The sequence below is a fragment of the Phalacrocorax carbo genome, unplaced genomic scaffold (assembly GCF_963921805.1).
Source record: "Phalacrocorax carbo unplaced genomic scaffold, bPhaCar2.1 SCAFFOLD_36, whole genome shotgun sequence".
NCBI classification, from domain to species: Eukaryota; Metazoa; Chordata; class Aves; order Suliformes; family Phalacrocoracidae; genus Phalacrocorax; species Phalacrocorax carbo.
Window position 1 is genome coordinate 1,311,444 of NW_026990495.1, and position 70,910 is coordinate 1,382,353.

At 52.0% G+C, this 70,910-nt stretch overlaps 1 protein-coding gene across 1 annotated transcript; it reads left to right on the forward strand.

The window, feature by feature from the left end:
• The first annotated feature begins 27,866 nt into the window (after positions 1–27,866).
• On the forward strand, positions 27,867–39,338 carry LOC135311315 (E3 ubiquitin-protein ligase RBBP6-like). Its single transcript, XM_064440438.1, has 12 exons — positions 27,867–28,032; positions 29,471–29,570; positions 30,320–30,356; positions 31,993–32,037; positions 33,876–33,964; positions 34,083–34,179; positions 34,670–34,809; positions 35,731–35,903; positions 36,653–36,756; positions 37,204–37,380; positions 37,636–37,643; positions 38,216–39,338. Exons 1-12 carry the CDS (start codon positions 27,867–27,869, stop codon positions 39,336–39,338), a joined length of 2,259 nt encoding a protein of 752 aa, XP_064296508.1.
• Positions 39,339–70,910: the final 31,572 nt, after the last annotated feature.

A 70,910-nucleotide genomic window follows, 5' to 3' on the forward strand; every position in this document is an offset into this window, starting at 1 on the left:
CCCATTGCTGTGTCAATGTGTTATGGAAAACTCCAACCATGCTACTAAAAGCATTTTAATTACACTTCCCCTAGACGCAGGCATTGAGGTGATGCTTGAACGCATGAGTCGGGTACCTCCCGGCCCCCAAGCTATGTTAGTTGAAGCATTGAGGGAAGTTGGGCAGGGAATGGTACACGTTCAGCAACAAGTTTGTGCCACTCTCGCCCCATTGGGTCCAGCCAAAAACTCTTAACAGTAACCAAAGAGGGTCACTGCCACATGGACTTTCCCAATCCCACTGACATGGCTCACAGAAGAGCCAGTATGGGTCGGGCAGTGGCCGCTCAAACGGGAAAGTCTACAACAAGCCCATATATTAATAAAAGAACAATTAGATCAAGGACATCTCAAGCTGTTACATGATCTACGGGCAGTAAATCAGCAAATGCAAGCGATGGGGGCTTTACAGCCTGGCCTTCCAAATCCAGCCATGCTACCAACTGGCTGGCATTTACTAATTATCAACTTAAAGGACTGCTTTTTTACTACAAAGCTGCATCCTCAGGATACCCAGCGGTTTGCATTTACATTACCGGCAATCAACAGAGAGGGTCCTGACTTATGCTTCGAATGGACAGTATTGCCACAAGGCATGAAGAATACCCCTACTCTGTGTCAACTCTTCGTAGATGCTGCATTGAAAGAAGTGAGGCAGCAATGGCCGGACACTATAATTTACCATTACATGGATGACATCTTGTTTGCGCAAGTACAACCTTTCTCAGCACAGCAAGAATTATATTTACAGCAACAGCTCCAGCTACACGACCTAGTAATAGCAGCAGAGAAGGTTCAACGTTCACCGGTATGGAAATACCTTGGGTGGCGCATCAGTGACTCTCAATTCTTCGCCCAATGTTAAAGGGCACTGACCCTGCCGCGCCGGTCCGACCGACTGCTGAACAACACACTATGATACAACGTCTTAGCTCCGAGATCGTCCAGAGAGCAGTAGACCGCCTGGACCCCGATCTCCCCATCGAGCTCACCATACTCCATGGTTCTACTCACATTTTGGGTGCACTTACTCAGTGCAAAAAGAAAAAGGGGGAGAAGATAAGGGTGTTGGACTGGCAAAAGTTTTGTTTGTGCAGAAGTTTTGTTTGTATTAAATCACTTATGCCTATTTGCAGAACACGATAACCCTCCTGCGTGGGTGCATCAGTACAACACATTGCAGGTATCCCTCACAACCCAACGGGTCAAGCAATAGTGGAACGAGCTAATGGGTTGCTGAAAACCTATGTTCAAAAGTATGCAGATATAAAAGACCCGCAGGAGCGGCTGGTAAAAGCACTGTTTGTGTTAAACTATTTGTGTGTATTTGGCTCTGAGGGAGTGCCTGCTGTCATCGTTCACTATAGACAGAAAAAAGACGAACGGGAGCTACCCCGAGTTTGGGTCAAATACAAAGACCCGCGTACGGGTGTATGGTCAGGGCCTGTGGAGGTTTTATATTGGGGGAGGGGGTATCTCTGTGTTTCTACCCCTACAGGGCTGCAATGGATTCCAGCTAGATGTGCCAGACCCGCCACCTCCCCCACACAGCGCGACGCAGAACAGCTGCCCACCGCGGCACCAGCCGAAGCGGCACCCGAACGGTTGGGATCAGCGGAAGGAACCCAGAGGAGCGCTGTGCAGCACTCACCAGTGAATAACCACGGTCCAGGAGGAACAAAGGTCCCAGAGGGTGCATAGCGCCCGAGGTTTGGTCTGGTTTCGACCGAGAATACAAGGCGGACTGATAATGAGCTCTGCTGAACAGAAATTATGGGTATTAGCCCTTTTAAGTGTATGTAGCACTGCCCTTGTGCCTAACGTTTTTGACCCACGAGAAAATATCTGGGTCACGCTAGCTAGATCATTGAATACGACTAGCTTTTGTGCCAGCCTAGCAACGCCCGACTCCCCATTTGTCACATGTCTTATTGGGGTGCCTTTAAGTAATGCAACCTTTCTGACCTTTACCCAGTCCGTAGCGGAGCTGCAACAGCAGCATAATATAACTCGGAAGCTTCCCTTTAAGTGGCGTGACGCCCCTTCGGTGTTTGTTGAGTATGATATCTGGGATGATGTACTCCCCTTGGGCCCAGAACCACAGAAGCTTGCCCTTGCGGGCTCTCTTAATGCTACTGCTTGGTGTAACTATACCTCTGTAAATATATCACGCTCTAACAATATGCCTATTGCGCTACCTGCAGGTTTGTTTTTAATTTGTGGAGATCGGGCTTGGCCTGGCATCCCGTCACATATAAAGGGAGGGCCTTGCTCTATAGGTCGCCTAACGTTTCTTACCCCTAACACTTCAATGATTTATCAACATCATAGAAAGATGAGAAGCGAAAGGAGCCCTCATAAGTTTGAGGATAACTGTGACTCTACAGCTGAATTTTGGAATCCTACAAAGATCATAGCTGTTTCCTTCTTGGCTCCTGGAGTTGGTGTTGCTCAAAGCCTCACGACATTAAACAAGCTAGGGCGTTTGCTAGCTAAGCAAACAAATGCCACATCAAAGGCATTATCTGACTTATTACTAGATGTAGACTCTGTAAGACAGGATGATCCATGGCATTGGTTTAACAGCTTGATTAATGGATGGGGCATTGGCAATGGGATCAAGAGTATTTTGCAGATGGGATTAATAATATTTATACTGTTTATTATTATATTAATGTATGTCCCTTGTATATCGCAATGTATGCAACAAATGATGGAAAGAAGTATGAGTGCCGTGTTCCTTTCTCAAGGAACAAAAGAAAAAGGGGGAGATGTGGGAAACTCTAGCCCGGGAACGGCTAGCAGAAAGAGGGCATTGAAGTAGAAAAGCAGGCTCAGAGTTAGAGCAACCTTGGGCCCAGCTGTTGGTCAACAGAAGAATGTGAGGCCAGCTGGTGTTTTACAAAGGAGTGTGAGCCCAGCTGTTGTTGACCGGTAAAGGAGTGTGAGAAACAAGTAACTGCTAATTGCAAGGCTGAACACAAGAGATAAGCATGGGAGGAGTTGGCATCTACCTCCCAGCCAATGATGAGCTGTGCTTTTGCAATATGTATGAGCTAATTAACGAACGGTATAAAAGATATTTGCTAATTGCTAATAAACGAGACTTGATGATCATCATCGGATGGTGCCTGTCTCCCGCTGGTTTTCCGTCACCCATGAAAGCAGAATGCACATTAACTATGCACACTAACAGGCGTATAAAGAAAAGCTAGGGCCCTGGGGCCATTGCCACTGCCTAATTCTCTTACTATCCCATTATTTACCGATTTATGTTCTGGAATTACTAAATTTGGTACCAGAGCAAACCTTACACAACTCATACTCTTTGGGGGGGAAAGATACACTCACCTTCCCGTTGTGACACTAATGGGTATAGCTTTCCCTCTGCCAGCTGGAAGCGTGCTGACTTCCCACAGTGCTTTACTGGCTCAGGACTCGACAGCTGCAAAGTATTAGATGAGACCTAGTTTTACATGAACAGAGGAGAAAACAGTTCAGTGGCACACAGGAAAGACAGAAAGGAAGGGAGAAAAAGAAGGGAAAAACGGAGGAGTTAGTTAAATCTGTTACCTTTAGATCTCTCTGGCAGAAGGCCCTACTCCAGAGAGGCAATCCCATCCAAGAAACACTTTGCAGGCATTTAGAAGTCAGCAGGATACAAGCAAATACAGAATTTCTTTCTCAGATTAGGCTCATGGGTTCTCTTCTATGTTTGCACTGGGCACAGCTGACGTTCTGTCGCGCCACGTGTTTTATGTGTGCTTCGTGTGACTAAGTGAACAAGACACAGCTGTTGCTCACAGACAGGAACTGTGGTGGTCAAGGTTAAACAAAATTCTCCCAGAGAGCCAGGGCAATATTGCCCATTTGGTTAGAGATGGAAGAGGGCCATTCGTCCTCACAGGCGCTGCTTGTTTCACTTGCCTGAGGGAGAAAAATGAAGTAAGACCTTACGTCTGGAGATCAAATCTCACCTTCTAAATAGATGTTGGTGTGCCAGCACCAGCACTGAGTGAGGAACTACCACCGCACTTTAGGGAATTGCTTTTGCAGCCAGACTTTTCTGAGCTGCTTCCAAGTGCAGCCTTCAGAGTTCACCAATGCAAGAATTAATCGTTATTTCTCACAGCTGATATTTTTTGCTATGGCATGACATGGTAGTATTTGACACCGAAGCCTTGAAAAGCCCTAAGATTAGGTACAAGACCACCAGTGTTTCCATGGCACCTGCCTCATCACAAAAGTCATCCTTATGACCATGACCTTTCAGAGGCAAAAATTACCAGCTCAGCCTTTCCCTTTCTACTTAATCGCTTTCTTTTCAACTAGGTCACCTGAACAGCTTACTTTTCAATTGTCAAGAAGATTCATTACAAAAAATCCCCAAATCCAGAACATCCATTTTACTGCAAGCTACTTAAAACATGGTGAGTGATACTTGAATATAGAATCACGGAACTGTTAAGGTTGGAAAAAACCTCTAGGATCATCAAGTCCAACCATCAACCCAACACTACCAAGTCTCCTAAACCATGCCCTGAAGTGCCACGCCTACACGTCTTTTAAATACCTCCAGGGATGGTGACTCCCCCACCTCTCTGGGCAGCCTGTGCCAATGCCTGAGCGCGCTTGCAGTAAAGACATTTTCCCTCATATACAATCTAAACATCCCCTGACAAAGCTTGAAGCCATTTCCTCTCATCCCATCGCTTCTTCCCTGGGAACAGAGACCAACCCCCACCTCACTCCACCCCCTCTCAGGGGGCTGCAGAGAGCGAGAAGGGCTCCCCTCAGCCCCCTCTTCTCCAGGCTAAACCCACCAGCTCCCTCAGACGTTCCCCAGCACACTTGTTCTCCAGACCCTGCCCCAGCTCCGTGGCCCTTCTCTGGACACGCTCCAGCACCTCAAGGTCCTGCTTGTCCTGAGGGGCCCAAAACTGAACATAACATTCAGTGCCCCACCAGTGCCAAGCACAGGGGCCCCATCCCTGCCCTGCTCCTGCTGGCCACACCATCGCTGACACAAGCCCGGGGGCTGGTGGCCTCCTTGGCCACCTGGGCACTGCTGGCTCATGCCCAGCCGGCTCTCAGCCAGCACCCCCAGGGCCTTCTCCGCCGGGCACTTCCCAGCCCCCCTGCCCCAGGCCTGGGGCGCTGCCTGGGGTTGGGGTGACCCAAGGGCAGGACCCGGCACTTGGCCTTGTTAAACCTCACACAATTGGCCTCAGCCCATCGATCCAGCCTGCCCAGGTCCCTCTGCAGAGCCTTCCTGCCCTTGAGCAGACCTACACCCCCACCCAACTTGCTGTCGCCTGCAAACTTACTGAGGGTGCACTCGAGCCCCTCAGCCGCATCACCGACAAAGCCAACAAACAGGAGGGGCCCCAAAACCGAGCCCTGGCAACCCTGACCGCAACCGGCCGCCAACTGGGTTTAGCTCCGGTCACCACCACTCTCTGGGCTCGGCCGACAGCCACTTTTTTACCCAGGAAAACGTTGCTCCCTTCCAAGCACAGCCACGGTGATTACGCTGTGAGCCCGCACGTGCGCACCCAGAGCTCGCCCAACTCCACTTCTGCGCCCAAGATGCGGCTAGAAACGACCCCCCTCCCTTCTCCCACCCGCACCCGCAGCCGCCCCGTTTCTGATGCAGCCCACGACGCGCCCCACGCACGGGCGGAGGCGTCTCTCCTTCCCCGCCGCAGGCACGGGCGGAATCCCGGCTGCTGCATGCGCTGCCCCGGCTGGGAGAGGGCTCCCGGGGGACAGCGACCGCCTCGGGAGCGGCTCTTCCCCGCTGCCGAGGGCAGGGTCACCCGCGGCGCGGTGCCGCGTTCCCAGCCCCGCTCCGCAGGCGGCTCCGGCGGTCTCCGCCCGCCCCGCTGCCGCTCTCCGAGAGGGGGGGGCTCGCGGCCCTGAGCCCTCACCCCATCCCCCGCCGCCGCCGCCCCCCGTCCCGCCGCCCCAGCGCGGAGCACATGTGCGCGGCCGCGCAGCCCTACCTGCCGGCTGCCCGCCGCTCCTCTCCGCCGCCGCCCCGCCGCCCCCCGCCGCCAGCCCCGGGCCCCAGGCGGAGCCCCAGGCCGCCCGCACGCCTCCGGCACGGCACGAGCGGCAGCGGCAGCGGGAGCCGCCGCCGCGGCGCGGAGCGGCCCCGATGGCCCCGCCGGGCCGGGCCGGGCCGGGCCGGGCCCCTCCGCGGCGCTCCTGCGGCTGCTCGGCGCGGGGCGGCCCCCATGGCCCCGCCGGGCCCGGCCGCCCGCCCCGGCCCGCCCCGCCGCCGCCGCCCGCTCCGCTCCGCGCCCGGCCCCGGGGCTGCGCGGGGGGGCTGGGGCAGGGGGGCAGGGCTCCGCCGGGAGGGGGAAGGGGGCGGCTGGTGCCGCTCAGGGGGGGCCGCGGCCCCCGCCAAGTGCCGGGGTGAAGCAGGCGCCCTCTCCCATCCCCAGGAGAGCAAAGCTGCCTCAGAACCCCCCGGCCGCGCTCCCACGGCGGCTCCGGGGGGCATCGAGCGTCGCGAAAGACACCCGGGCGGTTCCTTTTCCTGGCCCTGGAAGCGCGTGTTCTGCAAGGAGGCGGCGGGAGCGGGCTGAAGGGCTCCGTGGGGCGGGGGCAGCACAGGAGCTGCAGGCAAAGCTCTGCCTCCGCCTCAGGACTCACAGGGCTCATGGGCAGCACCCCCTGCCCCGGCAGGGCTGCCACAGCGTACCCCGAGGCAAAGCCGCCAGCCTGCAGCCTGCTTCGAGTACCCAGCTGTCCTGGGTAGACACTGGGGGTCCTCACAGCCCCTGGGGGCGTTGGCATGGCCAAAACCACTCTCTCCCGTCACTGCCTCTCCAAAGCCCTGCCTGGCAGGGAGGCTGCTAACCTCTCTCTCTCTGAAAGTGCAGCCTGGTGATAGTCTTAAAATAAGATAAATGCAGGCTGCTGCCAGCAAAGTTGGCCGCAGGCGTGAATGCTTTGAGCAGACCCTTCTGCCTCTCTATGGGGAGATGGGGACAGGACAGGCTGTGAAATGCCTGTCCGAAGGCCCTTGGGGCCGAGGCCCCTCGCGACTCCCACTGGGGGACATTGCTGGAGGAGAGCATGCCAGGAGACGGGCTGTGGTGGCACGAGCCGCTTCCCTTCCCCCCTGCAGTCTCTCCTGCGTGCTGGTACAAGCCACTCGCCTGCACATCTGAGCTGTCGTATTTAGCAAAGCAGGCAGCCAAGCACAGGAGCGACTCTTAGCTGATGCGGTGCTGGGCTGAGTGAGGGTCTTGCAAAAATGATAGTGGGGACTGGAACCCCCATACATCCCCCTCAGTGCATCCGCACACAACTTGCTCCCTTAGCAGGCAGAAAGCGACTCCTGACTCAATACTGAGCTGGAGCAAAGCGATGAAGCAGGAAAAGCTTCAGTGGGAGTTTTCATACTCGGGGCAAGTTTGATCAGAGATGTGGTCACGTGAGCCTCTGAGTAGGATCCGTTTAGGAGCACACAATAAATATTGCCAACTGTTTCCTGCAGCACCAGGCCTTGTTAGCTGACTTGTGAGCCAGGCTGAGCGTTGCAGCGCCGCAGTGCTGTAACGAGCTGCTCCTCCTGCCCAAGGGACCGTTACGAGCTCACCTGAGGCTGAAGTGAAACATGGGTTCAGAGATCAGTGCCAGGGTGCCTGGGCAGCAGCCCAAGCTGCCACCCCTTTGCACCCAAGGGTTAAGTGGCATCGGTGGGTGCAGACGCTGGGGTACATTTTCCAGAGCTCATGTCGCTATCCATTTATACCAACAAGGTGCACACAGGTCTGTGAATCCAGGCAGGTTTATTGCGTTTCAAGCGGGAATAAAACTCCTCAACTCCGGGAGTATTAAAGCGCTGGCACTGCTTTATTCGGCACCGGGTGCGCGGGGGAGAATTCCTCCTGGCGTGCACACCTACCATAATTCCTTTTTCACATTTACACATGAAAGTTAACACACCACGCCTACCTAATACATAACCACTGACCTGGCTGGGCATCCCCTTCTTCCATTGGTCAATATAGTCTCTGCTTAAGTTTAAAGGTACAATGTGATTTTCATTCACTGCGCGTGCTCAGGAGGAGTGGCGGGGTAGTCCTTTCATCCCCCAATTGAGTTGGTGGTCGCAGTCTCCCCCTGCCAGGATTACCTTTCCCCCAGTGACAGTGCTTCAGCAATTGCCCGGTTTTTCAGGGCGGCTGGGTCCTGAGACCATGGAAGCAGGCCAGAAGACCTTGCCAAATTCTTTGCTGAAGCTTCTGGGAGCTGCTTCTTCCTTTACTATCCTTATGGGCAAATGAGGTAGAGCAGGATAAGACTGTCTTGATCACGATAGTTCAAAAGACCTCGCAGGGCAGCCAGATGGAAGGTGTTGAATGAGGCTGTCGCTGCGGGCGACGGTGAATGAGGCCGTCGCTGCTGTTGTGCCCGTCACGCCACAGCAACTGCCCGTCTCAATGATTTCCCATCTTGCTGCTGATTTCCTGTCCTCAGTGCTGATTTCTCATGCCGGTGAGGGTTTCCCATCCCCACGATGGATTCCCATCCCCACGGTGATTTCTCATCCCGATCATGGCTTTCCATGCCAGCAATGATTCCTCAGCCCCGTGATGGCTTCCCAGTGTCATGGTTTTAGCTGGGATAGAGTTAACTTTCTTCACTGCAGCTGGCCCAGTGCTGTGCTTTGGACTTGGTATGAAAACAATGTTGGTAACACACCGATGTTTTGGTTGTTGCTGGGTAGTGCTTGTACTAGTCAAGGGCTTGTCTAGCTTCCCATGCTCTGCCGGGTGCACAAGCGGCCGGGAGGGGAGGGGGCACAGCCAAGAGAGCGGATTCAAAGTGGTGACCAAAGGGACATTCCATATCATGTGACATCATGCCCAGTATGTTAACTGGGAGGGGCTGGCCAGGGGATGGAAGCAGGAATCGCAGCTCGGGGACAGGCAGCGTCAGTTGGCGGGTGGTGAGCGGTTGTATCGTTTGTGTTTCTGGTTTTTTCCCTTTTTCCCTTTTCCTCTCTGTTATATTATCATTATTATTGTTATTATCATAATCATTCTTCTTATTGTAATTATTTTATTGTAATTGTTAAACTGTTCTTACCTCAACCCACAAGCTTTGTTATTTGCTCTTGCTCTTCCGATTCTCTCCCCCGTCCCACAGGGTGGGGGCAGTGAGCGAGCGGCTGCGTGTTTAGTTGCCGACTGAGGCTGAACCATGACAGCAGGACAGGCTGCAGGCTCAGGGCTCTTGCAAGGCTAAAAGGCCCACTGAAACCAAGGTCTTCGCCCCTTGGCTATCAACCAAAGTCTGTGTCCCCTTGGCTATGGCAGTTGCCTCTGCCACCAAGGCTCAGGAGGAGAATCTGCACTGTGAGGTTTTCAGGCTCTACTTTCCCAAGGGCTCTGGTCAGGGCTTGGCCTTTCTGCTTCATGAAACTAGCTAAGGGTTTTCTCCCCATCAGGGACGCCTGCATTTTGCATTTTTCAAACCATAACCACAGCCTCTAATTACTTTCTCTAACGAGTCCATGGGGAGGCTTTGTCAGTAACAGCCCTTAGTGGGGCCCATTAATGCTTCAAGGTACTTTGGGTTTTGCTTCTGACTTTGACTTCCTGAGAGGTTTGTTCAGTGTCCCGACAGTATCTGAGGTTCATGGACTCAGCCCCAATACACCGGGGGGCTCCTTAAAATACTGATGAGCCATGTCTCATCCTCTAATTTTTTTCAAATCCTCGAGACTTAGGCAGCTAATGGAGAGGTTTTGTAGGGGAAGAAGATTACAAAGAGCATCTAATACAAATTATTTTAAAAGGTATAGTTACGACTTTTCAGTTTAGAAATGTATATTCCGTTGATATTGATCCAGAGTGTTTCTTCAAGGGGCTTGGACAGTTAGGAAAAGCAGGCCCTTAAGGTCCAACACTGTACGGACAACCTTGCTCCTCACCTCCCCAGCGCCAGCATTTCTCTCATCAGCTACCTGTGACTTGCGTCGCTTTTCCGTACATCACGCTTCTCCTCTGAAGTTTGCAGCTGTATGCCACAGCTCCTTTGCACCAACTCCCAACCCGTCTTCCTTAGAGAACTGGCTGTATGCAGGCACAGCATCCAGTAAAACATCGTAAAGTTTCATAAACAAGAAAAAACACTCTGCGACCATACGCTAAGTAGAAGCTGCGTCCAATGAGGTTACGTTTCTCCGAGGGATAGTCTTATGAGGAACCTTTTAGAGTGATAGGTACAAAAAGGTAGATATAAATATAATTAAAGAGTCATCTAAGGAGACAACTAGACTGTTGGAAGACATGCAATATTTGCTCCCTGAACCTCACAGCAGCAGCGTAGGTGAGGCGACTCTGAATGAACAAAGAGCAAGGGAAGGAGAAAACTGGAGAATAATGGAAAGAGCCTTTGTGCGGACAGCCTGCTGAAACTCCTTAACACCCACCTAGATTGAGGGGTAATCCCTGCCTTAGTCAATGTGATCTTTTTAGGTGAGTCTTTATCTAGTTTCTAGCAGTTTCATTTTTTCTGCTCCTGATTTACATAAAAACCCTATAAAGCATAAACACTGTTGTTCAGTAATGCACATACTCTGGCCTGTGCTGGTAAAAGTTGGTTTAGGTCTAATCGGTTCCATATTTACCATTTGTGATAACAATTTGATTTCTTCGTGTAGGGCTGTGATCCTCTCTGCGCTTTCATTAGTGGCTTTTTCTAATTCTCTTGACATATTTGCAATAGCTCTTTCTAGTTTTGCAACCCCGTAACTGTGGTATAAAAGCTGTTACAGAGAGGTGGAACTTAGTGCCACGTTCTGCCCGAGGGCTGTAAGACATTTTCCTGCAGGTTATCAGTAGTTAGGAGCTACAGAGGCAGAAGAGATACTGGTTCTAACCTGAGCGGAGGGTATTAGTGCACTTAGAATGCACTTTTCAGCTCAGGCTGAGGCCGCGTTTGGTGCCTTAATTTTGTCTTGTTTTACACCACTGCATTGGAAAACGGGTTGTGTGGCTGTTGCAGAAACTGCTCACTAGCAACGTTTTGGCTCAAGGGTGTATCTGTGAGTGAGAAGCTGTGCAGGCACTTGGAAGCCACCTTGCACAGGAGTGTTCTCTCTGTCTAAATTATACTTTGGAATGTCTTGTGACTATAATTTCTTTTCTACACCGAAGGCTGAGCATCATTTCATTGTTCGTTTCTAACCGTGCTGTTTTTCCTGGTCCTACGTGTTGACCCTGTCAGGGCAGTACTGAAGTTTGATGGCAGAACATTTATGGTGCCTATACGTAAGAACTGTTCTTGGAGAAGTCTCTTTTAAATCTGCTAAATGGTGCTTGATTCTCAGAGATGATAATGGTTTCTTATTCCTTAGTATGATATTTCAGTTTGATAATCTGCCGTCTTGATAGGTTTCAATACGATTCAAGAGTTTGGGATATGACTTTTCTGGAAGAAGACTTGTGAAGTGTTCTCATTCCTTAAACACCAAATTTGAGTGAAGCTTGAGTGAAGATGGCCTACTTGTTCAGAATATGCGAGCTGTCTAATCTTTGACAGTTCATTAACTGTTGCTTTTCGTAATGGGAATCTAGTCATAGAAGCAATAGGAATCTATGCTAAAAGTAAACAGGGTTTTACATATCAGTGGGAAAAAAAGGTGCGATGAACTCTCTTTTTCAGATGCTGGGAAGGCTGTCCTTCTTGGGCAGTGATGCATGAAAAGCGCTCTCGTGCCTGCCCAGTGCTTGCCTGGCATGCAGGGAGAGCTCAAAAGTGGCAGCTCCTGGTGGTGCAGCAAGGCTGGAGCCCCTCCAAGCACAGGCTGTTCTGCACCAGCAAGAAGCCCTGGGGAAACGGAGCCAAGGGAAGAGCAGAGCTGGCTTCTGCTCCAAACTTGCCGTGGGCAAGAGAGGCAGGGAGAGCCAGGGCACGAGGGGCACCTGGGAGGTGCAAGAGCAGCAGGCAAGAAGCAGGGGAAAGGCCCAGAGGAGCCCTGGCAAGGGGCTGTGCTCAGTGCTCGAGCGGACAAGAAGCAAGGCCCGGGGGCCACCCTGGAGGCCTGTCCTGGGAGTCGAGAAAGCTTCCTCCCCCGGGCGCGGGGCATGAGGGCCACTTTGGTGGAGCAGGAGCAGCAGGCATGCGGCCCAAAGGAGCCCTGGCAAGGGCCCGTGCTCAGCGCTGCAGAGGAAGGCAAAAACCCGCGGTGACACTCTCTAGCCCACACCGTGAGGGGAAAAAAGCCTCCCTCCCCCCTGCAGCTGCAGGGCCCGAGAGGCCATCTCGGTGGCGCATGCGCAGCAGGCAGTAACCCATCTCAAAGGGACCAGAGGAGCCCTGACAAGTGGACCTGCTCCAGGCTGCAGAGGAAGGCAAAAAACCCCAGGGAGCAGTGCCAGTCTGCCTGGGGGGAAAATTCCTCCCGGAGCCCGGTGCTGGTGATGCATGGGCTCTTCCCAGAGCACGTGGGCAAGACCTGCCTCCTCGTCCCACAGGCTGGTCGTGCCTGCCGGGAGATGCCCAGGCCTATTCTCCCTCCATGGAGTCGTCTCAGGGGCTTGCAAGGAAAGCAGGCCATGGGACGCTGCTGCCTTTTATCCTGTCCCGGGGCGTGGGGACTGCTGCGTTGCCGGGTGGTGGCCCTGAGACATGGGGATGACACGGGGGCCCTCCATGCGCAGCCCCAGCCGCCAGCCCTCTGCCCAGCCTCCTTCGGAGGAAGGCTTTTGGGGTGCTGGCCCTGAGGCAGTACCCGTGTACCCAGGAGGCCCAGGGCTCTGTCCCTGCCCTTCGTGGCCATGCACTGGGCACAGCTGCCTGCTGGGCATCCCTGACGTGTCCTCTACCACTCGGCCCCAAGGACAAACCTCACGCTGTTACTCATAGAATCAGAGAATGTCCTGAGTGGGAAGGGACCCACAAGGATCATCAAATTCAACTCCTGTCCCTGCACAGGACACCCCAAATTCACACCGTGTCTCTGAGGGCCTTGTTCAAGTGCTTCTGGAACATCGCCAGGCTTGGTGCTGTGATGCCTCCCTGGGGAGCCTGTTCCAGGGCTCCACCATCCACTGGGGCAAGACCCGTCTCCTAATATCCAGCCTAACCCTCCCCTGGCACATCTTCCTGCCATTCCCTTGGATCCTGTCGTTGGTCACCAGAGAGAAGAGATCAGCGCTTGCCCCTTCTCCTCCCCTTGTGAGGAAGCAGCAGACCGCCATGAGGGCTGCCCTCAGCCTCCTCTTCTCCAGGCTGAACAAACCCAGGGACTTCAGCCACTCCTTGTACGGGTTCCCCTCTAAACCCTTCACCAACTTTGTGGCCCTCTTCTGGACGCTCTCCAGTCGCTTTATATCCTTGATGTCCTGTGGCGCCCAACACTGCCCACAGCACTCGAGGTGAGGCCGCCTTCATACGGTTGGTGACTGCCCAGCTCTCCAGTCTGTCCAGATCCCTCTGCAGGGCCTCTCTGCCCTCAAGAGTGTCAACAGCTCCTCCCAATTTTGTGTCCTCAGCAGACTGAGTTAGTAAGTTACTATTCCTTCCAGTCCTGCATCCAAGTCATTTCCAAAGAGATTAAGAAGTGCCAGGCCCCAAGATGGAGCCCTGCGGAACCCCGCTAGTGACTGGCCACCAGCCCAATATAACCCCATTTACTATAACCCTTTGAGCGCAACCCCCCAGCCAATTGCTCGCCCACTGCATTACGCGTTTATCCAGCTCTATGCTGGACTTTTTGTCCAGGAGGAGACTGTGAGAGACAGTATCGAAAGCTTTACTGAAATCCAAAAAGATGCCATCGACAGGCTTCCCTTGGTCAGCTAGGCGGGTAACCTTGTCATAGAAGGCAATAATATTCTTTGTTGAACGCCAACAGTCGCTCCCATTTGTCGTCAGTCTCCAAGTCTATATTCTCGTGGGACTGCTCCAGGCCTTTGCAGGAGGGCTTTAGCAACGGGCTTGTGGGGCGCGGGGCTGGTTTCCATTTCTCCGGGGCCTGGAGGGTGCCGGGCCGTTCCTGCAACACCTTCTTGGCCGAGTTGGACAGCCATGTGGGCCGGGGCGGAGGCGGGCGGGCCGGGCGTCTGTCCGGGCTGGTGGGGGCTGGTGGGGGCGAGGCTCCCGAAGCTGCGGCGAGGCACCTGTGGAGAGAGGAGGCTGCTGAGGCCCCGCCATGGCTGTGGAGCTGGAGGGGTGTGGGGCAGAGCTGCACACCCCATGGGGTGTGGGCACCCGGCTGCACGTGGGAGCTGTGGGCACAGAGAGCTCTGTGGGGAAAATGAGGCTCCCCAGACCCCTCAGCTGGGGCTCTGCTCCCATGAGCCCATGGCTCATCCCCTCTCGGCCCTGACCGTCCTGACCTGCCTGCTCTGCACGTGCCGGGAAGGAGACCTGACCCCGGCAGACCGCGGGGACCAAAGCTGGGCAGGGCACTGCAGGGCCGGGAGAGCCTCCTGTCCTCCTTTCTCAGCGTGCCTGGCAGAGGCCAGCACTCGGCTTCCCTGGCCAGACAAGGCGGCAGTCTCGGCTCTCTGTTCCGTGAGGTGCTCTCCATCCTCTCTTCAGAATATATATCCAAAGAGCTACGTACCCCTGCACCTGCCTGTGCTGAGAACACGCACGCTGGCAGTGCTGGGGTGCAGGCGGGACAGGGTTACTCTCTTTCTCCAAAGCAAGGCTGAGAGCTGGGAAGGCTCCTCACTTGCTGGGACACCTTGGCCAAGGTGAACATCTGGAATTTACAGCATCACCTCACAGGCTGATTTCTGCTGCTAGGTTCTAGGGAGATGACACTATGGCGCTTCTCGCTTTCTATGGCAATGTCATCCCTCGTTGGTTTTCTTCCTGACCCTGCTCTGCCTACGTCTGTTGCTGGGTCTGCGCTTGTCGAGGCAGGGCCACTTTTAACCCACACTTGCAACAGTAAGGACAGGTTTCAGAAAAGAGTGCCCATGAGTTGAGAGGACAGTTAAAACATCTTACAGCAGAAATCTCAGGAGACTTTGGCCAGTAACTAACTCGGCACTCCAGAATACCCTACCTCGAAATGCTGCGTGGCTAATAGCAGCCATCTCACACGGAAGTTTGGCAACGCCTCCCCCCTGCCACCAACTCACCGTCTTCTCTTCCTCCACAGACGGATCGCGCAACAGGAAACCATCCCAAGCAGCATGGAGCCCAAGGCCGCCATGCCGCCTTCTGTGTAGTACTTCCAGAAATCTTCTGGATCCATAGCATTTGTGTTCCTCTTGCCACCCACGCCTGGAGGAATGACTCTGTGTGTTAGTGTGTCCTGCACACTACTGCTCATCTCACAGGAGGCCTGGCGTTGCCAGGAAATGTTCCTTCTCTCTTTGTTAGCTTCCCTGAAGCACTGAACATCCTGGGGCTGGTCCATAGAGGCATCAAAACCTCAGCTTCCCAAGTCTTCTGGCTAGGAGTGATAGATACCCACCAGGTGCTGCCTTGTCCCATTCCGTCAGGATTTCTGTTAGGATTTCTGATGACGGCTGGGAAGATTTGCTTGTCTCAGCTTTATACACTGCTCTTTGAGGACCTTAACGGAAAGTATAAAGTTAAATTCCTCACAAATAAAATCTTGAAAAGGAGTGCTTAGTCTGGGAAGCCGGTCAAGAGTGACTACTCACCCCTGCCATGCCAGGTGAGCTCCAGCACAGGATCCTGGCCAGAAGCTGGAAGAGCCCTCCCTGTACCCACACCTGCAACCAAACACCCACGAGAAGTTGCCATCATACATTGGTACATTCGCTGTCGGAACTGAATAGCAGAACGTTTAAGGGGATCACATAACGACATGGCACACGCGGCCTGTATTGTTGCACCTGCAAGAGATGCCTCGCTCACATCTGGGCTTTGAGCTGGCAGCTCTCAAAGGAAGTAAAAAGCCATGACGTACCCATGCGATCTCCCAGCGCGTCAGCCCGGGAACCCAGCCAGGAAGCTGGATCTCCATCGCCTCCAGCCACGTCTGTAAACACAGAACAGAGACGCTCCCATGAAATATTTCAATGTCCTTCTTCAGAGCTGACCGGCAGTGAGTGCAGTTCAAACGTGGGATTGCTCCACGGCACTCGTCTCTCCCTTCCACTCAAGAGCGTCATGCCCCGGGCTGTGGGCTGGGTCTGTGTGTCCCACAGGGCTTCACCCAAGGAGAGCACTGCAGGGCTGGAGCAGGAATGCTCCTCAGCAGGCATCTCCCAAGGACGAACGTCCCCGAGGCTGAAAGCCAGAACGCGGTTGGGGAGCGGCAGAGCCACGGCCCTGGGCACGACTGTGGCCAGCCTGGAGAAGCGCTCCCTTGGGCTATTGCCTGGCCCCTGAGTTGCCGCTCCGGCCTCGATGCCCACCTACCTAATCCCCGCACTTTCCATGGAGCAGTCCCGACGTGCCAGGCTTGCAGGGTCACCAGGAGCAGGATAAGGAGGAGGTGGGCGGGGGCCGCAGCCCCCCGCGCCTGCACCATGCCGCTGCTGCTGCTGCTGCTGCTGCCACGGCTGGCACTGCTGGAGCAGTGCCTGCGGCACAGATTTTCACACCATGGTGTGACACGGCGGGTCTGTGACCTCACAGCACGGCCACACCCCCATGGCCACACCCTGGGACACCTCCCCCCCAAGCACCGCCCCCGGCATGCCCCACCCCCACATGTCACCTCGGGGGGGCGGGGCTCCCAGAGCCTGCCCCATCCTGCCCCCCTGGCAGGGCCGTGTGCCACGGCGGCCCCTCACCCCATGGCCCTGGCTGGGCATCGCGGCCGGCTCTCTGCAGCGCTGGGGCGGCGGCGCAGCCGGGAGCTGCCCTCTCCAGTGCCGGACCCGCGTTTCCTGGTGCAGGTGGGGGCCGAGGGGCAACGCCGAGGCCAGGCGGTGCCAGCGTGGGGAACGCTGGGCCTGTGCCGCGGGGCTTCTCTTGGGAGCTGCCCTGGTGTGGGAGCGTTGCTGCGGCACGCTGCCCCAGGGACCCACGCGTGGGCTGTGAGGAGCAGCTGTGACGCCCGCTGAGTCCGAGTGCAGCAAAATTCACCAACCCAGGCTCATCCTGATGTGGCTAAGTGGAAAACACTGCTTTTTGGCTTGGAAAGGTTCCTGGCCTAATCACTCCCACAACAGACAGACTTGGCTACGCCTCTTTGTGAGTTGTGGATCTGCTTTGTCAAATGGGTCACAAGACAGAAAAAAAAACCCTTTTCACTAAAAGCCAGCCCAGCTTCACTCAGCAGGGCAGCCTTTTGCCTGCGTACACCGGGGCAGTTCCCTCTCGCGCAGGGCAAAACACTTGCGAACGCAGCATCCCTGCCACACAGAGCCGTTGCCAGTAATTACTGAGTCTGCAAACTGTTGCTGTTCCTGCTTCTACAGCCGTGTGGAGGGAGCAGAAGTGGAGAAGGGTGGCCCTAACTTTGGAGGCAGTGGTTCCTGTGGGAGTGCACAGGCGCTGGGGTCAGCCGCTGGGCAGACTGGGTGATACGGGGTGCTCAGCACAGGAGGAGGAACGCTGGGAGGAGGTGCTCGTAAAGCCCAGCAAGGCAGCCTGTGAATACAGGGGAAGCCTTTGCTGCCTGGCTCCCGCACCCTTCAGTGGCAGCTGCAGAGCAGAGGTGTGATAAGCCCGGCTTTGTGCTCTGTCCTTGGTGTCCTCCGACATGCTCTGAGAAGATCCTCATGAGTCAGACTCCACATCGGCCTTAATGATCGGATCCATGGCCTTTAGCCAGAACAAGTTTAGCTGTTTTCCAAAGGTGTTCGTCCCCTTTGTTGCAGTCTGCAAAGCTTAACCACTTTCCCTTTACATGACCACACTGTTAACCTTGACCTTGGTTGTACTTCTTCCTAATTTATGGAGCCACCCAGTCCTTTGAAAATATCATTTTCCAAGAAAGCAATGAAGTCAGTACTTTGGTATTTTAAAAAAACAAGCAGCACGTTTTGTCCTGGTACCTGACAGCAGCTTCAAAAGAAGCTACGGCCGCCTCTAATTGGAGCAACATAGCTAAGTTTGCAATACTTGGAATCCTTGACGAATAAGGTAGTCTGCCTGCTTTCTAAAACTACAAATGGCGTTTTAGAGGGTTCTTATATTTGCTGACTTACCGTGTCAGTTTTGGCAGCCCAGATGGGACGCTGCTTCTGAGTCTCGACGGATCCGTGGGATCGCAGGACCTCCAGCCGGAACCGAGGGATTCTCGGGGAGAACCTCCGAGCCCTGGACTGAAGAGCTCGAAGCAAGACCCCGGGCCAGTTTTAAGGCACTCTTCCAACTTGGTTTGGTTTGGTTGCCTGCCCATAAGACGCAGCAAAAGCTACGCAGGTTTGGGTGTAAAGGTACCTACGGTGTTAGAGTCCCCAGTTTGGTAATCCCAAACAAAAGTTTGGATAACCCCCAGGTTTGGAACGTGGTGCGAGTCCCCAGAGTTTAAGGTGTGGGTCAGGGTCCCACTGAAAGGGGTTGGAGTCCCCGTTTTGGTTAATTGTCTTGACCGGTCTCTGAATTTTGGTTTGGTTATCAGAAGTACAGATTTGGTGTTGCATGTTTGGATCAGAGAGGTGTTTTGCATAATAATATTCTATTAATACACTATATCCTCTATTATTCTGGTGGGCTGCACCTTGAATATTGTGTTCAGTTTTGGGCCCCTCAGGACAAGAGGGACATCGAGGTGCTGGAGCGTGTCCAGAGAAGGCAACAAAGCTGGTGAAGGGTCTAGAGAGCAAGTCTTATGAGGAGAGGCTGAGGGAACTGAGGTTGTTTAGCCTGGAGGAGAGGAGGCTGAGGGCAGACCTTATCGCTCTCTGCAACTACCTGAAAGGAGGTTGTAGCAAGGTGGGGGTTGGTCTCTTCTCCCAGGTCACTAGCAACAGAACGAGAGGAAATGGCTTCAAGCCGCATCAGGGGAGGTTTGGGTTGGATATTAGGAAAAATTTCTCTACCGAAGGAGCGCTCAGGCATTGGCACAGGCTGCCCAGAGAGGTGGGCGAGTCACCATCCCTGCAGGTATTTAAAAGACGTGTAGGCGTGGCACTTCAGGGCATGGTTTAGGAGACTTGGTAGTGTTGGGTTGGCGGTTGGACTTGATGATCCTAGAGGTCTTTTCCAACCTGAATGATTCTATGATTCTATATCAATAATACTTTAATTGATTTTTAATTAATCCTTTTTAACAGTGAGTCAGAGGGAAATGTTTCAAGAATAGCTCCGCTGGTGGAGAAAACTCGCAGCCGGCAGGGAGCTGCATGGCAAGCCCTGCTGAGGCAAGCGGTCAGGAATGAGGGTCAGGTTGTGGTGAAAGTGCCTTTTTCAATCGCAGACGAATATAACTGGAAAATAGCCACCGGTAGCTGTAGGGATGATCCTGATCGTGTGGCTAACACTTCTGAAGGTGATGATTAAACCTTAGGACCCAGACTGGAAGGATGCTGAAGCCATCCTGCAAGTATTATTTGGTAATACAGAAAGGGAAATGATTCATAAAGTGGCAAGAATGCGGGTTGAGGGTCAGGTGGCATCAGGGTATTGCAAGGACGGGGAGAACAACACTTTCCCTTAGTAGATCCTGACTGGGACCCTAATGATAATGGAGATAAATTGTTATTAAAGCTATATCAGAGGCTGGTTTTGTTTGGTATCAGAAATACTACACCAAAAGCTATAAATTGGTTAAAAGTGATCTGAAATCAAGCAAGGTAGAAAAGAGTCTCTGACTGATTTCCTAAATAAATTGCAAGAAGCTGCCCGAAGTACACGACCCTTGACCCCGAGTCAGAAGAAGGGAGAGGCCAGTTAGCGACTTTGTTTACTGGGCTGTCTGCTGATGATATTCAGAGAGGGTTGTGAAAGACACAGGGAGCAGATGCTAGAAAAATTAGAAGCCAAGATAAAATTTAAAAATGGGGAGGTGGAAGTAATAATACCTGAGTCTAAATTTGTCCAAGCATCACTATTTTTATTGCAGGAAATTGAACAGGTGGAAAAGAAAATCCCAGCTGAAGTCAAAAATGCAGTGATATCCCTTGCCTGGGCAGGAGAGGTACCGGGGAAATCAAAGAGAGCTGAACCTGTAAGGATAGACCTTGAGCCAGGGTTGTCACCAGGAAGAATTAAAGAATATCCTTTAAAACTAGAAGAGAGAATTGGCCTAGTACCAACAATTCAGAAGTTTTGGAAATACAAGTTACTGGTAGGATGTGAGTCAATGAATCAGACAGCACAAGACATACACCCAGTAGTTGCAAACCTGCACACATCACTAACTACCCTCGCTAGGGAATAAGGCAGGTTTACAACTTTAGATTTAAAAGATGCCTTTTTCTGCATACCCCTTGGCTCTGAAAGCCAGGAACTTTGTGCTTCTGAGTGGGGAAATCCTGAAACAGGGCAAAGGACACAATAGGCTTGGACTGTTCTACCGCAAGGTTTGGAGGACAGCCCGACCATTTTTGGAAATCAGCTAGCAAAAGAACGGGAAATCTGGAGGAGAGAAATCGGACAGGGAACTGTACCACAATATGTAGAAGACACCTTAAATTGCAGCAGAGACTCGAGAACAATGTTTTCCTCTGCCAATAAGCCTTTTTAATTTCTTGGGAATTAGTGGATACCGTGCATCAAAAGGAAAGGCACCGATTGTCCAAGAAACAGTCATCTGCCTGGGCTTTGAAATTCTAACAGGGAAGAGGCAACTAGGAATGGGATGAGAAGAAGCTATTTGCCGCCTCCCCGAGCCACATACACCAAGAGAATTGCGAGCATTTCTTGGCATGGTGGGACGGTGACACCCGTGGATTGTGAGTTATGGACTGGTGGTAAAACCTCCATAGGAATTACTAAAGAACTCCCAAAGAGGGAGCCCTGAATGGAGAAGTGACAGCAGAGCTGTGTTCAGACCATTGAAATGGGCTCTGATGAGAGCACCCGCCCGGGCACCGCCAGACCTGACTTGTCACTTGTGAGCGGCAAGGAGTGGCACGAGCTGAGTGAAGGAGAAAGGTTACTTTCTGGACAGGTTCTAAGTACGCTTTTGGAGTTGTGTATGTGCATAGAGCCGTTTGGAAAGAAAGAGGGCTCTTATCAGCACAAGGAACTGAAATCGAGCATGCAGCGCAAATACAAGGATTGCTAGAGAGCATCCAAAACCCGCCGGCAGTTGCAATAATGCATTGCAAAGCCCACCGAACAGGAAAGACCCCACCAGAAACAGGTAATCAACTGGCAGATAAAGCTGCCAAGGAGGCTGCAGAAACAGGCATCCTGGCATTATTACCAGAAAAAGAAATAACTCTACCTGAGACACCACCTAAATATGAGAATAAAGGTGCCAATAATAAAGACCTGACAGGCACCGGAACAAACGGACGGGTGGGCTATAACACACACACAGGGCAAGTAGTAATCCTGCCCTTATTAATGAAAGAAATTGCTAGGCATGAACATAATAACGTACATTGGGGAACTGAAATTTGAGTAGAGCATTTCTGGAAAATAGTTATAAGCCAGGCAATGACAGAAATTATGGAAAGATGAGAAATTTGGTGTAAAAATAAGCCAAACACTAATAATAGATTGATTTTCAGAGTGTCATGGTTACGCACTGGAAACTGGAGCAGCAGTTTTCCTGGAGAAACCCCGCTCAGTGATTGTTTTCCCTTGCAGCTCACATACCCGTGCCTCTAGGGTCGAGGTAGGTTTTCCATCCCACTTCTTCATGTCCTCTCCGTGGTCACGCAGGTAAAACCACAGGGTGGCCCATGGCGTTTATCCTTTCTCCTGAGCAAAGGGACGCTTACTCCTAATGGCTGAGATACCGGTCCCTACTGGTGGGGAGCAGGTCATACCTTCTTTGAGTTGCTGGACCTCTCGGGACAGTCTCTCAACAGCAGCGATGAGCGAGGAAGAGAGATTTGCTTCATACTCCCGGAGTTTACCCATCACCTCCGCCACCGTTGGTGTCTCATCACCTTTCCAGGAGACCACTGCCAATGAGTTCCCATGCATCGCTGGTGCGCTCCGTACCTTTTATTTGCATGTGCAAAAGGAGATGTGCATCCTTCTATTTGCGTGCCTCTGCATTACCGTCTCAGTTCACTGAGGCCCAATTAGCTATTCTCAGTAACATCCTCTGCTAACACCCGTTACGCATGTTGTGCACACAAGTTTGCCATCAGGAATGCACGAAGGGGACAGAACAAGCAGAACTCGGCAACGTTTGCATGGAAGCAGTGAAGCCAAGGTCAAGCAGCTTTCCAGACAATGAAGACATGAAGAAGGTCTGACACCCAAAACGTGAAGGTGTTGTTTTCTAAAATGACAGAAAAGAAGTGAAACAGTCAAGTTCTAATAGGTTTCCATTCTAGGCACTTCTAACACTGTGTTTTAATGTAGTGGCAATCCTTCAGAAGGGCAATGATTTCAGGCAACTGATTTCAGAAACTGATTTCAGAAAAGGAAACTCACCGAGCACGACCTACGACGGCAAACCAAACTCCAAATGAAGCTTCTTGTCCCTAAATCTCAAGTTTGTCTTACTAACATTCAAAAGAAAACCCTGCTCAAATGCCTAACAAGCCTCTGAACAGTAGAGTCAAAATTCAGCTACTGAACTGTAACAGCTGCCAGAAAACTGAAGCTGATATCAGGTCATCCAATTTGAATGTAAGAGTCTACATCAGGCTTGCAAAATAAACAGGCTGTGGGCTAGGTCACCTTGCCAAGAAATTCAGTTTAGCTGCCACACTGTGCACAAGTGCTCTTTGCTCTAACACACAACCACAAATCTGGTGAAGAATCCGGCAGACGGGAAGACGAGGGCACGGAGAGACTGCTCTCCCCTTCCCACTTAGGAAAGGTACATCTCTCGACATCAAGGTGCTGTGCTGTGAGCTTCGGTTCGGAGCCATTTCATTTGATAACCATCACCACTTCACGGGCTGCGTTACAGAAGCACCAAGCCCCCAGACTCAGCACACTGTCGGATGTGTGTCACAGTAGTACGTACCTTGTCACAAGTAGATGGTTTTCTTGACCATGTGTATTCACTTGCCAACTGAAGACTGATACACTGATGTCAGGAGATATTACTGTAAAGGACAAGACGTTGTTTCTTATTGGTAGAAAATACAAGATCTCTGGTGTTTTTAAAACACCACTTCCTAGTTTGGCTTCCTTCTGTTACATCACTCATGAAACACAACACACACTAAGAATAATAAAAAAATTTACACCATAGCTAACATCTCTGTGATAGGTTTCAGTCATAGTGCCCCCTTTTCTAGTTCAAATTGTATCCGTCCTAAGCCAAATCAAATACACAATTATCAGCTACTCAGGTTTTCCACACAGTAAGAGTGGATCAAGACCTTTAGCTAGATAAATAGTTTAGCCAAAAAATATGCTAGCAACACATACATTGCTACTTTTAGAAAGCATACAAATACTTGTCGAATATACTTGTATCACTCAGCTGGCATTCTTCATTGCCAGATTTGATGCAATTACGAGTTTTACGAATAGCTCCTTTCCAGCATAGTCAGAATGAAAGACCACAATTATCACACAAAATGAATAAAAAATCCCCAAACCCAACCCACGGGGAATTGGAATAAAGATGTTAACATAAACCATTGGCAGTGTTATACGCGAGTTCTCTCAAGAAGTGGGGACGGTCTGTCTCTCTGAGGAGGATGCCTTCTCCAGACGTAAGCAAAGTACGTGGCACATCATTCACCCTGACAGAGGAACGAACAAGAAGGCAGTTCATTTGGCAAAATGTTTCTCTGTTCTCTGTTGAATTCTTCATTACTGCTTAGGGACCCTCCCACGCTTTAGGATGTTTCATTGTGAACGTCTGTGCCCTTTTGGTTGTGTCAGCCACTGAAGCTGCCTTTGAGGGTATCAATTCTTGTCATAATTCTGAAGCCGGCTTCATCGCTAACCTCAGTCCACATCCAACAGAAGCTCACGTGTGCCTTGCACTTGAACAGTTTCTGAATAAAGGCTAATTAGAAACCATCAGAAAAATGACAGGTATTTCTCCATGCCTCGCGCTTCATGAAAAGGAGACAGAAAGGGGCTTTTTTGCTGTTGTTTTTGGAATTTGGTTTTGGGTGGTTATTTTTTGGGGGGGTGGGGAGGGTATTGTTTGTTTGTTTTTAACAAGTTTTTAGAAGGCACGCTCTTCAGAAACATGACACAAGTGGAGAAAATCCAAAGGTGCTCTTATTAGATTTTGACACGCTGTTGATAGAGGATGGCACCACAAAAGAGGGGGAAGTTGCCTCTTCAGGACTAAGTCAAGCTAATAAACAGAAAGAGCCTAGAAAGGTGACGCAAGTGTCTTCTTTGTAACACCAGACCTAAGTTAAGGCCAGTAAGAAGAGAGGGAAGGTGAATCACGCACCCAAACAAAAGGCTATGAAAATTATCACTGCCGCAGGCTCAAAGATATGGTCAGAGCATAACCGAATCTGTAAAGCCAGAGATGCATATCTAATTCTTGCAAGATCATGAAAGACACCGTAAGAGTTTGAACTGTGTATACGGACAAGGAAAGATAAAGTTATTGCCTTGAGACCTTGCAGGTGTAGGAACCTAGTAGCTACAGAGAGGACAAAATGGACAGGCAGATCATAGGCTCATAGAATCATTTAGGTTGGAAAAGACCCTTAAGATCATCGAGCCCAACTGTGAACCTAATACTGCCAAGTCCACCATTAAACCACGTCCCAAAGTACCACGTCTGCATGTCTTTTAAATACCTCCAGGGAAACCGCGTAAGCTCCTACCAGCTCCTGCTCTCATCTTGTCAGAGACTCAGGGGTGAAATATCCCTCCGCTCCTTCACCAAGCGCAGCCAACAGCAAAACGGCACGGCGAACGTGGGATGCACATGGGCAATGCGTTTAGGATCACAAATTACTACAGCATCAGCCAACTACTTTGAGACCTGCAGAGACTCCAGCAGGATTGTGTTGAGCCTCCGAGACCACCATTTTCTAAGTACACATTTACTGAAATACTGTCTTTCCAAATACAGCAGCCAGTCAAATCGTCTCCCCTACAATGCAGAAATTGATAACACCTCTTTCTCCCCAACTCTCCTAAACTTTCAGAGCTCTAAAATGAACTGGCGTGAGACAATACATTCTCATACGACCTGATATGTTCCATTTAACTCACTGGTGCGTTAATGGTAAGAGTCTGAGGAGTGCCTAGGGGGAGACCCTACCGCTGAGTCACGAGGTTCGGACACGACCCCCTTGCTTTCTGAACTCCTGCTCAGAGAGGAGTCTAGGTGCGGCTAAGTCCAGTCTTAGTCTCAGACTTGGTCAACGGTTTACTTTCTAAGGGTTGTAGAAGTGACCGCTCATCAGAGTATTTGTTGTTAGTAACCAGTTTGCCAGATGCCCCAGCCGGTGGCGTTCAATGAGAACGATCACGGCTAGATTAATGAGCAGTACAATTTATTAAAGCAACAGATACACAGGTTCTTTGGGTTACCGGTGATAGGATTGCTGGTTACAAGACACACACAAATACTAAGAAGATGAGTAACGCTGCTAGGCTACAAACGGCTTAAGCAGGTATGAAGCATTGGAGATTTAAAGTGAAGCTATAGAGAGGTTTCTAAGTTTTCCCGGGGAAACAGATGGGATACCCAGATGTTTTGGTCTTACCCAAAGGCGATCCAGTAGGGGGGGAAGGAGGCTCAGCCCGTCAACTGGTCCCAGAAGTCAGAGTGGTACGCGATGGTATCTTCCCCAACACCCTCTTCCTCTTCACACATTTTATACTATTTTTTACCTTTCAGGTGGAGCTGAGTGACTCTAGTCATGCATACCTTTATCATGATTGGTGTAGAATTTCCTCGCTTTACTTTTAAAAGGATAGACTAGAAGAAATTCAAAGTGCATGCCCAGTGAGGGGTGGTTGCACCTTAGAGGCGAGTAACTTTGGGGATGGAGGTGTGTTTTGGTATTATACCGAATGACCAAAGTTCACCAAAAGGACAGCATTTTGTCAAAAGTATGATGGACTGTTGGCCCAGGGTGGCAAATATGCAGCGTGCCAGCTCCAGGGTACCTCGAGTTCCCATTTAGCACTGAGCCTGGCCACGATGGCCCCGCACCGCTCCACCCTCCGGACAACTCCTCTTATAGTCAGTACGCCAAGTTCTCCTGGCATTGCCGACATCTATGGTTACAAGGGAACTGCCATGGAATGGATTCCTCACATAGCAGCTGCACTTCACCCTGGCAGCTTCTTCAATGCTGCACCATTTCTAAAAACATTGGTTTCATTTCTAAGTCACCTCCAGCAATTATTCCACACAGAGCCATGGAACGTTCCAGGCATAAGGCTCCCCTTTTTGTCTGTATGGTCCTAAGGGCTGAATGGTTCACGTCCATCCATCCTATTAATTTGAAGGCTCTATTGGCATTTCCAGTTCCCGGCCCCTACAGAGTGAGTAAGCTTGTCAACAGCTTTGCTCTCCAAGCACAGGCAGGGCTCTCCCTTCAGACTAGCGACAAACCCTTCTTGGTGCAAGGGCGGTATCCTTCCTTTCTTCAGTGAAAACTCATCACGTAGATGCCTGTCCTTGTACCACTGAGAATTCAACAGGACAGACACCCGGGACAGCTGGTTTCAGGTAGCGGGTGGGCTTTGAGTGCATAGCCAACAGTGGGGCTTGTTTGCCTCTGCTGCTGTAGTTTGCCCCGTGGCGATGGCCAAATTATGGGCTGAATGTGTATAATCCCTATTCCACCACAGGCTTATAAGCAAGGCTACCGTATTAAAACCTACGCTTCCCACGCACCATTAACAGGAGAAGCAAAGAGACACCGAGAGCAACAATAACCATCCCTTGGATATAGAGGGCAGCCCTGAACTCAGAAGGGTTTCCTGGCTCTGGAAACCCAGAAGGCACTGAAAGATCTAGAGCAAGAAGTCGTGGAAGCTCCCGCGTTAGCCCTGCCAGGCTACAACAATCAGTTTCTATCAGATTTCCCTGAACAGGAGGGACAGCCGGTTGGCCCCAAAAGGTCAGCAAGGCGCAGCATGTTCCTCAGGAGAACTAGACCTCGTAACTCAGGGCCCGATTTCATGGACTGAGGCTGTTGCAGCAGCAGCTGTGGTGGTGGAGAAAGCAAGAAATAGTGTCCTGGGGCACCTCCTAAGGCTAAGGGTTCATTCCTTACTTCCTTGTCCTCCCCTCCAGAGTTCAAGCAAGTGCGGATGTGCCACTGTGGGGAATTACGTTGGGTTATGGCAATAACCGTAAATGGTCATTGCCTTCTTTGGCGGAACCTTCCATAAATGCAACGAGATACACTCAAACCGCTGCCTCTCCCCCAGGCTGTCTTGCCCTGTCTCTCTGCCGACAGGAGGGAGCAGTGGGTGGTGTCAGCCTGGGGGGGTGGCAGGAGGGAGAGCGGGCGGTGAGAGGCGTGGGGGTGAGAGGACATGGGGCGGTGATGGGCCCAGGGCTGTTGGGAGAGCCAGCGCGGGCCCCGGGGCTGATGGGAGGTGACGCTGGGTGGCGAAGGCCCAGGGGGTGGCGGGAGGGACAGCGCAGACCTCGGGGTGTGACAGGACACCGGGCAGCGACAGACCTGGGGGGTGACAGGACAGCAGGCTGCTGGAACCCCCTCCCCTAAGGGCCACTCGGCATTAGGGCAACGAGGGCGGGGCTGCCACACCCACATGATGCAGGTCTTTCTTCATAATGTGCTGAGCATATAAGAGGACCATGACACCGCGTGCTGCAGTAGGCGCCATCCCAGAGCAGGCACCGCCTGGCCCCGACCATGTCCTGTGTCCACTACAAGTTCTTCTCCAGGCTGAACTATGATACGGTCACCTTCAGCGGCCTCCACATCACCCTGCGCGACCTCAAGCGCCAGATCATGGGCCGCGAGAAGCTGAAGGCGACCAGGAGCGACCTGCAGATCTCCAACACCCAGACCAAAGAAGGTGCGTGGGGGCGGCGGGCGCGGGGCCTCGGGGACCAGTGCGGAGCTGCACCCCGGCGGGGAGCTGCATTGCAGGGGGGAGCAGCACCCCAGTAGGGAGTTGCACCCCAGCGGGGACCTGCACCACTGTGGAAAGCGACAACCCGCAGGGGCCCTGCACCACCTGCCCCGGCGCCCCCAGGGGCCCTGGCACCACCTGCCAGACGGTGGGCTGGCCCCGCTGGTAGGTGACGGTGTGGAGCCGGGCAGGCTCACCGGACACCGGCAGCCCTGGGGCAGAGGGCAGCACACAGGCACTGACCAGTGGCGGCATGGCCGTGGTGGTGAAGCGCATGTCGGACACCTCCGATGCCGTCGGCAGCTGCAGAGGGAACCTCTCTGTTGGGGGAAGCAAAGAGGGGTGGTGGGGTGAGCTACTGGTGGGCAGAGCCCCTTGGGGGGTTACCCGGAGGGCAGGAGCACCACCAGGAGCAGGAGCTGCTGCTGTACCTGCCATGGCAGCGGGTCAGTGTGGGGTTTGTCTGGGGCAAAGAGTGTTCTGGGGTTCTGTCCCCATGGCGATCATTCCACCAGCACCTGCCTCAGCCAGCCCTGCCAGGGTTTCATTTCTCATGCCACAGCAACTGCCCATCTCAATGACGTCCCATCCTGCTGATGGTTTCCTGTCCGCAATGCTCATTTCTCATCCCGGTGAGGGTTTCCCATCCCCACGATGGATTCCCATCCCCACGGTGATTTCTCAGACCCGTGATGGTTTCCTATCCCAACGGTTTCCCATGCCCACATTTCCCTTCCCAAGCATTGTTTTTGCAGGGAGCTGAATTTCCTGCCCAAGGGGAAGGGATGCAGCCAGTACGGGTGGCCCTGCGATGCCAGTGTGTGAGCTGCCCCATCCTGCCCCAGTGGGGGGGGATGGGGCACTTTTGGGGGGTGTTTTTATGCTTCCCGTCTCTGGAATCCTTACATGTGCACACAGAGTACTGTTCTTTTATAACCTTGCCCGTGCAGGAGTCCTGACTAAATGTTGACCTGATCTTGGAAAGAACAAAGTGGAGCTTGGGTGAAGATGGCCGACTTGCTCAGATTTTTCTGAGCACTCCAACCTTTTACAGTTCCGGGACTGTAACTTTCCATAATGGAGATCTAGTAACAGAAGCAATGCTAACCTAAGCGAAAAGAAAACAGGATTTTAAATATCAGTGGAATATCTGCCCATGGAGTCATGTTCTGCAAAGGCAGAAGTCCCTTCAAAAAGCCTGTGCCTCCTTTTAATTTGATCTGCATTTGTTGAGTGTGTTGAGACGATAAAAGTCGGTGTTACCTATAAAAGGTTGCTTTTCTCTCTGTAAAGGGATTCTCTGAAGTGCTGTGTAATGACATACTGATATACGTTCTTACAAACTGACTACTGCTTTTTTCTGTACTGATGTTGTTTTCAGAATACACAGATGATGACGCCCTGATTCCGAGGAACTCCTCGGTAATTGTCAGAAGGATCCCTGCTGGAGGAGTTAAAGCTACCAGCAGAACCTCTGTTACGTGAGTATCCGTAAAGCGGTGTAGTCTTTGCTAGGGGGTTCAGTGAGGTCACTGGTTTAATGGATATTAGTTTACCAGTGGCGTTCCAACTGCATCTCCCTTGTTAAAGCGGCTGTTAGTTTTTGTTGTCCTGGGGTAGGTTTCAATGGACCTGTCCCAAAGCAGACTGACCTTTTTAGGCCTGCTGGGACATGGGCTTCAGGCTCCAACAACGGTAACTTCTAAGATGATTCTGTTGGGTTTGTTCTTGGGCTTGATTGTTCTGAGACCCGAGCTGTAGATGCTGTTTCCTCCAGGTGGAGAGATGCCTTATGCTATGGGCTTGCTTGTATTGCTTTCAGAGTAAAGACAGATACGCACCGTAGTGTACGCTTAGAATTTGTTCCCATCCCAGAGGAGCCCGATTGTCAGTGTTTGGCTATTTCCTGCATTTGCGGGAGGAGGCAGGATATGGCAGGTACTCTGAGGCCCCAGATCTGGGGTGTATTGGTTGAGATTACAGCTACTCAAACGTGATCCTGCCTACAGGATTGTTGTGGTCATTTTGGGATTTGGGTTTTTTTTTAGTTGCACTGAATGTGAGAATTTGAGAATGAGAACAGTTTATGTGTATGAATAGATGGCCACATTCACTAGATTATCCGAACAATGTCCTGATGGGCAGGTTTTATAACCTGTTTCACTGCTTGATGTGGGGCACAAGTGCTCTATTTTAAGCTCTGATCACCTTCCTTTCTTTCTCCTTCCAGAAGTCGAACAGAGCCAGTGAGCGGAACACCAAAAGCAGTATGTAAAAGCACAGGGTCACACCTTTTTCTGCACACTGCACTGAATTCTGAACAACGTAGCCTTGTATGAAATTTTCCAAACACTAGCTTCATATAATTTCTTCCAGTAAAACATAGCCTATGCTGCAAAGACAATGGATTTGATTCAGCATAGTAAGAACTGCGTAATGCCATCATTTGCACAGTTCTCATGGGACTATTGGTATTTGTGCCCAGTCACGCATTGTATTTCATCCTGAATATGCGAGGCTATTTCCTGAATGGCTTTGTGTTGTACAGATAAGGTACGATTGGTTATAGGCGATGTAGGTTCCAGGTTTGCACAACTGGACGTGGTGCCGTGCTCTCCATCTGTCTGTCTACAGCTAGTAACGTGTCTGTTGGCGTAGCTGCTTGTGCGCTTTGTGTTTCTTGCAGTAAAAAGGCTCCGGAGTGTATTTTTGCCATTTTCACCTTGTATCACTTAGCTTCTGTTTTTTACTTGCTTTGCCCAACGGTTTTTGAAAACGTTCATAAAAAACACCGAGAAACCATTGTTGTTAAACTTGGTACTGTTTCTGGCTTTGACGTGGGGGTTCAAACAAAAACTAAAACTGACATACGCCCTACGTTCTGAGGACAGTTCTGGGCAGCTAAACGAGTCCTTTCCGTGCCTTTGAATACCTGGGTATTTGTTCCTGGAACTGTTTAATTGCAGTGATATTGTTTGGGCTCCTCCAAGTACATGAATGTCTTTAACAGATTGCCCTGAATGTAAATATCGTTGCTACACAAAGTGGTATTCTAAAGTTCTGCATTTGCTCTTCCCGCTTTCTCTGATGCAGCAGCTTCATCTAATAGCTTGTCTGCAAATGAAAATACCTGAAACCCAGTGTACAAATTTTGGCGCAAGGTTAGAGCCTGGGGCCTTTGTGGGGCATTTTTCATCAGGTTGGAAAACACTGTCCTTCTGCTGCTGAAATATAAATAAGTAACAGAAGGAAATGCTTGACTGGTAATAGTCTGGATTTTGATTTAGTCTTCTGTTCAGTTTCTTTAGTTCTCTTTAGTTTCTGATTAGTCTTCCGTTTGAAATGGCAGTTCATACATTGACTGTCGATTCTGGATTTTGGATTATTTGGGGGTTGTTGGTTGTCGAGTCGTGTCCCCGCCCCTCCCCAGTTCTTCTGCAGTATTGCCTTAGGGTGGCAAACAAGTTTCATGGAGATGTTGGTTCTAACTGACTGGTTGGAGGGACTGGCAGGAAATACTTCAGTAGAAATATAAAGGAAACAAAAAAAGACCCAGGGCTGGAGGGCCGTGGAAGGTGGCCGTTGGGCAAACGTGCTGAACAGTACATCAGTTACCCTTCCCGACCCATTTGACAAGGTTCCCTCTCTGAGATACTCTGGAGCAACAAGCTGATCTCAAGCGGGTCTGGTTAGTCTAGTTTCTTCTCATTAACCGCACGGGCACTCTTAAGCTGGCGTAGCTTTGGACTTTGCCTTGAGCAAATGCAAATGACACGAGGTCGGAAATGCCTCTTGCAGTCACACTCGGAGCGCATCGTGCAGACTTTCAGACTACGGTAGAGGTTAACTATTGCTATGTTTGGACTGTACAACTTGAATATGTGTTTAATTTTTTGTGAACAGATGGATGACTCCTCTGCATCTGCTTCTCTGTCCCAGCTTATTCAGGTATATCTATATTCTTACCAAATACTTCAAAAAAAAAAGAAAAAAAAGTGTTTGCTTCATATTTTTAAATCTTGCACTGTGATCCAGAGCTGTATAACTGTTGTAATGCGAACAATGCTTTACTTTAATTCTTAATAATGTCAAGTATTTATGTTAACTTTAAAATGTGTGTATGCTTTGATCCTCTCCTGTAAAGAGCAGTTGCCACTTTGGGGAGATAGAAGGGGAGAACCTTACCAGCACCAACGTCACGTTGCACTAGTGCTCATCTTCAAGACACAAAGGAGAAGCACTTCAGAGGCTGTTTGCCCTTTTTCATACATTCCGTTAGTTCTGCTTTGGGGAGGAGCGCTATTTTTACAGAAGCATGTCACTGGCTGTAAGGGACGGACATTCCAGGGGGTGTGGAGCAGCCAAATTAGAGGCGTGCCTGGAACACGGACAATTGCAGGGCTATTTCTGAATTTCTAGTCCTCAGAGCTGCAGATCCATTCTTTGACCGCTGCACAATTTCATCAGCTGTCGTATAGATACAGTGGGCAACACAATCTGATTTCCTTGAACGCAGACTGCGTACGCTGTGATTATGTCCCTAACCGTGTCTAGGAACACACCCATGCCTGTGTGTGGCATGCTGGTGGAGGTGACCTTCTGGAACTCCTGCCACGCCGCGTTTTGCTGTGGAGCTGCTGGCGGTTTTTGCCCGGGAATGTGTAACTTTGGCTGGGAAAGCACTAGTCATTGCGCCTTGTGAGAAGGCGTAGTGCTAGCCAATTCAGTGCCTGGGCTTTAAAGTTACAAAGCTCAGAGAAGGCAGGGCCTAAGGCAAAGGAGCTCGTTCTTTCTTCTGAAAAGAAAGGCTGGAGTTCATTCCCAAGACAGAGAAAGCTCTCCCCACTAGCCACTTCTTCCCTCTCTCACCACAGACATGAAATTGTGGACACGTGGCAAAAATATTGGAAAAAATAATTCATTTGGAAGGTAGCCACCAGAAGAAACTGGTCTGCATTAGTGCTGTCCCTAAACGTGTCCTTGGTTCTGTAAACTTAGGTGAAGTTTTACTCTAAAATGTGAGAAGCCGTCCAAGAGGTGCACACATTGAAGCTTTTGAGAACATTGAAGTATTTCAGAACAATACAGGAACAACACCTCAGAGCAGCTCAAAACTGTGACTTACTCTACCCTCTTTAGCGCAGACTGGCTCAGCATGGAGTCAATGTGTTGTAAAAAGTCCTCTGGTTTATTACTGCTATGTACGAAATGCCATATTTGAACTTTCGCCTATCCCTAGAAATGTTTTGTGGGTTTTGGACGTGTCTTGTACATCTCTTGGGTTCAAGCAAATCAGTCAAGTGTCTGTGAAGTTTTCTGTCACGGTTAATGGAAATGATTTCATAGGTGTCGATCTGCATTATGTTACAGTTGAGGAAAAACTGTGTATAGGAAACAACCATTTAATAAAATGCTGAAAGTAGTTGGTTGCTCTTGCGAAGGAATGCACCTAAAAGCAAAGACACGAGTGGCTGATGAAGGCTTGGTGCTGGACGGTCCAAAGAATGTACAGTCCCTCCCTTAGACCCTGCTGGTATCTGCACTAGTGTGTAATTAAAACGTTTGAACAAATAGTACTTCAAAAACCAAGAAATCAGCTGGTTTCCTTCATATGAAGATCTAGTTCTGCGTAAGGCTTGTATTACAATTTGCATGGTAAAAGGACACGGCCAGCTGGAGAAACCTGCAGGTTTTGCTTACCGTAGTTAGCTCACTTAACACGAAGAAGTTAGCAGGGGCTCTAAAGTGTTTCTAACGTGTGTGTCGACTAACGGCCTGTTACACAGACTGCCAGTCTGGCTGAAGCCAGCGCTTCCGAAGAAGACAAAATAAAAGCGATGATGATACAGTCTTGCCGTGCATATGATCCAATCAAGTAAGTGTTGATAACGCCAGATCTGTTCCCCAACGATTACGGAGGAATGCTAGAGATGGTTGCTTTAACAAGAGAGACACATGCACCCCTTTTTCTTTTTCTCCCAAAAACCTTCTAGTTACATGAAGAACAGCCTGGGTCTACCTCCGCCATCATATACTTGCTTTCGTTGTGGAAAACCTGGCCACTATATAAAGAACTGCCCAACAAACGGGGTAAGGTTGGGGGGGGACTTCTGGTGTTACTTCGTTTTTGTTTTTTACCTTGGCAGTGAGGTAACAGATACATGAACACGCATATTAAGACGTGTTTCTCTTGGGGTGAAATAGAGAGGTTACATGGCAAAGTTGCAAAGCCCTTCAAAATTCAAGGGACACCTGCAATTATCAAGGCAAAATTTTCTATTTTCCAGGCCATCACAACAAACATAGCCAGAGATCTTTCTCTGTCAACTTTCATGCATATTTTTCTGTATTTCAATATGACTGGAAATTTATTTTGGGTTTGAACCCTTTCTAAAGACACTTCACAGTTTTTAGTATTTCGTACAAAACCAGGATGTTTCTGCTGGCCCCATCTATTGGATATCTGCCTGGTGTAATGACACAAGCCTCTGGCTGAGCGTCCCTGCCATTTAACAACAGTCACGGAGATGTCGTTTTAAGTGTGGGTCTTGAGATACGCCTGCATTTCTTTTCCTGCCAGGACAAGACTTTTGAGCCTGTTCCCAGAATTAGGAGGAGCACGGGCATTCCAAGGAGTTTCATGGTGGAGGTGAAAGATCCCAACACAAAGGGTGCTATGCTGACCAGCACGGGAAAATATGCCATACCAATTATTAATGCGTAAGTATGGGACTAACGGGACTGACCCAGGAGCGAAGGAGAGGAACCGTGCGTCAATGCCTGGGCGGCAATGCAGCCGAGTGGGCCAGCACCTCTAGTTACGGGGGAGGAAGCACTGGCATTGCATCTTAACCTTAACACCCGTGATACTTTCTAATCCCAAGGCCCTAAAATAGGACGCTCCTCCTGTTCATGCCCCTGGAAGCTGCTTAAACTTGTGGCGTGCTAAGAATCAGTATTTCTGCAAAAGGTTTCCGAGGTGTTTGCAGTGGAGTCGTTCTCTTTGAAAGCGCATTTTGCTTCTGTCCGATGCTGCAAAGGCTCCTTGCAAAAGTTAACAAGTTGCTGTGGGAGTGAGGTTTCCTCCCCCTCTGACTTTTATCACCTCCCCTGTGTGAAAGAGGCTGCAGTTTTCCTGTTGCTGCAAACTAAGAAAATACTACTGTGTGCTGACAAGAGCGGCTGCTCTAAAATGCACTCGGTGGCACTTCTGGTGTTCTGCCATGGACCTCCTTTTGTAGAAGCTCTAACATAGACTTCTTCCATTTCCAAAACTTCATTACTCGGAGACTGACTTGATCCTCAGCCTGCCATTTACTTTTACCCTCTGGCAACAGAGGAGAGGTGGGATTCATTTCACACGATTTCTAGCTGTCAAAAAATTATTTGCCTAGTCTGAGCTGATTTCTCCATTGACCCAATGAATGGGAGAGGTCTGCAGCAGGAAAATTGTTCCCCCTCCCTCTTCTCATCCTGTGGCTGTAGAAAAGGACTTTCAACTAGCGGCCTACGTTTTAGAAGGCTAATGTGGAGTGAGAAGAATTCCACCTGTTCTCTTCCCCTGAGAAAAGCCAAAGCTTGGAAAAGTTCTCCTTGACCCACCTTTAACTTTTTGCTCTCTCCTTCCCCACCCCGCTCCAGGGAAGCTTATGCCAGAGGAAAGAAGGAAAAGCCTCCCTTTCTACCGGAAGAGCCGGCCTCCTCCTCCCCCTCCGATGAGCCTATTCCAGATGAGCTCCTGTGTCCCCTTTGTAAAGATATAATGACCGACGCAGCTGTTATTCCCTGCTGTGGAAACAGTTATTGTGACGAATGTAAGTGTGACCCCATGGCTGTTAATTCAAAACATCACCTCTGATCCTCTGAAAGCAGAAACAGGAGATCAGGAAATTACTGTGTCACCGGTTCTATGTAGTACTTAAGCCCAGCCTGAATAGGAAAGGACTCTTCTCCTATAAAGGGCAAAAGAAAGGCCGAAAGCTTTTTCCTCCTTTTTATGTATCTCATTAAATCCCCTTCGCACGTGGAAGGACGAGTATGAGAAGAGGGCGTAACTGCGCAGGCGATGACACTATTAGATAGCGAATGCATTTCGTTTGTCCACAGCCCTTTCCCTCCTACAAAATTACAGAGCCAATGCTGGTGACTTCCTGTGGTCTGCAGCAATCGGGTACTTGGGCATTTAATGCACATTCTCCTCCACGGGAGAGTTGGCTGAAACCTTCAGAACTCACACCTGCTAACGGGTTTTTGAGGTCTCTTTTGTTCACTAGCCCTGAGGTTGGTGACTTCTCACTGTACTAGAGAGTGGAAAAAAGGTGAGTCAAGACATCAAGACACCGCCTACTCCACACCTCCAGATGTTACAGGAGTGAAACATCAGGGCTGTACCGTTATTGGCTGCATACTAGAAAATTATTAGGCTACTGAACTTGAGCTTCATGTTCCCAATTCAAGATCATCTTCACCCATTAATCATATACATGGTTTTCTAACTGATGAGAACCCCAAAAATGTCCTTAGTTTGGCTAAAATCTATTTTGACGACTCTAATTGCACACAGGTATTAGAACAGCGTTACTGGATTCTGAGGATCATACCTGCCCAACGTGTCATCAGAGCGATGTTTCTCCTGATGCTTTAGCTGCCAACAAGATCCTACGCCAGGTAACGTGATGGCTTTTCCGTGAACTGCTTGTAAGAGAAGTCTATTCCCGAAAAGCTGAAAGGGAAGAAAACATGAATCGGCAGCTCCTGAAGCAGGGCTAAATTGGACAAGGCTACAGTTATTTACTCCTCCAGTGCATGATCCCTTGTTACAGAAGCTTACAACTCCTTAGAGACAGTCTGGCAAATTCAGGTCACAGTTTTAACATGATTGCCTCCCTTTCAAATTCGGTGTTGACACTGAAGTGCTTTAAATACAGACACCCTGAGTTACCAGTCATTAATGCCGGCGCTTAATGCGATGTGTTCCTACCCCTGCCTGCTGATTTATTTTAGGATTGATAGCATTTACAGGAACAGGCGAGTGATGTTCCTCTGTGGAGCCTTTTGTTTGTGTGCCTCCTGAAGTTTCCTATCCCCTTTTTGTCCGTGTTTTTCTGCCTCTAGGCTGTGAACAACTTCGAAAATGGAACTGGCTACCCTCGGCAGCAGCAGCCGCAGCAGCCGCCACCGCCACCACCTCCACCACCACTCCTGACTGTCGGGCCTCCCGCCGCGCTGGTGACGGCCGCTAACCTTTCTAAACCTTCCTCTCAGCCAATCGGCGGGTTGTTGGAGGAGAAGGTTAGTTTGATTTCAGCATAGGCACTGATCCTTGTCTTTTAGCAGAGCTTCGTTTCCAACTCTTTCCAACCGTTTTTTGCCAAGGGCCGTCAGGTTCCGCTACTAAGACAAGCAGCACTGCCGAGTCGTCTGGGCCCCCAAGGACAATCAATACCCACAACGGGTAAGTAACGCTAACTTTAGAATTCCTTTAAAAGTCTTATCTTCAGATAAACTGAATGGGATTTTTTTCTTTTTCCCTCCCCACTGCAACAGGTCATCCAGTGAGAGCCACTACAATTCGCTCAGCAGGTGGCGGATCAGGCTGCGAACTGTAAGTGTCCCACAGAAATTCAATGCATTACTACCGGTAACTGTACTACTACTCCTGGTTAAAGGAGGCCGTAACACATAACTCCTGCAACAGCTGATTTGCAATGAATAAGTACGCACAGGTAGTTGTGGGGAACACTAGCGGTAATTAATTTTGAAATGGCTTACTTTGAATTGCCTTTAACAAAGGGATCTGTGCTTGCACTAAGATTATTTAAAATAAAACATCAGCACAGGACTGACAAGGGGACTGCCAAAAACCAACACTTTCTGGGGAAACCGTAATCACATACGAAAATTAAATATAATTATAGGATCAAGTGGAAAGCCAGGCTAGAAGCTTGGAAGCAGAAACTTTACATGCTAACAAGTTCTTCAATTTGCAGTAGCATCATTACATAAACACACGGAGAGAGGATAAAAAAAAACCAAACCAAACCAAACAAAGCAAACCAAATTTGAGAGGAAAAAAGTTGGGGAGTGTGACCCGTTTTTCTTTCTTTTTCTGTGTGTTTTTTTTCAGGTCCAAGTCTCCCTGCAGTGCTTCATCTTACTGTAGAAGTTCGTATACCTACACCAAGTCAAGATCCAGTTCTTCCCCCACTCACTCCTACTCTCGATCATTCAATCGTTCCCAGTCTCGTTCCTCCCCGCGATCGCCGCCGTATCCAAGAAGAGGCAAAGGGAAGAGTCGTAACTATCGCTCCAGGTCAAGGTCACGTGGCTCTCACCATTCAAGGCTAAGGTCACCCCCGCACAGAAGATACCATTCGCGGTCAAGGTCTCCGGTGTTTAGGGGCCAGTCTCCAACTAAACGGACTCTACCTCAAGGGGAAGGAGAAAGGGAGTGTTTTAACAGGTCCAGAGAGGTTCCACCATATGATAGGAAAGCTTACGAGGGCAGATCCCGTGACTGGAGGGATCCATTTGAAAAGGAAAGATACAGAGAACGGCGAGGGAACTCTAGGCACCGGAGTGAGAAGTTTTACAAGGGCTATGCTGTTGGCTGTCAACCTCCACCTCCACAAAACAGAGAGGACTTTTCTCCAGGTAGGTTCGGTCCACCTGGCACCAGACGAGAGAATTTGCCATGTGCTCAGGGACGTAGGCAGGATTATCCTGCTGGGCAGAGGCACAGAAACCATCATACAGCTGGAAATTACCCTGAAAAACCATGTGGAAGGGAGAGCCGTGGCATCAAAGATCCTGAAACATCAAAAAAGAAAGAGGTGGAAAAACCACTGGGAGACAAGAAAGGCAATAAAGATAAAAAGCACCGGAATGAAGGATTTCCAAATGCTGAGTTGTTGGAAGGTGCGAGAAAACCAAGAGAGGCAGCTGCAGCAGAAGGTGTTACAGCGGAGTCTGTCTTCAGGCTCCCAAGCAGAGACGATGCCACCCCTGTGAGAAATGAGCCAATGGAAACAGAGTCTAGTGCTTTCAGACTGGGGTCTGAAAAGGAGGAAGAAGAGAAGGATAAGCCAAAAGCAAAGACTGACAAGGCCAAGCGGAAAGTAGAAGTGGCTCTTCCTCCTAAGACGGACAATACAGTAAAACCAGCTGAAGGTTCCAACGAGAAGGTGGACACGGGTCGTGACAAATCTCCTCGACTGGAACCTCCTGCGAAAAAGGCAAAGGAGGACTAGCCAAAGTCAGGCAGTGTTAAAACACCTTCCTCTTGAAAGGATGAGGGTGTTTTGATGCTGTCCTGCAGCGAGTAGTTGCTAGTTGGGAGGATAGAAGGGGAGTGCCTTATCAGCCAAGTTAGAGCCATTTCTGGAATACGGGCAATTGCATGGCTATTGTTCTCTTTGTTTACTCGCACCTGTATAAACACAAATCGCATGTTCATCAATAAAGTTAACACTCTTTTAGCCTCGCGTGTTCCCTGGCATGTCTGTGTTACATTTCTAACTAGCGTCTCACCATGAGCTAACAGAGATGTCTCAAAAATGATTAGGAAAAATGTGGGGATTGATAAGTCAGATTTCATTTAAAAGGCAAGCCTAAACTTTGCCCCAAGAGAATTGACGGAAGCAGGAGATCATTCCCAAGAAATAGGGCACATCGATCACATCTCCCTTTCAGGCTGCTGCACTGACCCGGAGGGTAAAATTCCTACACCTCCCCAGCAAGAATCACAGTGACAGAGGGATCCTGGTGGGAGGGGGGTATTTGTGACATTAGAAGGAGTATTAAACCACTCCCATTTTTAATCTCTTCAGGACTATACGATGTCAAACCACCATCTGTAATCACTAGTCATAAATCTCTGCACACTAGTATCTTCAAAGTGGGATGCATATTGTGTGTTTAAAAGACACAAGTTTTTTTACTTTTCAATTCAAGTTTAAAACCTGCAAGCTTACCCCATGCTTCATTTTCCCTCTGGTTGCAAGGTAGGTCATCCAAACAAAGGCCCACCAGAAGTAGATGACCAACACCTGTAGCCACTGCGTTTATTGTATTTCCTACAGTTATTGACCTGAGTTCACTTCAACTGCAATGGTGCATTCTAATATTCCAGCGTACCAATTGCCATTTCCTATGTAGAAGCCATTAACTCAAAGAAAACATAGAAAATCAGTTATATGCAAGAAACTTCCTGGACTTACGTACAAAAGACAAAACTCAGTCTTGTCCTCCCACTGCTCACAGCCCATCAGCAGTGGGACAGGCTTTTAGAAAGTGTTGAAGGGAGATAGTAGCTTAGTAAAAGTAAAAGTAAAAGTCACCAGTCCTCATTTAGAATCAAAATAGCAACCAGGGAGAGCAAAAAAGTTTTAAATGCACACCAGCACTTCCGTGAATGCGAACACAAATTTTAAAAGCCACCCGAAAACAACAGCAGCCTGTTTGACAAAAAACTAACTCCTGCTGAGGAGAAGCGCACGCTGCTCTGGAACACGCGAAGCCGTCTGCGTGCAGCTTTATTACAAGGTCTTTGGCAAGACAGACCTTTCAGCACCTGCAACCCCTCCCAGGACAACCCTGACTGCGAGGGCAGAGGTACAGGCACATGGGGACGCCTGTACTAAAGCTCTACAACAAAAGAACACAGGCTGTCCTTCAGCCTCCGTGCAAAATGCAACACAGTGACAACAGGGAGCTTTACAGCAACAACAAAGTTTTACACAACAATAAAACAGAGAAAGGAGCATCACAAGGTATCCCTTTTTTCCTACATTGGTTTTTTCCCCCCAGAGGTGGGGAAAATACCCAAACCCCTAAGCCCCAAAGTTTTCTCCTCTCCCATATCAAGCACTTGCTGTGACTGCGCTGCCTGGCAGTCTACTACAGAATTTACCTTTCCTCTTGGCTACAAGAGCTCTCATCTTAGAAGTGCCCACAGTAACCTAGACAACTTTATATTGTTTCCGACTGCCTGGAAATCAAATTAAATTTCCAACCTTCTCTGCTACTCAAAGTGCTACCAAAAGCGTTTTGATTATTCAAATTCTTGCTGCTCCAAGTCTGGATGACCCTTACGAGCAAAGCAGAAATACTGCCCATACCGTGCTGCAGAATTAGCCACAGTTCAAGTGTTGCTCAAACTTCCTTTTAAGATTTACTTTTTGTTGTACAACTGGCTCCAAATCAACCTTTTCCATTTTTGCATACCATCTTCCAAAAAGGTTTCCTGGTTTTCATGCTTCAGTTTTCCCTGTAGAAGCTCCTGAAACCGCCTATTTTCCCACGACGCTCGGCACTGGCTTTGCATATTCTCCTAGGCCACTGCCCACTCATTCTGGGAATGAACACAGGAAACCTGTCTCAGCTCACTGAATCGGGATGCTACCCTTCTGCCTCATACAAACCAGGAAGGTCCGTGAAAATACCATTCCAGAGTTCTGAAACATGCAACCATCCATTATAAACCAATTTAATACCATTAATGTTTTCAATTCAGATTTGCTTTTACAAGAATCCATTACAAATGATACTCCATTAACAGTTTCAGTTTCCTGCTGCGTGTCACATGCATATCCAGAGGGCAATCAGAGATGCTTCCACCAAAAAAAACCCCACAAACCAAGAAGAACAACACAATCCCGGCCCCCCAATTCTTTCTAAGCCTGAATTTGGCATTTTTAATCTCATTCCTTTACTCTCTGAATGACTACGCATCTACTTGTACACTAAAAGGCAGTCAGACAGCCATGATAAATACCCTGTATTAATCCACCAACGGCTTGACACCTTGCACCAGAGTTCCTCTAAGTCAGTCCTAACCTGTTGTGCTGGTTTTGGCTGAGAAGGGGTTAATTCTCCTCACTGTGGGGGTCGCCTACCTTTCCAGCTTCCCGCGCTCTGCCACGTGGGGGGGGGGGGGGCTGGGAGGGTCGGGGCCGTGGCAGGGGCGGCTGACCCCGACTGGCCAATGGCAGGTTCATTCCATACCACGTGACACCATGACCAGTATATTGAGGGGGGGCAGCGGCAGCGCGGGAGCAGCGCGGCGTCGGGTCGGCGGGCGGCTGCAGCGCGTGCGGTTCATTTCGGCGGTTCGTTCCCCCTCTCCCCTCCCTTCCCCCCTCCCGCGGGGCTTTGCGCCTCTCGTTGTTCTCCTTTACATTGCATTTCTGTTGTTGTTTCTTTTAATTTTAATTATTAAACTGTTCTTATCCCAACCACGAGCGTTACCCCTCTGATTCTCTCCCCCATCTACCGGTGGGGGAGGGAGCGAGCGACTGTGTGGGGTTGAGCTGCCGGCTAAACCACGACACCTGTACAACTTAGTTGCCCACAGACAACAGACCCACATGGAAAACAGTCCAGAAATTAAGGTGCTCATTAAAGCCTTAAAACAGGAGTGACAAAAACTGCAGAGTGGAGTTAAGATTCGATCTGCATTTTACTTTTAAAAAGAATCAGTGTGAAAATCAGAGAAACGCTCAGGCAGATTAAAAACCTATATTAGGTAATGTATAAATGTGGAAGGAGGAGTTACAGAATAAATTCAAAACATATGGGCAGTGGCCAAGTGCCAGATTTATCTACCTGAGTTTGCTTACCCTTACTCCCACTCACCACTTGGAAGTTAACAGCCCAACGAGCAATACCTGTGCCTTGTCTGTGCTGCTCTAACTCATCTCAGAACAGCAAAATGATAGGAAGCAACATGAAAGCAACAGACCAAGCATGCTTGTACTCAAGAGCACTCATCAGGGCAGATTTAATTACCTTGTTCAAATAGCACCGCTTTCTTCACGGAGTCTCAGAAGGAAGATATTAAATGTAGTATCTGATGCACACCATAGATTTCATTACCCTTTACATGAAAAACAGACAAGACCAACACGCATCAGCATTTGACACTAGAGCCGCTTTACCCAGCTACCTCCTAGGGTTATTCTCCAACACGACTATTCTTGCATTCAGGAGTTGCAGTCCCTGCCTAACGTGGCTAAGCTAGCAAAAGTTCCTCAAGTCCGTTCTGTCTGAAATTACGCTCTTTTTTACACTTGCTTGGCGTACCTGGACAGAGGGGCGCAGGCGCTGAGTGTCTCAGTGCAGAGCACACACGCAGCCTTCCTGACAGAGGCAGACCCTAGTTAAGACAACGTTCCCGGCGCACCCACAGCAGCATACGGCAGCAGCGTATGGCCTTTCAGGGAAGGTGTGCCTTCAATGATTTGTTAACCAAATCACCATCAGACCCCTTCTTTCCCAGAGCAGCCCCCCATGCACTGTGGATGACCACACGCTGCAGCCAGTGGATGTCAAAGAAAGCGTACCCCCCTTGATCAACAAGGCTGGCAATGGGCAACAACAGGCGAGGAGAAGGCTGAGGTACTCAACCACTTTGTTGCCTCAGTCTTCACTGGCAACCTCTCTTCCCACACCTCTAGAGTGCAGGCACCGCAAGACAGGGACTGGGCAAGCAAAGTCCCTCCCACTGGAAGAGAAGCTCGAGTTCGCGACCACCTGAAGAACCTGAACACCCGTAAGTCTGAGGGACCTGGCCAGATGCATCCCAGAGGCCTGAGGAACTGGCTGCTGTAGCTGCCAAGCTACTCTCCATGATAGCTGAAAAGTCAAGGCAGTCAGGTGAAGCCCCTGGCGGCTGGAAGAAGGGAACGGATCTGAGGGGCGTTCTGTGTGCGCCTGCATCACTGGGTGTACGCTGTGAGTGTGCGTGTGGGCAGACGGGTGGGTGCACACTCCGTGCGTGCATGCGGTGTGTGGGGGTGGGTGCACTCCGCAGGCAGGCGTGCTGTAGGGCATGCATGCACTGCCTCTGTGTGTGCGTTTTGTGTGTGTGTGCCCGCTCTGTGCGTGTGCGCGCGCGTATGCCCGCTGGCCAGATGTGCGTATTGTAGAATCATAGAATAGTTTGGGTTGGAAGGGACCTTTAATGGTCATCTAGTCCAACCCCCCTGCAGCGAGCACGGGCATCTTCAACTAGGAGGGCAGCCAGGTAGATGGCCAGGAAGAGCCAGAAGTGCAGGAGCTGCAGCTCCCACGTGTCTGCAAGTGCCAGGAGGAGGAATTCAGTGATGGAGCTGCCATTGGGCATCTGCTGCCTCTGGGTGTGGAGCACTGAACGAGGAGGACAGGACAAGTTAGGGCAGAATTCTCCGAGTGAAATCCAAGCCATTTCTCATACTACACACTCCCCACCCCTTCTCTATTTCTATGCGACCTCTGTCCAGCTCTGCGGCTGGAGCTCTGGTTGGTGCTGGCTCAGTGTGCCGTGAGGAGCAGGACCTCAGCCCGCTGGCTCCCAAGGAGTCAGCCCTGCACTGCAGCAGTGGGTTCATGGGAACTGTGGGGGCCGAGTTCAGTCCTGGTGTTCAAATATGTCAGATAAAAGCGCTCCTAATGGAAACGGGCTTGTCAGTACCTGCACTCCCTGTGCTAAGAAACCACACTCACAAAAGTGAGAGAGAGGGGGTGTTTTACAGAGCGAGTCCTGCAAGGCAAGAGGATTGCCTGTGGCTTAGCGCAGAGAGAGGGGACGTTTTCTGTCCCTCTGCCTTTTTCCCGATTGCCCTGAGCTCGTGCCTTTCTGACACAGAGAATAATCACACTCACATGTTACCCTGAAAAGACACCGGGCACTGCTGAGAGCAGAGGGACCCACTGCCGAGGTCTCAGCACCCCACTTCTCACCAAGGACACACATGGTTCATGTCACACACCCAACAGCATTTCCTCGGCTGGAGCATCTCTGCGCTTCTCCACAGGGCATTCAGGTACCACCAGGATGCCATGGGACAGATTTGCAACATGGGGGGCAGCTCAGAGCTTGGAAGGACTTAGCAAGGAGATCCCCAAGTGTCCTAATGATGGTCTCTCAGTAAGGGAGAGTCAGCTCCTTTGCCAGGGAATGACACAGACCACATTGCCCACAGCTCCACAGCTTAGAGGGAAGCTGGGACACTGGTTACCTTGTTCCTATGGACGCACCTGCATGAAAGGGCCCACAAGATCAGCATTTGACTCTGCAGCTGCAACTCCCATCTGCAGAGAGCCCGACAGCAAAAACAAGATATCAAGAACAATATCGAAGGCTAGTGGACAAACAAGGAGAAATGCAGTGGTGGCGTAGGTGAAAGAGGCAAGCGGAGAGACAGCCGAGCGCTCGGGACAGCCTCACCCAGCTGTGCACGCCAGTGCCCAGGCATCACATAGCCAAGCAGTTGCTGTCAGCCCCTGTGCTCTCCAGAGTGCAATGGGCATGTGACTGGAGAGCTGCACCAATGCTTTGCTGGAGCTCTGGATGCAGATGAGGTCGTTCGTGCCTTGGACCCCACAGCCCTGAGGGCAGAGGCTTTGCTGGGTGGCAGAGGAGGCAAGTGGGCTTTCTCAGAGGAAAGTCTCTGCCTTGGCGGGGGACAATATGGAGTTTTCTGAATTCTCCCTCCCACCACATTTCGGGGTTTGGTTTCCTCTCATGCCCCTACTGCCTGGAGATTTTCACCCTGGGATGTGTTTCCCTGTCCTGTGTCTTCTTCCTGAGTGTTGGGTTTGCCTGGCAAGGACCCTGCCCAGGAGGGTCCCGTAGTGCAGGGGTTTGCAGATGGCCACGTAGCGGTCGTAGGCCACGATGGTGAGGAGGTAAAAATCTGCTAACATGAGAAAGGCAAGCAGAAAGGCTTGCGCAGCACATCCCACGTAGGAGATGCCCCTGGTGTCCCAGAGGGAACTGGCCATGGATCTGGGGAGAGTGGTGGAGATGGAGCCCAGGTCGAGGAGGGAGAGGTTGAGGAGGAAGAAGTACATGGGGGTGTGGAGGCGGTGGTTGCAGGCGATGGCGGTGATGATGAGCCCGTTGCCCAGGAGGGCAGCCAGGTAGGTGGCCAGGGAGAGCCAGAAGTGCAGGAGCTGCAGCTCCCGCATCTCTGTGAACGCCAGGAGGAGGAAGTGGGTGATGGAGCTGTTGTTGGACATCTGCTGTCTCTTGGCATGGGTCTGAGCGGAAAAGACAGTGACAAGTTAGGACAGGCTTCTCTGATCCAAACCTACACCATTTCATGTAGGCTTTCCCACTGTGACAAATCCACCCTTTTTCCTCTCTGGGGGAAAACTTCATTCAGATCCTGGACTTGATCTTCATTGTGTGCTGGCTGAGTGTTCTGTGCACTGCCAGGCTGTGTGTGTGGCCTCTCAAGGAGTCATCCCTGCCCTGCTGCAGAGGGGACGTGGGAATGTGGCAGGGGGAGTAGGCTAGATATGCAGAATTTGTGAGGTGTCAGCACTCCTATTGCAGAAGAATTGTTTGCACCTACACTCCCAGTGCTAAGGAATGAGAGTGGCAGGAAGGAGTTTTAGAGATTTTTTTCCTTCCCACAGACCCTGCCTGTTTCTCTGACGTCAGAACTCCCCTGCATTTCTGCTGCACTTGGAGTTAGTGACTGCGAGACCTGCCGAGAGGCAAAGGGATTCACTGTGGCTTAGGGTAAAGTGAGGGTCGCTGGACGACCTTGTTCCCAAGTGTCCTGCACTAACATCTTTGGGTATCAGAGGAGAATCACACTCCCATGTTAGCCTGAAAATAAACCAGACACTGCTGAGAGCAGAGGGATCACTAAATGTCTCACCCTTTCTTAACCTATCTGAGCAAGGTCTCAGCACCCCTCTTCTCACCAAGGACACACATGGTTCATTTCACAAACCCAAAAGCATTTCTTCAGCTGGAGCAGCTCTCTGCTTCTCCGTGGGGGATTCAGACAACACCAGGATGCTATAGGAAAGCTTTGCATGCTGGAGGGCAGCTTGGTAAGGTACACAGAGCTCATTCCCCAGCCACACAGACTGCTTTGCCCACAGCCCCACCGTTAGGGGAGAGCTCGGACACTTCATTCCCATGGAGACACTTGCATGGGAGGAATCACAAGATCAGTGCCTGACTTGGCTGCTGCAACTCCCATCCCCAGAGAGCCTGACAGCAAGAACAAGAGAACAAGAACAATATCACAGGCTAGTGGAGAAACAAGGACAAATGCAGAGAGGGTCTGGCTGAGAGAGGCAACGGCAGAGACAACCGAGTACCCATGAAAGTGTTAGCCTTCCCCAGCTGTGCACGCCAGCTCCCAGACATCAGCATTGCCCTCTTTACCACAGCTTTTCTGGTTTTAATTTCCCCTCATTCCCTGACCACCCCTTGCTGCCTGGACCTTTTCTTCCTCAGAGGTGTTTGTCCCATGTCTTTTCCCTGTCAGCGCTCACAGAGCCCATCCCACTGCCTCTGCACTCACCTGCGAGGTCACTTCTGCCTCTGGAGGTGACATGCCAAGAGCAGGACCGTGGCTGGGAACGGGACGGTGAGGTCACGTCTTTCTGAAAGAGCTGATGGGCCAGCCCTTGACTCATGGCTGGGATACGGGCTTTTAAGCCGACACCTGCCAGCGTCTCCGAGAGGCCGGCAGGAGGCACCTGGCTGGCACAGCGACTGTGAGATCCCCTCTGCCGAAGGAGCCGGGCTCACGCCAGGAAGGGGGGGGCTTCTATTGCGGTTGACACGACTCTGCTGCGCGGGGGCCTGATGGGGCAGCAGCAGGCACGCAGCTTGGCCGTGTCTATGCGAGAAGCTGAAAGGCTGCAGCCTGCGGGGATGACGGTGAGGTTGCTTCTGTGTGCTCAGGTGAAAGGCCACAGGAAGGCTGACGCGCTGGGACACCTGCTTGAAGGGTTATTCCCCAGGTGGTGGAGCTTTCCTTGGAGGGAGGAAACAGCTGGAGAGAGAAGCACTGCCACGCAGTGCAGCTTGGGAGGTGGAGAGTTGCCACGAGGAGGAAGAAATGTCCCTCAGAGGCTTGCGCTGTGGTACATGAAGTCCTCCCGAAGGAGGATGAGATCAGCCCGTCTCTTTCTGTTTCAAGGGACGGAGCGTGAGGATGGGCAGACGTCAGTGACCGTACGGCAATGGCAGGTGAGAGCAAGGTGGGGAAGCGAGGTGGGTGTCTCCAGCTTGCAGGGAAAAAGAAGCAGCTGTGGGACAGCATAGGACAACCTACGGCAGAGTTGGCAAAGAGCTCTGGCAAGGCTGGAAGTCGCCAAGAGAACCCAAGCTTTATCCCCGTGGCTCTGGCAATCGTCTCTGCCTATGAGGAGACGTGCTGTCCTGAGGCACTGGGGCCTCCTGTCCCCTTGCACACCCCAGTAAGGCTGGGCACTGTCACTCACCATCACACACCCCACAGCCCCCTGCCCCAGGAAGGGCCCTGAGCGCTGTGTGAGGGACAGGATCTGCCTTCCCCGGGCTGGGGCTCAGGGCTTGGCCCTTCTGCTTCATGAATCAAACGCAGGCTTTTCTTAGCATCTGAGCTGCCGGCACATTACCTTGGCCTCCCTGCAATCACAGCTTCCAATTATCTGCCCTAACGAGTCCCTGGGGAGCCTTTCTCAGTAACGGCCCTCCTCAGTGGGACACACTAATGCTTCAAGGTACGTCAGTTTTCTTCTTCTGACTTTGATTTATGGAAAGGTTTGTTCAATCTCCTCTCAGTACGTGAGGTTCAAGGAACCGGTGCCAAATACACCATGGGTCTCATGAAAATAAAGCAAGCCCTAATGAGCTCTGTCTCTTCCTCTAATTTTCTTCTAGTCGTGTAGAGTTAATTAGAGAAGTTTCCTACTACACTTATGGAGAAAAGATTGAAAGAGCTCCTAATAAATATGAGGTTTTATTTTCAAGGGTGCATTTTATTGTTTTTCATTTTAAAGAAGAGGTGATGGCAGCATTCTCCAATAGCTATTGATCCAGGGTCTCTCCTAAGGTGATCTGGACTGGTCGGAGAAGGTGTCCCTTGAGGTCTGACACAGTATGGACAACCTCCCACCGCACCTCCCCAGAGCCATCACGTCTCTCATCCCTTGCATCCCTCTTCCTTACATCAGAGGAGACTTCTCCTCTGCAGTCTGCAGCTGGATGTTACAGCTCCTTTGTACCAGCTCCCACCTGCTTTCCCTTGAGAACTGGCTGCACACACACAAAGAGGGATTTTTCTTTTTTTTTTGAACAAACAAAATAAAACCGATAAGGTTCACCATTAAAATAAAACACTCTCCTCCACTGTATGCCAAGTACAAGCTGCCACCGATGAGGTTCACCTTCTACAAGCCATAATCATGCAGGAAATCTTTTAAACAGAAAGGAGCTGATAAAGTAAACAGAATTAAAGATTTGACTAAAGACAGATTTAGACAGACTACGGAGAGATAGTCAGGCTTTTATCTCCCTGGTACTGAAAGCAGCAAGTGGACTCTTGAGAGGTGCTCTTGTGGTTTAGCCCTGTCAGCACTAAATACCACACAGCCACTCGCTCACTCCCCCCACCCCTGTGAGATGGGGGAGAGAATCAGAAGGGCCAAAGTAAGAAAACTTGTGGGTTGAGATAAGAACAGTTTAATAATTACAATAAAACAGTAATAACAATAATAATAATAGTAGTAATAGCATGAAAATGAAACTAACGACACAGAGAGAAAGAGAGAGAAAGAGAGAGATGAAACCTCGGGAGGAGGAAAAAACAAAAAGCCAAACAACAGGTGATGCAACCGCTCACCACCTGCCAGCCAGTGCCATTGGTCTCCGAGCCGCGATTGCCCCTTCCCTCCCCCGGCCAGCTCCCCCAGTTAATATACTCGGCATGACGTCACATGATATGGAATATCCCTTTAGCCAGTTTGAATCCGCTCTCTTGGCTGTGCCCCCTCCCCTCCCGGCCGCTTGTGCACCCGGCAGAGCATGGGAAGCTAGACAAGCCCTTGACTAGTACAAGCACTACCCAGCAACAACCAAAACATCGGTGTGTTATCAGCATTATATTCATACCAAGTCCAAAGCACAGCACCATACAGAGCACTATACCAGCCCTGCCGCACCAGCCCAGGGCTCCTGTGCCCCGGCGATACCACACAGCCATCCCCTGGGGGCAGCTCAAGGTCCCGCGGAGGGGTCTGTGGTGCAAGGAAGGCCTCCCAGGGAGTCCCGAGTGGGCCAGTGCTGGAAGAGATTTTCAGAGTGGGGGAAAGGCTGTAAGTGTAAGAAGGTCTTCTCCATCACGGTCACAAAATAGACGAAGAAGAAAACCAGGGAGACCGGAATCTTCATTTCTGGGAGCTTCCAAATCCTAACAGGGCAATCTGGGTGGAAGACGTTTCATTTCCTTTTTCCTCTTTTCTGCACGAGGTCTTCCTCTTTGCTGGGAGGTAGACAAGAGTTGAGGTGACTTTCTGTAAAGCTTGGGTGAATCTTACACATTTAATGTCATGGAGGGGCAGGGGCAGCGCTCTGCAGTGTGCCAAAAGGACAGGGAAGTCCTGGGGGCGTGCCGGGGTGTCTGAACATGGGCACACACCGGAGGGTGACAGCGAGGTCCCACGCAGACATGAGGGCAAAGTGGGGCCTGGAGGCACCATGAGAGCACCCCCGTGCCCAGGGATGAGCCGGTCCCGTGCCTCCCCAGGGGACGCCCTGCCCCCCCCTCCCCGCCCAGGTGGCGGGTCACAGTGGGGCCCTTTGTGACACCCCACTGCGCTGCATGTGATAAATGCGGCTGCGGCCCCCAGCCCGCAGTGTCCAGCAGGACAGTGACGGGACAGGGCAGGAGCACGGAGACGGCGAGGAGCCCCCGAGCGCAGCCCACATCTTTCCCTGCCACCCCCGGCAGCCCCGTGGCACCAAGGCATTTTGCCAAAGCCTCCCCCTTCCCCACTCCTACCCCTTTCCTCCGTCCCGCAGGATGGCAGAGAGACCCCCCAGCCGCCCCAGGGTGGCCTGGCAGGACAGGGCTCCCCAGGAGAGGAGCTCTCCACCGGAACCCTACGAGGTGTGCACGGTGCAGCCACTGCAGATTGGTGAGTGGGGGGTCCTGTTGGTCTGGGCACGGCTGGGGCCAGCCAGCGCACCCTGCTCGATGCCAGGCTCATGTTTCCCTGGCACGCTGGCAGCGGGGTGCCCATGGGTGGTGGCCATGATGCTGCCTGAATGCAGGGCATGCTCAGGGCTGGGAGCTGGCCCCGGCACAGCCTCCCCCAAGGAGGGAGAGAGCAGAGGGGACCCAGCTCCTGCTCCGGGGCACGGGCAGCGAGGGGCAGCTGGGCTGGCAGGAGGCAGCGATGCTGTGGGACGGGGACCTTTCCCACCCATCTGCAAGCAAGTTCCTCAGCCCACGCACTGGGGGCTTTGTCCACTGTGCTGTGCTCCAGCATGGCAGCCCGTCTGCCGGGCACCCTCCAGCCCTGCCGTGCATGGGACGAACGCGCCAGGGGAGCAGGCACAGGGCTGGACAGAGGACAGAGCTCCTTCTTCTGCTCTCTCCTGCCACCGGACCCCCCCTACAGCCTTCCCTGCTCTCCTCCTCTATTAGATGCCTCACGGTTACCTCTGTACCAAGACAAAAAGGAAACCGTGGACTTCATCCAGGCGTTTGTCAGCAGCACAAAAAAGGTACCTGTCACCATTTTGAACGCGGCTGTGCCGGCGTCTGCTGACAGGGGCTCTGCTGCCGGGCTGCCGGAGGCGTGCTGGCTGAGCAGAGGTGCTGCTCCCAGGTTGCCCGCACAGCACTGCACCCGCAGTGGTCCAGTCCCGCTGGCTTTGTGTCCCCCTCTCACGCTCCCTGTCTGTCTCTCTGTTCCCCCGGCTACCAGGAGAAGGGCCAGAAGCTGAAGTTTCTTGAGAGCATCTGCATCCTGTGCAGAACTGCCAGATGCCGTGGCTTGCCAGAGGGACTGGATGTCTTCTGCCACAGCTACGAGCTGGTAGAGAATATCAAGGTGAGGGGACACCTGGCAGCTCTGGGGAAGGGGGCAAGTCTGCCCGGCAATGGCTCCCTGGGCTCCCTGTGAGAAGAGGGTCTTGGGCAGGGCGAGGGTCTGGTGGCACTGGGTGCTGGCAGCTGCCAGGTCCCATCCTGCTTCTGCTCTGCAGGACCTGCTGCAAGAGGAGACCAGGGACCAACTGCAAACAGAAGTGCAGCTGCAAGCCATGCGTGCCATCGCCGAGTTGAGGTACCTGCCCATCCCTCCTGGGGACCTCTGCCCCAGAGGTCCATGTCCACCTGCATGAGGCCGCAAGGCTCTGCTCCCAGCACCAGTCTCTGATGGGCCCTGCGCTCTCTCTCTGCAGCTCAGTACAGACTGTGCTGGAAGGCAAAGAGAAAAGCCTTCTAGAAGCCTGCTTTTCAAGTGTCTTCCTGCTTCCTCCAAAAGAGGAAAGGAGCACCCTCCACGACCTTTACTACTATCTTCTGGTAAGTGCTGGGTGAGCTACAGGAGCCCCCAGTCCCTCTGGGCTGCTCCCGGGCCACCCTGTGCTGCGCTATGTCCAGAGTTCCAAGGCAGTGAAGCATCTCAGCTTTGCTCTCCCACCTTTATCCCTTCGCGCCCTTCCCGTGGGCCTGGCCACATCCAGTGGCGCAGGCTGCTCTGCCCGCAGCACATTGTCTGCCCCTGGGGTCTCTCCTGGGAACCACGAGGCAGCACGGGAGTCCTCCCTTGACTCCAGGAGTTCAGACCAAGCTCCTGGGGGTGAGGGGGACAGCAGGAAACGCTGCCACAACTCTTTGTCCTCATTGCAGACCCTGAGAGCCATGGACAAGATGCTAGAGAGGGTGGTGCTCAGCTTTGCTGCCTCCCGAGTCAGTGAGGAGCTGCAGAACATCTTTCAGGTCTGGCATGTGCAAAGAGGGGGCTTCACAGGGGCTGTTCCTCCCGCTGGGGGGAAGGGACTGTCCACTCTTGAGTGCATGGCCCCCACCCCAGTGCCATGCAGAGACAGCACGCTGCAGGGAGGCTGCCCACCTCCCCAGGGTAACCAGGGGCTGCCCACCAGGCTCTTCCAGAGCACAGTGGCGGCAGAGGGTGGCATTTGCCCTCCTGCCTGGCCACAAGGTTGGCCAGCGGTGTTTGTCCCAAGCCTGCAAGCCTGCGAGACTCCTAGGGCAGGAACCCCACTGCAGGCTTTGCTCGACATCACAGGAAGCCTCAATGGACTGCACGAGGGCAGAGTCCTGCCCCGGAGGTCAGCAGTGCTGCTTCTGCTGGAGCAGGTGTCTGCTCCCAGGGCACACCAGCAGCTTCTCTCTTCCCAGGTGCTGCTCAACTACACCACGTCTGAGAGAGCAGTTGTGCGGGAGAGAGCCCTGGGGAGGATTAAGGTGCTGAGCGGTGTGCTGGCCAAACATCACACACTGAAGGTAAGGAGCCAGGCACCCTCCAGCCAGGCCATGTCCCCCTCCCTGTGCACCAGAGCAGCCTGCAGCTCTCCCCGCGCGGGGCTGCTGCCCACACAGCTGCTCTGGGAGCCACGGCCGGCACGGCCCTGCAAAGCCCTGACGCACCAGGGATCCAGCCCTGGACGCACTCTTGGGTTCAGGGCTTTGGCGCCTGCTGCCTGCCCTCTACCCTTCTGCTGGTCTGCCTCCCTCGCCCAGGGCTGGAGCCGCTTTGGAAGAGGCATGTACGCCCCTGACAACTATGGAGACATCCAGATCCCAATCCTGGGACAGCTGCTGGGACGTGTCTTGCTTTTCCAATATTCCAAGCAAGAGACAGCTTTCGGTGTTCTTTATTGCCTCCTTCAGTTCATCAAGAAGCAAGAAGGTAAGAGAAGTTGTGGTGGGCTTCATCGCTCCGCAAACACACATCTCCTGATAGGTCTACTTCTCTCCCTGACCTCCTTTGCCCCTCACAGCTGCTCCCCATAGCACCCATGCTGTCATTTTGCTGCAGAAGCTGAATGCTCTCCTGAAGTCCAGGATCTGTTCTCTGCTGCTCTCCTTCCACCCTCCTTTCAGAACCTTGAACCGCGCTCTTTTGTGGAGCCCACAGCCAAAGCTACCACTGCCATGTCTTCCCAGTTAGTGAAGAGCAGATCCATCTGTGCATCACCCTGGATGGTCCCTCCAGTGCTTGCAGCAAGAAGCTATTCCTGATGCCCTCCACAAACCTCCCGGACTGCTTGTGTCCTGCCATCTCACAAGCAGATCTCAGGGCCGTTTGGTTAAGCTTGCTGGCAAAGCTATTGTGTCTTATTGACCCTTTCGTGTTTCCCCCGCTGCTTAGGCAGGGCAATGCTCAAGGATGAAGCAGAACAGCTCCTCAGGGGAACTAAGATACCTTTCTCACCTCGATCGGCTGAAGAATTTACCATGGTAATGAGCTCCCCCCTTGCCGGGACCCTTGCCCGTGGCATCAGCAGGGGACTTGTGTAAGCAAAAGGCATCCAGAATCAGTGGGGCTGGTGCGGCCTCACCCTCCCTGGTGAGAGGGTTCCTGCTGTCCCCATGCAGGGACGATGCGAGGGCTGCTCCCCAGCGTCCCAGCAGCAGCTCCAGCCCTCCTGGCCACCAGCGAGCCCCGCTTCTCTGTAGGGACAGCACACTCTGCCCATGAGCCCAGCCCTCCTCCCTCACCCTGAGGACCCTCTCTTCTCATCCTCCCCCATGCAGTGACTGCAACCCCTGCTGCCAGCTCTCCTGCAGGCGCTGCCGCCACCACTGCCGGGCATCTCTGGCCAGGGCTGCTCGCACTGCCCCGCGAAGCAGCACCCCCAGGGCACTCGGTGTGACACGGCTTCCCTCCCTTCCTTCCTCCCACAGACCTTTGCAAAATACCTCCTACCTTCTGAAAGGACAGATATTGTCCTTGTGGCCATCGAGGCGATGAGAGACTCCAGCATCTTTGACAAGGGGGAGGCAAGAAACATACTGAATGTCATCATGAGAAACCCTGACTTCTGGCTGGCAGATGTAGGTGGCCCATGGCTAGATTGCCCTGCCCTTCAGCCCTGTCAGGCCTTGCTCCTCCCTCCATCCCTCCCTCCCAAACCCAGGTGTAGGTGTCTCCAGCACCTGAAGCCACCTTAAGCCAGCAGGGAGGGATGGGAAGGGCAGCTGAGGAACTGGCTGTGCTCCAGTGGCAGCACCATCCTCCCCTGTGTCCCCTCCAGGTGCCAAAGATCATGAAGTGCCTCCAGGAAAACCTGGAAGGCATCAACCGGGAGTCAGAGCAGCAGAGCATGAAGTCACTGCTTCTCCTGCTGACCAACCGCTACCCCGCACAAGTGGCCATCAGCCTGGTGACATTCTCTCCACCAGGACACAGGTACCGGCCCCAACAGCCATGAGGGCTTGTTCCCTGAGGGGGGAGGGACACGGAGCCCCTCTGGCTGCCAGACCCAAGGAATGCTGCAGGGACACCCCCGAGGAGCAGGGCCCTCCACCCCAGCACGCTTTCCAGCCCTGCTGGGTCGGCCAGGCCTGCAGCAGCCAAAGCTGGCCCAGGCAGCCCCGAGCCCTGCCACCACGCTCCTCCCAGCCCCGCGGGGAGCACCCCCTCAGCCCTCTCCTGCTGCCCGGGGCATCCCAAGCAAGGGGCAGGCTCTGCCTCCTGCGGGCCGGGCCCCTCCCAGGCCACGCTGCTGAGGCTGCGGCAGCCCTGCTCACCCAGCGCTCTCGCTTGCAGCACGGGCATGGCCCTGTGGGAGGTGATGCATTCCATCCCCCAGGCTTTGGAGACCATCTTAAAGGAGCTCCTCAGCAATCTCCGGAGCATGACATTACACAGCCTGTCCACCTCGGCCACAGAGGATGCCTACAGCTCCACCCTGCTTGTGAGTTACCAGAGAAGGCCTTGATCCCCTCCAGCGAGCCCTGCAGATTCTGCCAGTATCTCACTGCTGTGTTTCCTTCAGCCAAAGGCCTCCAGCGAGTTTCAGTCAGAGGATTTTGGTGACCAGTCCCATGACGAGACCTATCAGAGGCACCCAAGCCTGGTGACGGTCTCCCTGTTTCTCGGAGGCCTCATCATGCTGTCACAAGGACCTGACATGGTGAGCAGGACGTCATCGAGGGGAGCCGTGCTGGCAGCCGGGGGCTGGGGCGCTGGGTAGGGTGGTGGCTTGGCCTTGCCTGGGAGTCAGGCGGTGGGGTGAGCGCTCCAAATGCCCTCCCTGCCACAGTGGGGCCTGGTGGCTGCCTGGGGAGCTTTCCAGGCACGCAGGGCTACTGAGCCATCTGCCCCTGCGGGCCTGTGCAAAAAGGGGGGGCTCAGCAGGGAACAAGGAGTCTTTGCTTTCCTGCCCTACCCCTGCTCTCCCACGTCCCCGGGGGTCAGCGTGCCAGCGTACCAGGGGGCTGCCGCAGAGATGCCTGTGCCACCACCTGCCTGCAAGCCGGGCAGGAGGCTGCTGCTCAGTGACCAGAGCGTTTTTGCCAGGGTGCTCTTTGACCGTTTCACAAAAAGGGCACTCTGTCTTTCATACAGGCGAGAAAAATGCAGGCCCTCATGCCACACCTCATGAAGATGCTCAGTGATGGCAACACGGAAATCAAGATGAAGGCCCTGCTGGTCTTCAGAAACATGATGCCTCACCTGAAGAGGAGGCAGGCCAGCACCTTCGCTCTGGAGTTGGCGGAGAAGCTCCCACCCCTCTTTGACAATGTAAGGCTGATGTGGGGGACTGAGCCCCGCAGAGGGGCACTGGGCAATGAGAGCTGCCCTTCAGCCCAGACCTGCGGGCAGCCCCGCGGGCAGAGCCTTCTGCCCTCCTCGCTCCCCTGGGCTCTCGTGGGATGGCTTCTGGGCATTGCAGCCCAGCACAGCTTCCCCTGAGAGCTTGGTGCCGCCGGGCGGCCCGAGCGCTCTGTGCTAGGGCCCAGCCCGGCCCCTGTGCAAAGCACCTGCAGGCCAAGAGCTGCTCTCAGAGCCCTGGGGGCTCCCCAGCTGCGCCGCCAGGCAGGACCAGAGATTCCTATAGCTCTTGTGTGCAGAGCCTGACCCCAGAGCATCTCCCATCACACCTGCCATGCTCATGCCCTTGGGCTAATGCTCACAGGAAGCTGGGAGTGGCTCTTTCTCAAGTCCCCCTCTCCTACTCCCTAACAGGAGTCCAGCCAGATGAGAGAGCTCTCCATCAGCCTCTTCAGAGACGTGGTGCAGACTGTGGTGGGGAATGGCAAGCGGAGGATGAAGAAGGAAGTGCAAGGATGCCTGCTCCTGCTCTTCTTTCACACGCATGATGAGGCAGACACTGTGGCCAGGGTAGAGATTTCAAAGCTGGCCCATGACACAGGGAAGGGTGTGATGAGCCCTTGGGCGCAGGGGCAAGAGTTGCTGGCAGTTGGACTCTGGGGAGCGTGTGTCACCTTGGGGTCCAGCTGCCTGAGGCACTGCAGGCAGGGCAGAGCTCCCATCTGTCCCTGCACTGGTCCCACCACTATCTTCCTCGTCCCCCAGTGCCTCTTGCTGCAGAGCTGGAAGGGGAGGTGGGATCCCCTCCCACCCACGCTCCCACCGCTCAGCCCTCCTCCAGCACAGCCCATAGGGAGGGTCCCTGCACACCCAGTGCAAGCAGGGGCAGAGAAGCTGGCGCGGACATTTCCAAGGCATGGAGCCTTGCTTGCTCCAGCAGGGCTCAGCAGCAGCCCATGGCCCAAGGCATGAATACGTGCGTCCCTATGGTCTTCCCTGCTGCCCCCGCAGGTGTGGAAGGCCAGGGCTTTGAGCCTCAGTCCCTCTCCCACAGCACTGTGCCCAAGAGACCAAGAGACTGTGCCAAGACTTTGGGACAGAGCATGTCCCAGCTTCCCAAGGCCAGGATCACCCCAGGAACAAAGCCACAAGGAAAGGGGATGCCAGCTCTCCTTCCCCAGGCCGTAGTGCCATCTCCCAGCTTCTGCTTTTCTGCAGGCCTCCAGGGAAGCCCTCCTTGCTGGAGCAGAACTCCTCAAGTGGAAATGGCTCAAACACCTGATGCAGACAGAGCAGACATGGAGGATTGGAGAGTGTTTGGTGAGGACAAGCCCTGAGCCCCAGGGCCCAGGCCGGATGAGGGCTGCCCGCCGTGTCTGGGCTGTGGGCTCTGCACATGTGCCTCACCTGCCCTGCTGCAGCCCAGAGCCCACAGCTGTGAGCCGCAGCCTTCTTCCCTGTCCTCAAGAACAGAGCGCCCAAGGGCTCTTCTCCACGCCCCTTCCCCCTCCCCGTGCCCTGCAGGAGGGAAGGGTCTCAGCGCCGCTGGGACCCCTCTGCCTGTGGCTCTCTCTCAGCCTCCGTCCCACAGGGCTCCTGGCTGGGAGACAGGAATTGCCGGGGTGGGGGGAGGGGGAGCAGGGAGGTGCTAGCAGGAGGGACGGCTCCAGCCCACTGGGGAGGGACTGTGACATGCCCATACTCTTCTGCTCTCTCCAGCTGGAGCAGGACAGGAGCAAGGCCGAAGAATACTGTCATCAGAGCCTGCCATACCTGAAGAATGCTCAGGCCCCCTTGCGCGAGGCAGCCGTGAGATTCATCGGTGAGCCACAGCCCCCACAGTCCCTCTTTGGGCAGCCTGGCCCCAGTCCCCGCCGCTGCACTGGTGCCAAGGAACAGCCCTGCGGCTGCCCGAGCCCCAGCTGCCCCCACGCAGGGCCTTGGCCTCCCTCTCCCTCCCCTGCCCACGCAGGTGGCCTTGGTGGCCACCTTGCTCAGTCCAACCCCGCTGAGCTGCTGCTCTTCCCTGGGCTCAGCCCTGATGAGGGGGAGGAGGGCGTGCGGCCCAGCCGGCAGGGTGGGGGGCTGTGCTGCTGGGAGCGTACTGGGGAGCAGGGGGGACTGACAAAGCTCTGTGTCTAGGGCTTGCCGCGCGGCACCTGAGGGACCAAAGCAATAAGCTGGCCGAGATGTGCAGCGGTGAGTAGGGGCAGTGCTGTGTTGGCCGGGGCTGGAGGGGCAGGGGACAGAGCCTGGGCAGGGTGCTGCCATGCCTTGACCCGCTCCAGGGAAACACTTCAGGGCCAGGGGAGCGTGGCAGGGGCTTTTGGGCCATTCCTGTGCAGCAGCGGCAACTTTCTCCTGGCCAGGGAAAGCGGCGGGTGGGGCTGCCATGGTCTGGAGGGCATGCCTGAAAGTCTCTGCAGACACAGCCCTTCATCTCGGCTCTGTTTCTGTCACAGCCCTTCAGTCCTTGAAGGAAGACAGCAAACTCTCCATCTGTTCCCTGGCAACTCAAACCATCTTCATCCTGAGCGCTCCAAGGGCGCAGCCGAGAGCGGGATGCACCCTGCTAGCGCTCTGCTGCTGGTGCTGCTAAGCCAGGCAGAGACGCAACCTTCCTCAGGAAAATGGCTTTGTTTCAATAAAGCTGGAGCAACAAACCCCAAACCCCTGGTGCCCTTCACGTGCGTAACTGACACGCAGCGAGGGTAGGGCACAGGAAGGGTGACGTGCGGAAAACAGACTCCACAGTCTATAAGATTGTCAAGTAGGTATGTTTATTCAGTGCTGGGCAGCACGGGGGATAGTCCCACCAAAGCTGTGCGTGCCCGCGTGATAGTTTGTCTTGGATTGATACAGTAAAGCATTACATATACATAAGATTTCCCAACACGCCTATAGATATGCATGACCTTTCCCCGCTTTGCATTAAAATTAGCCTGAAAGAGTTATTTCCATAAATCTTTCCCAACGGCGCTTGCGCAGTGCCTCCTAGTGGTGGTCGCTAGGGGTCTTGGGGATGAAGGCTGACGATTCCTCGTCACCGCTAGTAACCCCTTGTTTTGATGCAGACTCAGTTACTCTTGTCTCTTGTCCAAACTGCAAAGTCGGTTTTAGCTGGTTCTTGAGACAAGTTTCTGTCCTTATCAAGACCTTGTCCTTCACTGGGGGATTCCGGGCCTCCTTGCTAATCATTTTACACAGCAGCCAGATAAGCGTTCAACAACAGAACAGTTAACTTTTGGTTTTGCATCCTAAAAGCCCCTTCCCCCTTTCAAGGGTGGTCAGCTCCAGCCTCCCTGCAGGTCTCCAGCCATCCCAGCGAGGCCCCAGCATCTGCTGTTGCTGCATCGCCACTTCCCTGCACCGCAATGGACTCCGGAGGGTTTCCAAACAGAGCACAGAGGTGCTAAGGGGGCGAGAGGGCAACTGCAGGGGTCCTGGAGGGGCTAGAGGAGAAAGAGCGGTCCTTGGTCACCATGAAGGCCTCAGAAAGAAAGGGGTCCTCAGGGGACCAGAGGGCTCCTAAGAAGGCTGGACGAGCAATAGGAGGCCCTGGCCATAACAAACACCTATGGAGGAGTGCTGAGGGGACTGAAGCGGTACTGTAGAGTCTCGGGGGCCAGGCCCCAGGCTCATGGGGTTTCTTAGGGTGCTAGAGGTCCTCAGAGGTGTCTGGGGTCTTAAGGAAGGCATCAGGAGGGGTCCTGAATGGGATAGCGCAATCCTCACACAGCTGCAGGGCAAAGGGAGGAGTCCCGCGGTTGGACTGTGCCCAAGAGCCCTCCACCGGCCCCAGAGAAGGCCTTGACTAGTACAAGCACTACCCAGCAACAACCAAAACATCGGTGTGTTATCAGCATTATATTCATACCAAGTCCAAAGCACATGTCATGGTTTCAGCTGGGATAGAGTTAATTTTCTTCACTCTAGCTGGTGTAGTGCTGTGCTTTGAAATTAGCATGGAAAAAAACCTGTTGAGATAACACACAGATGTTTAGGCTGTTGCTGGGCAGCGCTGATACTAGTCAAGGACATGTCTAGCCTCCCATGCTCTGCTGGGTGCACAAGAAGCCGGGAGGGGAGGGGGCACAGCTAAGAGAGTGGATTCAAACTGACCAAAGGGATATTCCATATCATGTAACGTCATGCCCAGTATGCTACCTGGGAGGGGCTGGCCGGGGGAGGGAGGGAGCAATCGCGGCTCGGGGACGGGCAGCGTCTGTCGGTCGGCGGGTGGTGAGCGGTTGTATTGTTCGTGTTTCTGCGTTTTTGTTCCCTGTTTTCCCTTTCCTTCCTTTTCCCTTTTATTATATTAACATTACTGTCATTATTATCATAATCATTTATCATCATCATTCTATTGTAGTTATTAAACTGTGCTTATCTCAACCCACAAGTTCTTTTGCTCGTCCGATTCTCTCCCCCATCCCACAGGGGTGGGGGGGGGGTGAGCGAGCGGCTGCGTGGTGTTCAGTTGCCAGCTGAGGCTGAACCACGACAGTCTATTTTTGGCGCCCAACGTGGGGCGAGAAGGGTTTGAGATAATAACAGTTGCTGGTCACAGCATTGATTAGTCTGCTCGCAGCATTAGCTTGTCCAGTCTTTACCATGCTGATTGTAAAGTACATGTTAAAACTTGCTGTTGGTTCTGTCAGCTGGCTGTGCTCTGCAGTGATTAGAGATATTTTGCCTAGGAGACTTGTTATTAAAACACTGGCCTTGACTGTTATCAGTTATTTAGGTTTTGCATGGAAGCCGTTACTGTACTACAGCTACCACCTCATGGAGGCAATTAGCAATTATACCTCCTCCTCTGAGGAGTTTTTTATGGAGGAAATACAGAATGGCACCGTAGCTAATATCTTATGTAATGTCTCCTCCCTCATTACAACAACTTTTCAGTATCTTGAACATCCTTGTGTAGTTAAGATACATCTGTTGATATTGCTTTGGCAGGTGGTATCAGATCTGTCTAAGGTTAGTAAGCAAGTTAAGAATATAATCCAGAGATCTGTCCCAAGGCTTGATAGCTATGCGTGGCAGGGTATGTGGGAAAGTATGGGCAAATGCCTAAGACGGTGGGCACCCCCCATGGTGTGGGACTTCACCCCTGAACAAGTGCAGAATCCTGAAAAATTAGTAGAACATTTGGAGGAAGTATGTTGTCACCCTGGCAATTCCAGAGACATACAGATCACTGCCATGTGCTGGGGTCTGGCTTATGCCTATCGAGCCCTATTTAACACCATTCAGTACCCCCAAGGGAAAGAGAAAGGAACTACTCCGACCCCCGTGACAAGTACTGCGGCCACCCAAACCCTCACGACAGACACTGCAGCTACTCCAACCCCAGCGACAAGCACTGCGGCCACCCAAACCGCCGTGACAGAGACTGCAGTTACTCCAACCCCGGTGATGAGCACTGTGGCCACCCAACCTGCCGCGACAGAGACTGCAGCTACTCCAACCCCGGTGATGAGCACGGCGGCCACCCAACCCGCCGCGACAGAGACTGCAGTTACTCCAACCCCGGTGATGAGCACTGCGGCCACCCAACCCGCCGCGACAGAGAATGCAGCTACTCCAACCCCGGTGACAAGCACTGCGGCCACCCAACCTGTTGCGACAGATACTGCAGCTGCTCCAACCCCGGTGATGAGCACGGCGGCCACTCAAACCCCCACGACAGGCACTGCAGCTACTCAAACCCCAGTGCCAAGCGTGGCAGCTGAACCAGAGGACCAACCTGTGCCAGTATCAGTCGCCCCTATACGCAAGAAGAAATCATGGAAGAGAAAGTCAACTCGTTTAGAAAGAGATTACGATGAACCAGGGCCATCACGAGAAGAGGAGGAGGAGGAGGAACCATGTGTACAAGAAACGGAAACTACCCGATCTCTATCCTTGAGTGAGTTGCGGGATATACGGAAAGATTTCGGGCGTCATTCAGGTGAGCACGTTATCACCTGGCTGCTCCGATGCTGGGATAATGGGGCCAGTAGTTTGGAATTAGAGGGGAAGGAAGCCAAACAACTGGGATCCCTCTCTAGGGAAGGGGGCATTGATAAAGCAATTGGAAAAGGAACACAAGCCCTCAGCCTCTGGAGGTGGCTCCTGGCCGCGGTGAGAGAGAGGTATCCCTTCAAAGAAGATATTGTATTTCGCCTAGGAAAATGGACGACCATGGAGAAAGGCGTTCAGCATCTAAGGGAATTAGCCGTGCTTGAGGTGGTTTATGGTGACCTGGACGATCAACGGTCCTCCAAAGATCCAGATGAAGCCGAGTGCACACGACCCATGTGGCGGAAGTTTGTACGGAGCGCACCATCCTCGTATGCAAACTCATTGGCAGTGATGTCCTGGAAAGATGACGAGACACCAACGGTGGCTGAGTTGATTGATAGACTCCGGGAATATGAAGCGAATCTCTCTTCCTCGCTCGTCTCTGCTGTTGAGAAACTGTCCCGAGAGTTCCAGCAACTCAAAGAAGATATGTCCTACTCCCCACCAGTACGGACCAGTATCTCAGCCATTAGGAGTAATCGTCCCTTGGCTCAAGAGAAGGGATACACACGACGGGGCACCCTATGGTTTTACCTGCGTGATCACGGAGAGGACATGAAGAAGTGGGATGGAAAACCTACCTCAGCCTTAGAGGCGCGGGTACGTGAGCTGCAAGGGAGAACAATTACTCAGGGAAGTTTCTCCAGGAGAGCTGCTGCCCCAGTTTCCCGTAAGCAATTCTCTAGACAGAGGAGCAGAAGTGCTGATGGCCTGACTGATCTTAACAGAGACACCCGTGATTCACATCTACCGGAAGTGAGTGATGAATACTATGATCAGGACTAGGGGGGCCCTGCCTCCAGCCAGGTGGAGGAAAGGGATAACCGGGTTTACTGGACTGTGTGGATCCGATGGCCTGGCACATCTGACCCACAGGAATATAGAGCTTTAGTGGACACCGGTGCACAGTGTACCTTAATGCCATCAAACTATATAGGGGCGGAACCCATCAGCATTGCTGGAGTGACAGGGGGATCCCAAGAGCTAACTGTATTGGAGGCCGAAGTGAGCCTAACTGGCAATGAGTGGCAGAAGCACCCCATTGTGACTGGCCCCGAGGCTCCGTGCATCCTTGGCATAGACTATCTCAGGAGAGGGTATTTCAAGGACCCAAAAGGTTACAAGTGGGCTTTTGGTGTAGCTGCCTTGGAGACGGCGGAAATTAAACAGCTGTCTACTTTGCCTGGCCTCTCGAAGGACCCTTCTGTGGTGGGGTTGCTGAAGGTCAAAGAACAACAGGTGCCGATCGCCACCACAACAGTGCACCGACGGCAATATCGCACCAACAGAGACTCTCTGATCCCTATCCACGGGCTCATTCGTCGACTGGAGAGCCAAGGAGTCATCAGTAAAACCCACTCACCCTTTAACAGTCCCATATGGCCAGTCCGGAAGTCTAATGGAGAGTGGAGGCTAACGGTAGACTATCGTGGCCTGAATGAAGTCACTCCACCGTTGAGTGCTGCTGTGCCAGACATGCTAGAACTTCAATATGAACTGGAGTCCAAGGCAGCCAAGTGGTATGCCACAATTGATATTGCTAATGCATTCTTCTCAATCCCTCTGGCAGCAGAGTGCAGGCCACAGTTTGCTTTTACTTGGAGGGGGGTCCAGTACACCTGGAATCGACTGCCCCAGGGGTGGAAACACAGCCCTACCATTTGCCATGGACTGATCCATAATGCTTTGGAACAAGGTGGAGCTCCCGAACACCTACAATACATTGATGACATCATCGTGTGGGGCAATACAGCAGAAGAAGTTTTTGAGAAAGGGAAGGAAATAGTTCAAATCCTCCTGAAAGCTGGTTTCGCCATAAAACAAAGTAAAGTTAAGGGACCTGCACGAGAAATCCAGTTCTTGGGAATAAAATGGCAAGATGGTCGTCGTCAGATCCCCATGGATGTGATCAACAAAATAACAGCCATGTCTCCACCAACCAGCAAAAAGGAAACACAAGCTTTCTTGGGCGTTGTGGGTTTTTGGAGAATGCATATTCCACACTACAGCCTGATCGTAAGCCCCCTCCATCAAGTGACCCGGAAAAAGAATGATTTCAAATGGGGCCCTGAACAACAACAAGCCTTTGAACAGATTAAAAGGGAAATAGTTCATGCAGTAGCTCTTGGGCCAGTCCGGGCAGGACAAGATATTAAAAATGTGCTCTACACCGCAGCCGGGGAGAATGGCCCTACCTGGAGCCTCTGGCAGAAAGCACCAGGGGAGACCCGAGGTCGACCCCTAGGGTTTTGGAGTCGGGGATACAGAGGGTCCGAAGCCCGCTATACTCCAACTGAAAAAGAGATATTGGCAGCATATGAAGGGGTCCGAGCTGCTTCAGAAGTGGTTGGTACTGAAGCACAGTTGCTCCTGGCACCCCGACTGCCAGTGCTGGGCTGGATGTTCAAAGGAAATGTCCCCTCTACACACCATGCAACTGATGCTACGTGGAGTAAATGGGTTGCACTGATCACCCAGCGGGCTCGAGTAGGAAACCCCAGTCGCCCAGGAATCTTGGAAGTGATTATGGACTGGCCAGAAGGCAAAGATTTTGGAATATCACCAGAGGAGGAGGTGGCACGTGCTGAAGAAGCCCCACTGTATAACACACTGCCAGAAGATGAGAAGCAATATGCCCTGTTTACTGATGGGTCCTGTCGCCTTGTGGGAAAGCACCGGAGATGGAAGGCTGCTGTATGGAGTCCTACACGACAAGTAGCAGAAACTGCTGAAGGAGAAGGTGAATCGAGCCAGTTTGCAGAAGTAAAGGCCATCCAGCTGGCCTTAGACATCGCTGAACGGGAAAAGTGGCCAGTGCTCTATCTCTATACTGATTCCTGGATGGTGGCAAATGCCCTGTGGGGCTGGCTACAGCAGTGGAAGCAAAGCAACTGGCAGCGCAGAGGCAAACCCATCTGGGCTGCCGCACTGTGGCAAGATATTGCTGCCCGGGTAGAGAACCTGGTTGTAAAGGTACGGCATGTGGATGCTCACGTCCCCAAGAGTCGGGCCACTGAAGAACATCGAAACAACCAGCAGGTGGATCAGGCTGCCAAGATTGAAGTGGCTGAGGTGGATCTGGACTGGCAGCATAAGGGTGAACTATTTCTAGCTCGGTGGGCCCATGACACCTCAGGCCATCAAGGGAGAGATGCAACGTACAGGTGGGCTCGTGATCGAGGGGTGGACTTGACCATGGACGTTATTGCGCAGGTTATCCACGAATGTGAAACATGTGCTGCAATCAAGCAAGCGAAGCGGGTAAAGCCTCTGTGGTATGGGGGACGATGGCTGAAATATAAATATGGGGAGGCCTGGCAAATTGACTATATCACACTCCCACAGACCCGCCAAGGCAAGCGCCATGTTCTCACCATGGTAGAAGCAACCACCGGCTGGCTGGAAACATATCCTGTCCCCCACGCCACTGCCCGGAACACTATCCTGGGTCTCGAAAAACAAGTCCTGTGGCGACATGGCACCCCAGAGGGAATTGAGTCAGATAATGGGACTCATTTCCGAAACAACCTTATAGACACCTGGGCCAAAGAGCACGGCATTGAGTGGGTGTATCACATCCCCTATCACGCACCAGCCTCTGGGAAAATCGAAAGATACAATGGACTATTAAAGATGACACTGAGAGCAATGGGGGGTGGAACATTTAAACACTGGGATACACATTTAGCAAAAGCCACCTGGTTAGTCAACACAAGGGGATCTGCCAGGCGAGCTGGCCCGGCCCAATCAGAATCCTTACGTACTGTGGAAGGGGATAGAGTCCCTGTAGTGCACATAAAAAATATGCTGGGCAAGACAGTCTGGGTTATTCCTGCTTCCAGCAGAGGCAAACCCACTCGTGGGATTGCGTTTGCTCGAGGACCTGGGTGCACTTGGTGGGTGATGCGGGAGGATGGAGGAGTTCGGTGTGTACCCCAGGGGGATTTAATTCTGGGTGAAAACAGCCAATGAACTGAATAATATGCTGTTAATAGTAATATGATGTTGTATGTCATCACTACTACGGTTGCATCAGTGGAATGTTATCATGGTGGGAATCTCCCAATTAATGATAATAGCAAATGAACTTTCAATGGAACCGAGCAAAGTGCAGCAGTGAGAGAACACGAACTACCAGTGCAGCGGTGATGGAACAAGGACTGACATGCAACAACCTGACCCCACGCACACCGCCGCACCGAAGGACCCTCACAAGAGATGAAATCCAAAGTCATGGACTAAATGAACTCAATGGACATTTCACAGGCATTCTACAGGGGTGTTCCATAAACTAGTGGAATGATAAATGAAAATCTGTATATATATATATTGTTAAAGGATAAGAAGATGGATAAGGATTATTGAAGTTGTACTGAATAGTATGGGACCTGAGCATGATGTCAATGATATGGAATAAGGGGTGGATACTGTCATGGTTTCAGCTGCGATAGAGTTAATTTTCTTCACTCTAGCTGGTATAGTGCTGTGCTTTGAAATTAGCATGGAAAAGAAACCTGTTGAGCTAACACACAGATGTTTAGGCTGTTGTTGGGCAGCGCTGATACTAGTCAAGGACACGTCTAGCTTCCCATGCTCTGCTGGGTGCACAAGAAGCCGGGAGGGGAGGGGGCACAGCTAAGAGAGTGGATTCAAACTGACCAAAGGGATATTCCATATCATGTAACGTCATGCCCAGTATGCTACCTGGGAGGGGCTGGCCGGGGGAGGGAGGGAGCAGTGGCGGCTCGGGGACGGGCAGCGTCGGTCGGCGGGTGGTGAGCGGCTGTATCGTTCGTGTTTCTGCGTTTTTGTTCCCTGTTTTCCCTTTCCTCCCTTTTCCCTTTTATTATATTAACCTTACTGTCATTATTATCATAATCATTTATCATCATCATTCTATTGTAGTTATTAAACTGTGCTTATCTCAACCCACAAGTTCTTTTGCTCGTCCGATTCTCTTCCCCATCCCACAGGGGTGGGGGGGGGGGTGAGCGAGCGGCTGCGTGGTGTTCAGTTGCCAGCTGAGGCTGAACCACGACAGTGGCGTAAAACAAGACAAAATTAAGGCACCAAACGCGGCCTCAGCCTGAGCTGAAAAGTGCATTCTAAGTGCACTAATACCCTCCGCTCAGGTTAGAACCAGTATCTCTTCTGCCTCTGTAGCTCCTAACTACTGATACCTGCAGGAAAATGTCTTACAGCCCTCGGGCAGAACGTGGCACTAAGTTCCACCTCTCTGTAACAGCTTTTATACCACGGTTACGGGGTTGCAAAACTAGAAAGAGCTATTGCAAATATGTCAAGAGAATTAGAAAAAGCCACTAATGAAAGTGCAGAGAGGATCACAGCCCTACACGAAGAAATCAAATTGTTATCACAAATGGTAAATATGGAACCGATTAGACCTAAACCAACTTTTACCAGCACAGGCCAGAGTATGTGCATTACTGAACAACAGTGTTTATGCTTTATAGGGTTTTTATGTAAATCAGGAGCAGAAAAAATGAAACTGCTAGAAACTAGATAAAGACTCACCTAAAAAGATCACATTACTAAGGCAGGGATTACCCCTCAATCTAGTTGGGTGTTAAGGAGTTTCAGCAGGCTGTCCGCACAAAGGCTCTTTCCATTATTCTCCAGTTTTCTCCTTCCCTTGCTCTTTGTTCATTCAGAGTCGCCTCACCTACGCTGCTGCTGTGAGGTTCAGGGAGCAAATATTGCATGTCTTCCAACAGTCTAGTTGTCTCCTTAGATGACTCTTTAATTATATTTATATCTACCTTTTTGTACCTATCACTCTAAAACGTTCCTCATAAGACTATCCCTCGTAGAAACGTAACCTCATTGGACGCAGCTTCTACTTAGCGTATGGTCGCAGAGTGTTTTTTCTTGTTTATGAAACTTTACGATGTTTTACTGGATGCTGTGCCTGCATACAGCCAGTTCTCTAAGGAAGACGGGTTGGGAGTTGGTGCAAAGGAGCTGTGGCATACAGCTGCAAACTTCAGAGGAGAAGCGTGATGTACGGAAAAGCGACGCAAGTCACAGGTAGCTGATGAGAGAAATGCTGGCGCTGGGGAGGTGAGGAGCAAGGTTGTCCGTACAGTGTTGGACCTTAAGGGCCTGCTTTTCCTAACTGTCCAAGCCCCTTGAAGAAACACTCTGGATCAATATCAACGGAATATACATTTCTAAACTGAAAAGTCGTAAATATACCTTTTAAAATAATTTGTATTAGATGCTCTTTGTAATCTTCTTCCCCTACAAAACCTCTCCATTAGCTGCCTAAGTCTTGAGGATTTGAAGAAAATTAGAGGATGAGACATGGCTCATCAGTATTTTAAGGAGCCCCCCGGTGTATTGGGGCTGAGTCCATGAACCTCAGATACTGTCAGGACACTGAACAAACCTCTCAGGAAGTCAAAGTCAGAAGCAAAACCCAAAGTACCTTGAAGCATTAATGGGCCCCACTAAGGGCTGTTACCGACAAAGCCTCCCCATGGACTCGTTAGAGAAAGCAATTGGAGGCTGTGGTTATGGTTTGAAAAATGCAAAATGCAGGCGTCCCTGATGGGGAGAAAACCCTTAGCTAGTTTCATGAAGCAGAAAGGCCAAGCCCTGACCAGAGCCCTTGGGAAAGTAGAGCCTGAAAACCTCACAGTGCCGATTCTCCTCCTGAGCCTTGGTGGCAGAGGCAACTGCCATAGCCAAGGGGACAAAGACTTTGGTTGATAGCCAAGGGGCGAAGACCTTGGTTTCGCTGGGCCTTTTAGCCTTGCAAGAGCCCTGAGCCTGCAGCCTGTCCTGCTGTCATGGTTCAGCCTCAGCCGGCAACTAAACACGCAGCCGCTCGCTCACTGCCCCCACCCTGTGGGACGCGGGAGAGAATCGGAAGAGCAAGAGCAAATAACAAAGCTTGTGGGTTGAGGTAAGAACAGTTTAACAATTACAATAAAATAATTACAATAAGAAGAATGATTATGCTAATAATAATAATAATAATGATAATATAACAGAGAGGAAAAGGGAAAAAGGGAAAAAAACAGAAACACAAACGATACAACCGCTCACCACCCGCCAACCGACGCTGCCCGTCCCCGAGCTGCGATTCCTGCTTCCATCCCCTGGCCAGCCCCTCCCATTTAACATACTGGGCATGACGTCACATGATATGGAATGTCCCTTTGGTCACCACTTTGAATCCGCTCCCTTGGCTGTGCCCCCTCCCCTCCCGGCCGCTTGTGCACCCGGCAGAGCATGGGAAGCTAGACAAGCCCTTGACTAGTACAAGCACTACCCAGCAACAACCAAAACATCGGTGTGTTATCAGCATTATATTCATACCAAGTCCAAAGCACAGCACTGGGCCAGCTGCAGTGAAGAAAGTTAACTCTATCCCAGCTAAAACCATGACACTGGGAAACCATCACGGGGCTGAGGAATCATTGCTGGCATGGAAAGCCATCATCGGGATGAGAAATCACCGTGGGGATGGGAATCCATCGTGGGGATGGGAAACCCTCACCGGCATGAGAAATCAGCACTGAGGACAGGAAATCAGCAGCAAGATGGGAAATCATTGAGACGGGCAGTTGCTGTGGCGTGACGGGCACAACAGCAGCGACGGCCTCATTCACCGTCGCCCGCAGCGACAGCCTCATTCAACACCTTCCATCTGGCTGCCCTGCGAGGTCTTTTGAACTATCGTGATCAAGACAGTCTTATCCTGCTCTACCTCATTTGCCCATAAGGATAGTAAAGGAAGAAGCAGCTCCCAGAAGCTTCAGCAAAGAATTTGGCAAGGTCTTCTGGCCTGCTTCCATGGTCTCAGGACCCAGCCGCCCTGAAAAACCGGGCAATTGCTGAAGCACTGTCACTGGGGGAAAGGTAATCCTGGCAGGGGGAGACTGCGACCACCAACTCAATTGGGGGATGAAAGGACTACCCCGCCACTCCTCCTGAGCACGCGCAGTGAATGAAAATCACATTGTACCTTTAAACTTAAGCAGAGACTATATTGACCAATGGAAGAAGGGGATGCCCAGCCAGGTCAGTGGTTATGTATTAGGTAGGCGTGGTGTGTTAACTTTCATGTATAAATGTGAAAAAGGAATTATGGTAGGTGTGCACGCCAGGAGGAATTCTCCCCCGCGCACCCGGTGCCGAATAAAGCAATGCCAGCGCTTTAATACTCCCGGAGTTGAGGAGTTTTATTCCCGCTT

Coding starts and splice junctions, on each gene's coding strand:
- LOC135311315 (XM_064440438.1), top strand. CDS start 27,867: ATGTCCTGTGTCCACTACAAGTTCTTCTCCAGGCTGAACTATGATACG. Junction 32,038..33,875: donor CTCTGTCCCAGCTTATTCAG/GTATATCTATAT, acceptor CCTGTTACACAG/ACTGCCAGTCTGGCTGAAGC. Junction 34,180..34,669: donor AGAACTGCCCAACAAACGGG/GTAAGGTTGGGG, acceptor TTTTCCTGCCAG/GACAAGACTTTTGAGCCTGT.